We start from the raw sequence: 71,243 nt of genomic DNA, 5'->3' as shown, positions 1-71,243 counted from the left end.
GGGTCTATATTCATTGAATTGCATTTACCAGAGAAATGTAAACAACTGCCAAATGGCCCTGAGATAGAGCACCATTGCACAATATGGCAGAACTTTTATGTGAACAAAATGATTGTGTGATGGCATGATCATAGTGAAGTGCATTTTGCATGTTGTGCCACAAAAGTATGAATGTTGGCTTAGAATATCTATTACGTGGACAGAATGACTTTTGTCTCTAGAGGTAATTATCTATTTTGTCCACAAAGGGACAAGTGCATTTGGCCTTTTGTCCACAAAATGAAAAGCAGTCATGTACAACATGAATAAACTGTACACAAAAGAAGGCCCTCTCTTCAGTATTTTGTGGACTCAATGCTAACACGTTTGTGTTTTTTGTGAACAAAAGGCATTACGGTGTTACATGGTTTCGTAATAAATTCATGCGCTCGTATCACAGAATGCATTCTGTCTACGAAAAAAAGGTCTGTTACACTTGGCGCCCCATAAAATACAACATAGCCTTTTCGTTATCTTTTTTATAAAAATGACTTTAATTGTACTACTGTACACCATCATACATTGGTGTCCAACCATTCAATTACATTTGTATGCTTCACAGGATCACAAAGGTTTTGTAAAACATAAGGCATTTACACCATAGTTATCAACAATATTCAAGGCTTTAAGGAGAGCCTCAAAGACCTTGACAAAAAGTCTTCTTATCCCCTCCTTCCCCTTTCTTAACTAATTGGATTAGTCAGGTACTATAGTGTTAAAGGGTAGAGAGTTACAAGCATTCGCTAATCCAAACATTTGCTCCTGGAAGATGATCAGGATTTACAAGATCTTTCCCTCATTTCTCTCTAAGTGGTTTATAGTCCTATATAAAGAGTATTCCCCCGCTGCCCTGGTGCATTTCTCATGGTTGCAGTTGACACGTGCAGGCAGCCGTAAAGATGTCTAAGGACTTCTACCTATACGAGAACATCTCAAAAATCAGTCCTTTTGAGGGCCCACAGTATCACTTGGCTCCAAAATGGGTGTTTTATCTCCAGGCCGCGTTCATGGGCTTTGTGTTCTTCTGCGGAACACCACTCAATGCCACCGTGCTGCTCGTCACGGCTAAATACAAGAAACTGCGGCAGCCTCTCAACTACATCTTGGTAAACATCTCTGTTGCAGGTTTGATCTTCGATGTGTTCTCCGTCAGCCAAGTGTTTTTGTCCAGCCTAAGAGGATATTTCTTTCTGGGTCACACGATGTGTGCTCTGGAATCTTCAATGGGAACAATAGCAGGTATATTAGAAGAGCTTCATTCGTATGTTTGTAATGTTGTAATATACTTGCATTGTACTAGCTAAGATATGATTTAGCTATTTATCATCAACATCTCCTTATAGAGCTTTTGGGTAGAAAACTAAAACTTGGAATATAGAATCTAAAAAAAACAATGTGTTACCTTCCAGCCTTGGTAACAGCATGGTCGCTTGCTGTCCTGGCATTTGAGAGGTATTTGGTAATCTGCAAACCACTTGGGAATTTTAAATTTGGGACGAGCCATGCCCTTGCTGGAGTGAGCTTCACCTGGGTGATGGGTGTCGGGTGTGCTGTGCCACCATTCTTCGGCTGGAGCAGGTGGAGTAGACAACATACATGAGATACATTTGTGGTGAAGGATACCAATCTCCAACATCTGACATGCAAATCCTTCTTAGGCCTCTTTGCAGCCAAATGTTATCTGTTATTTACATACATACAAATCTGGCTATACAACTTTTTTCACCTCCCCATTGTTTTCTGCAGGTATATCCCCGAAGGCTTGGGCTGCTCTTGTGGACCGGACTGGTACATGACTGGCACAGAATACAACTCGGAGAGCTACACGTATTTCCTGATGGTTACGTGTTTCTTTGCCCCCCTCCTCTGCATCGTCTTCTCCTACTCACAGCTTCTGGGTGCCTTAAGAGCTGTACGTTCTTCTCCTGATCAGATTCTAAGAAGAGAAACATTCCCGTGGATGAATGAATGGACAGTTTTACAATCTTCCAGGCATAAAATGGGTATCGCTGGGTACACTTCAAATGATGTCTGTGGTTATCCGTTTGTGTTATTTTAGGTGGCAGCTCAGCAGGCTGAATCAGCATCGACCCAGAAGGCAGAGAAAGAGGTGTCCAGGATGATCATTATGATGGTGATGTCTTATCTGATATGTTACACGCCCTATGCAATAGCTGCAATGTACTACACCCTTGATCATGAGTCAGAGAAGGATTACCGTCTGGTTTCCATTCCCGCTCTTTTCTCCAAGAGCTCCTCTGTTTACAACCCCTTTATCTACTGCTTCATGAACAAACAGGTAAGGCTCTGTCCCATCACAAATTCATAGACACAACAGCAGTTAATCCCTCGCCCAGACAACAAACATTTGTCATAATCTCTCATCATTTCTGGCCAGCAGTCGATCATGTCAGTTTCTTTAATCCATCATTGTATTCATCTTTCTTCAGTTCAATGCATGCATTATGGAGACCGTGTTTGGAAAGAAGATTGAGGACGGTTCAGAGGTGTCCAAAACGGAGGTTTCTTCTGTGGCTTAGGATACAATTCAGAACTCCCTTGATACACTCACTTGGAGAAACCAAATTATTCAATTTCGTTCCTTTAATCCGACTTTTAGCACAACACAGAAACCGATGAAGTTAAATTACAAAGTTCAAAAATGTGATTTCTTTGTTGTACATTGAATTTGTATCGAATTGGTCATTCTATGACAGATTTTTAGATTTGGAAGATGTCACATTATTCAAAGACCCAAACTCAGCAAGCCCCAGGCAAGACACTGTGGTGTCCTGATCATGTTGGATATACATGTACATACAATGCTTTGATGACTTAAGAGGTTGAGTGATGGTTTCTCTCGTGAACACTTCAACACAACGTCATTTTTCTATAGGCCTATTTCGTTACAGATATTAGTAAACTGCAATAAGAAAATTTAAAAAAAGAAAAAATAATTTGTTTTCGTGGAACATTTTTCTTTAAAATGTTCAACTTCACAGATGTTTTTGTTGAATGCTGAGCATGTGTCTTTCAAATAAACAGTCAATGTTGACCATTAGTGTTTTATCTAACTGCTGTACAGCAGTATCAGTGATCAACAGCACAGGCACAGAGATACGCTTGCAATAATGAATCCTCAATACAAAGGAGAAACATGACTTAAATGTGATGGTGATGGGAAAAGCTGAATCCAACCCAAATTGAAGACATAAATCAAATGGATTAGCCATTTGTTTCAGCAGTTGTTTTATTGAAAACAGTGTTCTCAGTACCAAAATGCCATGATTGTTTAACTCTCCACTGATGGGTCAATTCACACAGACATTAAACAAAAAGATGAACTTTAAATCAGAATGTGACAGTTCTGGCAAGAAGTTCTTGTAAAGAATTCAATTGAATCCTTTCTGTTTTCAGATTATTTCATGTTTCATACAATCTTGTAACTATTGCGAGTCTTGTGCATCTGGGTAAATTCAAGTGTCGTGTTTCCATTGAGTAAGTGTTCTGACTACATCGTAGTGGTCACTTCAACTGAGAACTGTTCCGATCAAATTGAGTTGTTGTTGTTGTTTACAAAGGTGTCAACAGTAGTAAAAGATAACAAAGAGGTGCCACAAGAACGTACAGGAGGTGGGGGGATCCATACAGAGTCCAACAAAATAAACAGGGTTTCTGAGTTTCAGCATATGACAAACTGTCTTTAGAGTCTACATAAAAACTGAAAACTGAACATTTCAAATGAACACTGAGTTTAAAGTTGTGTAACACTGCCTGTAATAGTAAGCTAAACCAATGTCCACTTGGTTACAGGTTACAAAATACACAAAATAATGTATGTTCATACATAAATCCAACAAAAACATCAGAATCAATCTAAATCAAATTGTTTAGTGTTGTAACAGGACCTCATATAAAATAAATTATGTTCAGTAACAAAACAACTTTAAAAACGCTTGTAATTCACAAAACAGAAACCAAAAAACAAAAAATTAAAACTCATCATGCCTTACTAATGCTTCTCCAAAATCTGTAGCTTGACTTCCAACAAACAAGTCATATTTGTTAAGGATCTCTTCTTTGGCGAGTTTTCCATCCTAAAAACAGAAAGAAAGAAAGCGATGAGGATCACACAGGAATGCAACTTGGATCTCCACACTGGCTAACTATAGAATTGTTTCATGTCAGCAAAACACATTTATTAAGGATACATGTTCCATCCCTTGCAAGACCAAATGAAACCCCACCTTGTTGGAGTCCGATTCATATACAAGGTGTTTAGCTTCGGCCTCAGCATGGTCGTAGTCAGCTGGAAGGATCCAGTCCATAGTCTCCTCCCTATCCATCTTCCCATCCTTGTTTTTGTCCCTGAATTCGGAAAACTGCTCCCGCTCCGTGGCCACCCAGTCTGGCTCATCCATCTCATCCTCATGATTGTACATGTCACCTAGGAGACAAAGATGTCAGGAAATGTCAGCACAGATTACTAGGAAGTACAAGTGCTGCTGAAAGAGCTCCTCTGTTGGTAGAAGCTTTCAACCAACCTCCAATAATCACACAGTAAGGAACAATGAACTGATACTGGTGTGTCTGCAATTTTCTGATCACAATTAGTATGCTCGAATAAGACCAAATCAAAATGGCCATTTTTAACCAGTTGACAAGCATCACGCCCACCCTTCTATTTAATAGGACAACCACTTTTTGGACAAAGATCAAGTATGAGAAATCTAATAAACAACATCATACCAGCAGTCTCATCATGGGGTGTTCTTAAATTAACCAAGCAGTACCAGAATTTATAGGAGTTCACATTTCAGCTAAAGTAAGCCAGTTTGATGTAAGATGCACCATCCTCATAAACAACAGATGTATAATAGAATTATTTATAAATGTATAATACATACATAGATCTATACATAGTTGAAAGATATAAGCCTGTAGTCTACAATAGGTTGTTATTAATGTACAGTCAGTATTTCACCACACCACAAATAAATCTTATGACTGGCTTTTCAACCAAACAGTTCTGAAGAGAAAGTGCAACAAGTTTCAAAGGCATTTAAACACCAACATAGGTTAATTCGGAACACTGAACAATGACATGCCATACTTAATGTAGCATCATTGCAGTATTACTCTGATGAATTCATGAGACTGATGACCTGACTCATTCATTGGTTGCCCCATCGGAGGCCTCACTTCCTGGTTTCAGTGAACACTACCAGGCAAAGACAGGAAATGCTGTTGCTGACTCAACAGCTCCAGTTATTACTGCTGACAAGCCTACACTAGCCAAATATGTGGATATAGTAACTATTTGGCACTCTTTTGAAGAAGAGCCCCATTTCAACTGACAACTGCACTAATTGGCCACTAGGAAATAATGTTTTGTCCCATCAGATTAGTACAGACTTGTGCATTGACAAAAGTAGTGTCTGAGATATCCATGTTCACATGTCTTCCTCCCATGGCCTCTCATAACTAATGAAACCTACCCTGACTGTTAACATTATGTAGGTTTGTACCATTTTTAAAGTAGGTATGGAGCTAGTTGTTTTGTATTCATTCATTGATTATTGATCTTGTATGGCCATGTGAGAAATAAACACACCTGTGAATCCCACTAGCCATCCAGGCTATTCACTTCTCCGTTTTAAGCTCCATGTCAGAACCCCACAAAAATGGAGGAACAGCTCTGACAGCACAACGTCACCATACATATCAAGCAAGCTGGTTTCTATCAGTGCCAACTGTACTGGTCTTTGCAAAGCAAATCTATAGACTGATAGCTTTCCAGTTTTAGCTACTTTTAGGCCGTGGGCTCTGTGGGACGCCTTGAGACAATGTCAATAGTTGATGGCGCTAAATAAATGAATAAAATTGAACTGCATAGTTTGGGGGTGGGGGGGGGGGCTCCACAATGCCTCTATAATACTACAGACTACACAAATCAACACAAACAAATGACCCTGATTTAGTTTGACTTTCATTAGGATTATGAGTTGATGGGGTACTACATGGCTGAGGTGTCGCTTGCTGATGGCCAGAATGTAGCACACCCAAGCATGCACATCACAATGACACATGACACTGGTGCATATTCAATACTGTAAAGGAACAGCAGCACTGTCAAATGTCTCTGTTGCATCTCTTTCTACCACCAGCATTTCATCAGCAATACAACTATAGTCCAATGAATCTTACAAGCATAGAGTAAGATGAATGTACTGTTTCACATACACATACTGTACATGTATGAGTAAACAGATAATGCTTTAGCAAACAGAAGGAACTCCATACTGCAGCATTCTAAAATACTGCATCTTATCCATTGGCCCCATTACTTACCAATATACTCGTCCAAATCAATGAATCCATCGCCATTTTTGTCAATGTCTTCCATTGTTTCCTAGGGTTAAGAAAACAGAGACTGCATTTAGTTGTTCAGACTAAGTCATTCTGCAATATGCCATAACAATTTGTACAGACTAAACATTGTCACTTACCATCACCACGATCTCCTTCATATGATCATACTCCTCAGGGTGAAGGAAGGCGGTGAACTCCTCCTTATCAGCGATGTGGTCTCCGTTCTTATCAGCCATTTGGAAACGCCTCTCGTCCCTGGCCATCATCTGCTTGTAGTTGTAGCCATCATCAGGCTCTGGGTCCTCTGTGGGATCATAATGCATTTAAACCAACCAACTAAACACCAGGAAACAGACTCACATTCTTGGGATTAGTAAAATGTGAGGACTAGAAAGACTGGAACAACTGTAGCCAAGTGCGTGACATGATGATTAGATGAACGCTTCAGCACAATATTCTCACAACCTTCCCTCTCACCTAGGTAGGTGCCATAAGTGACATTCTTGTACTCATCCCAGGAGATCATGCCATCATTGTTGAGATCAAAGTCGTTCCACTGCCTGTCCACATTTTCATAAATGTACTTTTTCTGAGCTTTCTTGATCCAGGCTTTGAGCTCTGCTTCTGTCACGAAGCCATCCTGATCAGCATCAATTTTGTCCACAATTTTGCTGTGAGTAAGAGATCAGAACAAAGATGATTAACGAGAAAAGAAAACTCTTAAAAACACAACACTACATTAACAGATTACCTTCATCCAAAGCTTTCAACAGTTTCAAAAAGACCTCAAGCCCTAGAGTTTATATGCTCACTATGCCTCACAAAGGCGTTACACGAATGACAGTGGTAACACATGCAGAATGCACATTCAAATGCAGTGGATTAGCATATTAATCATTTATGGCTATGTTTGTGTCCACACAATGCAATACTATTCTGGGCTAACACTTAGGTCATTCTATCATCCCTGTGAAACGATGACTTATTTCTATTTCCAAATTCTATTTCATACTAATACAAAGCTGAACAGGAAGTGTAGAAATGCAGGTCTGCTAATCCCAAATCTTTCTGTATACATCAGTAATATTGTGATCTTTTGATGTTTGACATAATTTGTGCATGTACATCCATTTTGCTCAAATAATAAACTTCCCACAGCTGTGTTTCTTACCCTAGCCTGTCTTTGCTCTCCTCAGGAGTGAGATCATCAAAGGTCTTAGCCTCAGCTTCTCCCAGGAAGGCGTCATGATCATACTCAAAATTATCTGCGTCATCATGCTCCTTACTGCTCAGCATGGGATCATGATGGGTGCGATCCTTCTTCTCGGTTGGTTTGCTGGTGGCGTAGACCACACAAAGGGCAAAACACATCAATAATGGCCTTATCTCCATCCTCAGGACCTGGACATGGTACACACAGAGAAACATCAACATCAAAACAGGCACATTGGTTGAAAAAGTTCGAAAATTATAATAAAACAGCTCACCACTATCCAATTTCCAAGGCCTAAGAATGCCAAACAGTTACTCTTGACTGAACTTTCATTTACAACTCTCACCCACAGCAGCTCAATTTCTCAACTGAGACATGAAAACAACAATGTGACAAAAGGACATGGGAAGGAAAACGTTATTTTCAGTAGTGCAACAGGAAACCATAAAATCTTCAGTGCTGGTACAGGAAATAAGGGTGACAGTGCAGCAGTGGACGAGCCAAGTTTGGATCTTATCTTGGTTAAGTAGGGGGTCATGTACTGTATGCACCCCGACGCACAGCGGAGTACTTTTGCTGTTCCAGTTGTTCCAGTCTTACTAGTCCTCACAGTTTACTAATCCCAAAAATGTGAGTCCGTTTCCTGGTGTTTAGTTTGTTGGCTTAAATGTCTTCTGATCTCACAGAGGATCCAGAGGAACTTTTTGGAACATTCTGAAGAGCCGTATAATAACTAAGGTTGACAACTTTCAAGTGTACAACTGCAACAGTGAGTTTGGTTTGTATTGTAGGCTTCAATTATTAAATACACCACTGGTTGCTCACATTAAATACTACCCTAGACTACGTTTACAATGTTGATAACCTACAACTAATAATGCGTCTTTTCACAGTCTGCACTCTAGAGCCCCCCTAGGTGGTGGTGGTGTTTTTTTAGTTTTTTTTTTGTCTTTAAGCTTTACACAGACTATTTTTGTAGCCTGTGCCCTTTAGTTACCATAGGTGTTAAAGCTGGCTGACCGTTTGCTACTGCAGACAACGGACCATCTTTATTTGGGGTTTCAATATTCCAATATCGCAGAAAATAATCTAGATGGTACCCAGTCACATACGATGGACAAACCTTTCGCATTGTAAACGGTCATGTAGATTGAGGTACCTTGAAATTAGTCTTGTAAGTGACCCCACGGTTTCCCCAAGAGTTTTTTTTCGACCAACGTCAGGTTTGCTACATGAGCTGAATGGCGATTTTTTTAAACAGAATGGTTGCTCTAACAAGGAGAGGCAGACAAATCAACAAGGAATGAAACAGTCAACCGATCCAAAGCAAGAGGCCGGAAAGTCCTGCGATAGTAATACAACAAAGTACACAGTAAAACTGTCGGCGTCGCGGCCAGCAGTCAATGGACCAGGGTCACTTTTAGCAACTCAAACAGCTGTGAATGAAAGGGTGACGTTAGGCCTATTGCACATCATACAATGTTCCCTACTTGAATGTGGCAGAATATTAGGGCATTGTGCCGGACCTGTAAATGGCCCAGTCATCGACAACCAATCGGGACAAGAGACCAGACACGCAAAAATGCCACGCAATATCAAGCGTTTCTCGTAGGAAATATGATCATTTTACTTACCGGGGTGATTGTTTTCTGTTCAAAGAACGATGCTTCGGTTAGATGAACACCCAATACATGCACACCCCTGAATCGCTCTATTTCCTTGAGAGTGGAAACTAGTATCCAATGATATTGCAGACTGAACTGTATTGCTTTTTCATTGGTCCACTTCAGCAAGTCGGCGAGGGTATGCAATTGCAGCCTATGTTTTTATTAAGCGATGAACCAACGCAACTGTTTTCATTGGTTTGTCTTTCAAGTCGCTGTTTCCTTTAACCAATCGGAATGGGTTGATGCATGTAAACGATTTTGGAGTTGCGTACAATGTCTTAAATAAATGTTGTCTCATTCTGAGACGTCTGATTGGTCAGGAGTTGCCACGTATCCAAATTCAAGACATTTGTCAGGTCTAACCATGCTGCAATCTATGTGTAACTGTTAGGCGTGTTGACAGGTACAGTTTTCTAACCATATAAGCCTTTTTAGTTTAGCCTTGATAATGTTTTAAAGTTTAAAAGGCCCACAATAGTCTGCTTTGGCTGATAAAATATTAGCAGCTAAACAAAAGTTGTTCATGACATTAGAAAGCTCCCAAGGTCAAAAATGATTTGGTTAATTAAAGACTGATGTTACGCACTGGTAACATCTATACAAATGTTGGGGGTTGGTGAAGATTAGTGAAGATGTATAAATGAATCAAGAAAATGTAAAGCAAAAGGCAAATCGATGGGCCATTTGTCTGTAACTCCAGTTGACCACCTGAAAACCAACGAGCTAAAGGCCAGTTGACCACCTGAAAACCAACGAGCTAAAGGCCAGTTGACCACCTGAAAACCAACGAGCTAAAGGCCAGTTGACCACCTGAAAACCAACGAGCTAAAGGCCAGTGGACCACCTGAAAACCAACGAGCTAAAGGCCAGTGGAGCGACTGAAAACCAACGAGCTAAAGGCTAGTGGACCACCTGAAAACCAACGAGCTAAAGGCCAGTGAACCACCTGAAAACCAACGAGCTAAAGGCCGGTGGAGCGCCAGCTCAGTCCCCTGTGGTCCACTGGCCTTTTGCTATCTGGGAACATGCGCATGCCATCTGATGGAGATCATTTCCAAACACTGTTAATGACTTGAGAATATAATAATCAATTGCCTTGTAATATTAATTACCTTATGTGAATCATGTACTTTTCTGTGTTTCTGCGTGTGTGTAACTTAGAATATTAGGTGCCACTTAGTCTGCATATCTACAAGAGCATGTTTAGACCAGAGGTGATAAGCTTCTTCCGACCTTGCAAAACTTCCATCCTTGCCTCAGATGTCAGAGATCCACCACGTAGTTATCCCTGCTGAAAACTAAACTTCTGTCTATATAAACCTTGTGCGATGTGTTTAGCCTTGCTTCACTTTCAGCCTTGTGCTGGGAGTGAGCCCGATTGCAATCGTTCTTGTTGTTTGTCTAATAAATATACTTACAGTATATGCAGCTCCGGAGTCCTGAGGTAACTAGGGTGAATTTTCACCTAACACCATCCACTATGGTTAAATGGAACAGGACAATCTCTGTGGTTGGTTTAGGGAAAATCAGCCCTGGACTTTTTGTCCCAAATAGGCCCATAACAACCACCGCACAGACCTATAGCATGGCTGTATTAATACTTTCTCACAATACTATTACTTCCCAGATAGCATAAGACCAGTGGACCTAAAGTTGCTAAGGTATAACATTCACTATGGTTCAACAGTTACTTCAATATTGTACCATCAGTGTGTTCTTCAAAGAGATTTGTGTTGTTTGGCTGCAAGCCTTTTATTTTGATAATCACACAGGCCAGAAACACTGATTGAGAGAAACGGGAGACAGGTCTAGCTTTGACAAAACAAAGATTCTTACGGTGCACACATAACGCTAACTAACACAGGCGCTAATACACAGGCATTACAGCATAACACACGGACTAAATGATTAACAGTCATACACGCTTACATTGGTCACAAAAAGGAGACATGGGCAACATTCTAAATTGGAACATTTACACATAAACAGAACACTGGCTCTCTCTTAAACGTACGGCATGCTTGGAGTCATTTACAGTCTCTTACTTTGGGCGTGTGGAAGCTTCACTAACCCCCCGCACATTACACAGCCCCCACCTAGCGGGTTAGTTGTACCCACCAACCCAGGCGTTCAACACAAAGTGTCTGAGGTGCTGGGGATGCTGACGCTGTCGTTGAGAGCGCCCTGTTGGGTCCATCAGTGGCTTGTGGAGAAGGAGTAGGGGTAGGAGACAAAGCCTCAGTCTCTGAGTCTCTGTCTGGAGGAGCCGAGGGCCAGTAAGGGTCTCAATGGAGTACCACTGTCCCGTTCCATCTGACCAGCTGCATACATTTACATTTAGTCATTTAGCAGACGCTTTTATCCAAAGCGACTTACATATGTGCGACTTACAATGTATACACATTTTACATTTTAACTGATGGCACACTGCACATCAGGAGCAATTAGGGGTTCAGTGTCTTGCTCAAGGACACTTCGACAGGGAATCGAACTAGCAACCTTCTGATTACTAAACGACTTCTCTACCACTGTACCACTGTCGCTCCCTACACACAGTCCTCACTCCACTTGAATGCTTGGCCCTTCCACTTCAGTCGATAAAGGGGGCTAGCCATGGTGGCCAAGTGATGGAGATCAGTTCCAAACACTGTAAATGTGCCTTGTATTATTCATTAGTATGTGTCTGTGTGTGAATACACTGTTTAGTTTAAATGCAAGGCTCTGTGAGAGTAAGTGGGTGTGTTCAAGTGTTTAGGGACAGTGCATGTGTGTGTGTGTGTGTGTGTGTGTGTGTGTGTGTGTGTGTGTGTGTGTGTGTGTGTGTGTGTGTGTGTGTGTGTGTGTGTGTCGGTAGCACTAGTAGCACTAACATTACACAAACCATACAAATCTGGAGTTTGTTGGGCTATAAAGGCATAATAAAGGCACAATTTTAATTACAATAGCTCGATTACTGATGTCACAAAGCACTTCTTCCTCCTCAATAACAAGGCAGATATTCTCTGGAGGTTCGTCCTCTGGGACACTTTCTTTGTGCATCACAAACATGTTCATGACACTCTTGGAGGGGCCAAACCCACATCAACATCCTGGTAAAAGTAATAGTAATGACTACATTAAACCATCTTTCCGTTTCAGTCAGTACGTAACAAAGTGGATAACTAGGATTGTCCTCTGTGAAAAGGCACATCCACTTAGGTAATTTCAAGAGCCTATATATTACTACCTTATTTGTGTGCAACACAAACAATGCTCACATCAGAAAAGTATTGATTGGACATTTCTATGGAATCTATCCATTAAATACAGGGTCAAGGAAGAGTTTCTCAATGACATCTGACATGAGAATATGCTGTTTCCCCTATTATTGTACTGGCAGGGCAGCCAAGTCGACTAGGGTCACATCCCAACCTCCCACAATGACATGGACATTTGTTTGACATAAGCATATTTAAAATACCCTTAAATGAACTCACCTGGCCACGACAGTGGATCAGAAGAAACACTGATACTTATGGAGGACACACAAAACAAATGGAGCTTACCAGGTAGTCACTAATAAAGTCACATTCCCCAAAGTACTCAGTCAAACATCGCAAGGCAACCTCTAGTTTTTTCTCAACGGATGCATGACCTGCCTGTAAAGATGTAGGTATGGTTTGTTCAAATGATTTAAAAGTGATAGTTTAATTGCAGTGTTCTGATTCCTCCCTGACGTACTTGTCCAAAATGGTTCGAAGCCTTCTTCCTGTGGCACCTGTTATTTTGGGAGATATTCTCGGCTGTATCCAGTGGTGGCACAAATGCTGGCGGTGCAATGTGAATGACTTTGAGTGTGGACTTATCTTCAATTAGATGAGCGAAGCCATTGTGTCTGGTGGTGAGCAAGGCAAGAGTAAAAAAAGAAGACGGGTCATCTTAAGTTCATATACAGTGAAAGATTCTTTAAATAAAACAGTGACTATGACTATGAATGAAATATACTAATACTAATCATTGCATACATTCTTAACTAGTCCCTGAAGTACTTGAAGAACAAGCTATGTGAATAATGCTCCTTACCCTAACCCTAACCACAATAACAAGCAAATGTGTCTCCTTAGAGCAACCATACACTTTCCTCTTATTTTTTATGTTGCCAAGGGATAGGTATCACCAAGTTGTTGTTGCTGAAGATAATGTCCATTTCTGGTATACTCTAACTGAAATGACCTAAAGTGTTCATCGTACCCTGCACTAAGAGGCAACACAATACAACTGACATTGTTCTTAATGACTACAATTTGAAGAATTTCAACCAAATCAGGCAATCCTCTTGTGCACCTTAACAAATACCATGTTCAACAACTGCACATATTTTAGGATTTGATGCCTCCTTCATATTGTTCCCTGTATGTTTCCATGCAACCCATCTAGGGGGACTGATGCCACCTTTGAGACACTCACGGCTGGTTTCTGTAAAGGAGCACTGTGTATGCGGTATGACAGCATCATCTGGTGTTTCACAGAAAGGGATAATAGCACATCCTTGAAATTGTGTGTATGCCTAATAACTTTTACAAAAGCTATGCTTGGCCTCAAATCGCATAGTCCATAATAACACAAGTGTTCCCTAAGGCCTGGATCATCTGAGGGTGTGTGTCATCCTGGTTCATCAACAGGTATCTTTGACCCAATTACAAATGGCAACAACCTTAAAAGGGCCCAGCTTTCGTGTGCATTTCCACCAATGCTTCAAGATTGTGTGGAACCAAATATGGGATATTACGCAGATCCGTCCATTTGTAAGGAAATCTCCTAAGGGCATAATTCAGTTCAGTCAGTGTAATGTACTTGTTCGTAATGAAAGGATCAATGCACAGAGCCAGCTCATAAGTAACAATGCCTTCAAAAAGATTCTGAATTAGATCAGGAGGGTAGCCAGAAACAAAATGAAAAGGTTCCATTTGATCAGTCAATGGACACTGCCTCTTGACACCATGTGTGTGTTTCAATGTAGGGTTCTCAAGTCGTGCTAGGATGTCTTGCTCATGGGCCTCATTTGGTCGAGGAGAAAAGGCCCCAGACCGCACTCCTTCTGACAGTGTTGTCCAAAACCAAATCTACAAATAAATTAGCCTGAAAAACCTTCAAGAAGGCCACAAAGAAGACCAACGGAATGAGGACCTAGATTATCAGCGGCTACACAGTGAACATTCCCTTTAATATTTTTGCCCAGACTAAAAACTCCCTCCTGTTCTAAAGTTACAAGATCTTTCAAAAGAGGCTCAAAGCACCTTTCCATAACCACATGTTTGCACATCATTGGCATTACTGAGAATGGCAAGGTGAATGGATGTCAGTGAAGACTGTAGCTCTGGTGGCACCTTGGCCAACTCAACGTAAACAGCTGTTATTTTATGCTTTTTCCGTGAAGTCCCCAGCGGATACCACACCATTGTTCTACATACATAATAAGTGAGATGCTGGGACTATTCTCAGGATAAAAGTTGTTGTCTATGTAGTATCTACCATCATAAAAGGACTGGAAGACATTAACACTGCTTCTACCATCAGTATTCTTTACATTTGTGAAGACAACCTGTTGACAACACGTACTGCACTGACATAAGACGCATACTGCACTGACGTAAGACGCGTACTGCACTGACGTAAGACGCGTACTGCACTGACGTAAGACGCGTACTGCACTGATGTAAGACGCGTACTGCACTGACGTACTGCACTGACATAAGACACGTACTGCACTGACATAAGACACGTACTGCACTGACATAAGACACGTACTGCACTGACGTAAGACGCGTACTGCACTGACGTAAGACACGTACTGTAAACTTTGTTTTTCTTTGGTATCAAGAATATATTCTACTGGTTCTTTTATGGCAAAGTTCTCTTTGAAATATGTGAAAATACTTGATATCTTGAGATATTGCCTAGCCTGGTTCCACACGCCTATTTCTGCTTTTTTTGCTGAGAATATAATCAGTGAATGTCTACCTGGCTAGCATTTAGCAAGAAAACCCACCGGGGTTAAGTTAGTTTTACGTTCAATATTTGATATTCTACATATTGAAAAAAAGGTATTTCACACTTGCATTGACGTATTTATGCCAAACCAACTGTGATGTATTCATACAAGCACTGGTCATATGTGAAGAATATTGGTGTTTTTCATATTCTTTCTAAATACTTTCAACTCATGTGAATTCCTCCTCCTCGAGAATGTATCACATTCACACCACGCTCATTAACATTCAAATGGTCAGCCAGACCCTCCCTGTCTACTGACCTCCACACCTTTCATATCTATGTAGACCCCATACTGTTCCCCTTCCTAACACACCCCACTTTACACCTTGAACCAGATGCCCAGACACCCTCATTATGTGAAGTTGTGTATTCTACCTTCCTATAACTGAAATGTAACTTGTATGCTATACTTAGATGAAGAGAAGAACATGATACAAATCATGATGTAGAAGACTGGTCTAGCTGTGGGTTTGCCGCGTGGAGACACCGACCGCTACGTGTGGTGAGAGAATGGAGTAAGGAGTGATGCTAGGACATTGAGGAAACATCGCCGCCTTTGAAGACAAGGCCAACACAGAAGAGACACCACACTATGGACCACATCTCTTTATCATCTCTTCTCTTTCTCTCCATCATAGCGTGTTGTGTGTGCTCCAGGTCTGTTGCATAGAATATGCAGAATAAACCGACACCCTACCCATCAGACCGGCATTCCATCAAGTCCTTTGCTAAATCATGCAACCGCAACTAACTTCAGAGCTAAAATGGTGTTCTGTTATATTATAGTATAAGAGTGGTGTTTTCACATGAAATCCGTTGGAACACGCCGATCTTTAAGTTGCCGTTTCCACCCAGCTCCCCAATCAAAATGTGTCACAAGGCCTTTTAATCATTTTTAAAATCTGTTATTACTTTTTGGATAATTTAAACAATACAAATCCATTTGGCTTCCTCACCTTTTGAGCATTTGATGTCAGACTGTGATACATACAGACTTATATTCCTCTATGTCACAAGACTTCTTTTTGCAAAACACCTTCAACATAAATTTATAGAGTTTTTTAAACAAATAATCAAATTAATTATTTTGCCTCCTGACCTTTGCAGGTCAAAACACCTGTGATGCACACAGACTAACATCCTTCATATGTCACAAGGCTTCTTTTCCAAAAACACCATCACCATGATTTTATGCAGATTTTTTTAACTTTACATTTTTAAACAAATAATAAAATAAATCTATTTGGACCGCCTCACCTTTTGACCTTTTGAGGTCAAAACACCTGTGATGTACACAGACTGATGTCACATGTGTCACAAGGCCCAGCTGTAAGGTCTTAGACTTTTGGACCTCACCCAAATTCTATACTTCATTTAATCCGTTGTATGCATATGTCGATTATAGTGTAGTAGTCCACATAACTGGACACTGCACAGTAATGCAGCGTGGTCATATCCAATCATACCCTTGAATTTAAGCTCATGTGATTGGCTGAAAGAGACATCTGATATGCTGCAGAGAATGTCCTTTTGAAGAAAATGCATTTGTAAATCAAGCCGCGTCAGAAAAGTGTAGAAAATCCACAAATAATGGGATGGATGTCCACAATTGGTGAGCGGTTTGTGAACACAAGTCGTTAGTCTGTAAATAAATGTAACAAATGTAACAGTGCATAGATATCACTAACACACAGGCATTACAACATAACACATGGACAAAATGATAGCAGTCATGCTTACACTGGACACAAAAGGGATACAAGCTTTCCCTAGAGTATCCGGAAGCTTCACTAGCCCCCTGTACAGTACACCATTATTGCTAGGACTGTCAGTTTATGGAATGAAATTGACATGGGAAAATACGGAAATAAATAATATATCTTCAAATACAATGTTCCTGTTCAATACTTTACTCTCCTGCCACAATAACTGAATAGAAATGTCTGCTTCTGGGACTTTTCTCAGCAAATACTTATAGCCTGTAACTCATTAGATTCCATTTCATTGTAAGCAGCCTAACAGGCGACTATGCATGTCAAGCCAGCCTTTTACGCCAGCCTTTTAAAGTACATCATCTACACAGAGGAGTTTAGAGGGGTTGATGGAGATAATATCGAAACACTGTTAATGACTTAAGAATATATTAATCAAGTGCTTTGTATTAATAATTACCTTGTATGAATCATGTGCTTCTGTAAGCAAGAACCTGGCTTTTCTGTGTTTGTGTGTGTGTGTAACTTTGATTATTAGGTGCTGACACCATGTAGTCTGCATATGAGTGAGAGTTATATGCGTAAGGAAAGGGACCTTCTGGATATGTTTGGGTGAGCTCAGAGGTCTTGTTTTACCCTACGTAAAACTGGCACCCTTGCATTTCAGTAGGCGCAGTTGGGATGACACAAAAGGATTTTTAGTCGAGTGTGGCTATTCTTACTGACGTTAGAATCATTTATGGTGTCAGAGTTAGATAAATCTTAAGTATATAAACCCTGTGCGATGTTTGTGAAATTGCTTGACTTTCATTGTTGTGCTGTGAGTGAGCCCGATTGCAATTGTTACTGAATAAATATACTGATCTAGACCTCTATAACTGGAGTCCTGATCACCTAACAGGAGGCATTCTAACACATAACAGATCACTGTAAGTCAAGTCATTAAGCCAGTAAAACATTTCACAGATTTGTTTATGCCTCTAAATTAGAGGTATTAGAATCATCATCAGTATTACAGAACAAACAAATATTTCAGGGATAACTTTTACAAGTCTAAAATTGTAATCCATGCTGATGATGTAGAGAACATATAATAATTAAGACCTTGGTCAGGTTTTTAATGGCACACACCACACACTAGAACACACACGTGCATATATGGAGGCGACACAGGACACACACACACACACACACACGCAGGTAAGCCTGAGGTCGCGGTGAATTTATTTTCTGCTTTTTCCCTATCCTGGACTGTCCTTCCTCAAGGACCCCCCAGGAGCAGTGGGCAGCTTGTAGCGCCCGGGGACCAAGTGAAGTGAACTGTCCATCTTTGGTCAGGGATGGACATGTGTTCTGTTGTTAATATTAACATTAACAAGCACATTCGCAAATTGACAACCTTGACCTGTGCAATATGCATCCGTCAGTTTGCATCACATTATTTCATTCTGTTCTAAGACAAGTCTTACTTATAGGGCACCAGTGTCAAATAAGTGAATTTAAATCGATACCTGAGACGATGGTAGTGTGTAGGCAAGCATTACCCTTCAAAGGGTAGCCTAAGTAAAGTAAGGAGGTTTAGTTTAAAAGAGCCGGGTCTACCTAAAAGACATGTAACAACTTTGCAAACACCGCCAACAGCCCAGTTGGCGCTGATAAAGGTTTGCTAACATGCTAAATTGTTTCTTTTCACGATACAGTTGGCAATGTCATACAGAGAAAGCTTTTCTTACATTTTCGCTGGGTGTTCCGTCCAGGCAGAACTATAGTGCGCATATCCGACAGTTTATCTGTCCTTCACGTGATCATGGGCTATAGTAGCCTACCGTCAAAATACAATTGGAAATGATTTCAAAAGTAGTTTATGAAAAAAAATCACATCTTAAAAGTGCCATTTTACAGCCTGGTAACATCAACTATTTGAGTGGTTTATTGATGGCCAGCGGCCACAGTCCTGTTTTGTCTGCATTGATTGTTCCCGGTGATCGAGTCCTGTCCTTTAGGCTGGACGTGAAGTAAATCCGTCACACTCCAATAGTTGTACGATGAACTGTTGGATCCTTGAACATGCATCCGACCTCCAACGCAGTCTACCATCCCAATTAGAGCGGCTAAAGCCGTCAAGAGTGCCCCGAAGGACAACTTCAGAACATCTGTTATCATGGTCAGTGTTGTCTTCAATCCACTGAAACAAACAATGAACCACATTATCTCAGCACATGGAGGCCCATTTTCAACAACAACATTTCCTTTACCAACCCTTTTTTTTTTTTTTTTTTAAATAAAGACCTTACCGCGTGTTGCTTTCAATCTTGTGTTAATTCCGGAAACAGGTTTATGTTGGTCAACTATCTCTTAGAAGTGTAGAAATGTAGACAACAGCAGTTAGCCTGAATTCATCACAATAGGCTACAATATCGTAGGGTTCTTTATCTAGATACGTCTCCCAACAGACTACGAGGCTAGAACTGTCTCTGCTTCCTATTAAGTCTCCCCCGCCCCCTTTCATCTTACAGAAGTCTTTCGATTCAGTAATGCGTCATATCTTGAGTCGGTCACCTCCTTCAGGGGAATTCCACATCCGGACTGATTCCCTTTCGAGGGGTCTCAACTTAAACCTGTTGTTGTCAAAATAACGCGTTCATTTCGACTAATTAATTTTAGAAAATAACGTGTAAAAACAAATGAACGCAGATTAATCACGCTCTATGATGCCCCTAAGTGGCAGACTCAGGCTGTTTGAAGGGTCGATCAAATAAAAGGGCACCTGCTGCATGATGTGGGGCCCCACCAGTACTCAAAAAGCTATGATGAAAAAGTCTTAGATTAGGCGATTTGGATTAAAAGCCACATTCACAATCACACCTATATGATAAACATACAAGGAACTATAAACTTTCACAAACAAATACCGTTAACCTAACATAATCTAACCTAACCGAAAGCCTGGTGCATTGTTAGGATCGAAAAGATTCGGGGCTTAGCCCAGAGCTGTAAGTGGGTCACGGGGCATCCTCCCCCCATTCAATTGCAGCCATTTTCATGCAGTTTGAGACAGAAACAGGAAGCCTGGAGACAGCCCATGGCATGCAGGGGCACGTCGGCTGTCTGGCTCACATGAAGGTCACCCTATTTACATTTACATTTACATTTAGTCATTTAGCAGACGCTTTTATCCAAAGCGACTTACAAGGATGTATACACATTTTTACATTTACACTGATGGCACACTGCACATCAGGAGCAATTAGGGGTTCAGTGTCTTGCTCAAGGACGCTTCGACAGGGAATCGAACTAGCAACCTTCTGATTACTAGACGACTTCTTTACCTCCTGTACCACTGTCGCCCATATGGCGACCACACTGCTTGTTGTCTACATGAAAACACTTCTAGGCCAGGTCACACAGGATAGGGATATGGATATGGATACCCTTCAACTTGTTAATAACAGAGAGAACATCTACAAGGTTTTTATAGGCAGAAACGACATTTCATGTGAGCATTATACTGTTTGACTATCAGAAAAAAAACAATGTAAGCCTTTGTTTGGTAAACTGAAGTTTCGATGGGCCTAAACAGTGCTGGATGGAGATTGACTTTAAAGTGGGAGGTATTCAAATGAGTTTAAACCGTTCTCATCATTTCATTCCCTTTTAATTTGCTTCCCTTAATACATGATCGGAATCCATCGCCTATTGAAATCCACAAAGGTTGGCCTAGTTTGTAAAATAACTGTAAGAACAAAAGTTGTTCAACAATATACTGTATCAAGAAATCATTGCATTTGACCGTGCAAAGTTATAAGGTGCAGGATTTTTGGTGACATGAGTTTGCAAGCCAGCATGATTTGATCAGTGCGTTAGTTGTGGCTGTAGGTCAAGTCAGGCGTAACTTAGCTCACTAGACATAGACTAACTATGAGGTCGGTTAATCAGGAATACCAAAAAAAAATGTGTTCTTCATTAAATAAAGTTAATTGAAGTAGGCTATCTGTGCTGAACATCACACTGCCCAGGCTTGTTTACTATCTCACTTCACAGCAATGGAAAATCTGAAAGATTTTGAAATGCTTCTCACAGCAAATTGATATATGCGATCCATTTAGATGAATTAATGGCAAAGCATATATTTAAATGGATTTGGACTGGGTTCTTCAATGCATAACTTTTTTTAAAACACAGTGATACACATCCGTTAATTTAAACCATCTTTGAACAAATACAATAGATATAATAGCAGGTTACAAAACAAAACTAACCGCCATCTTCATGATAGTGTGCCATTTTCCATCCACTTGGTGGTATACATAACGTTTCTGTGTGTGAGGCATTCTTTAGCACATTAGGCCACATAAGGCTGGTTTGAGATTAGATAAAGGATTACATTTTTCAGGAAGTCCCTACTTTTAGCACTCCGCTGCTGTAGTCTCTTAATGCCAATACACACAGACAACATCTTGTAAGTAAGTTGCAACATCATGGTCTGACCTTTTAACTTCCCTTTTACATGTTTTGTTTTAAAGAAAAAAAATGAGTAAGTTGTTCTTTGGAAGTCTTAACAACTTAATTGGCACATAAGTACATGCTTAGGCTATTTTAACCATTGGGAAAAACCTTGGAAATCTTTTGGCAGGTTAACCAGGATGTGTGAATATTTCCCAAGTACCCACTCCCTGTGACAATCCTTGTCTGTGCATGACTCATCTGAATTAAACTCGGCTACAGACAGCGTGTGTTGTATCGTGAAGGAGTGCCTTTATGGATCCCGGGTACAGCATACCGCGTGTTGTGGCTGCCACCAGAACTGTTGTGTATCCTGCCATCCTAACTCAAATCCGCATGCACCATGTCAGCCAACCATAACTAAACATAACAAAACTAAATGCTAATAATATTCACATACACCTACCCAGACAGCCTCTCTCTCTCCCTCTGCTTTTATATCACATTGCTAATGCCTATATTGATACAATGGCCATACTACCTACTGTTAATTAACTACCTAAAAGTATCTCCTTATCTGTTTATCAAATTGATGTCTACTTACAAAATATTGGTCCAAATGCTGATCGATGTGGAAACATTTCTTTATTGTTAATCCTCTTGATCTTTCATCCAAAATATTCACAAAGATCGAACCTTTATTAGAACTAACATCATTGAAAGAAACATTCAATTCTTATCATGAAACAAAGATTTTTCTCAAAAATATGTGTGCCACAATTATTGGCACCCCTTCATTTAATAGTTTGTGCAGCCTCCCTTTGCCAAGATAACAGCTCTGAGTCTTCTCCTATAATGCGTGATGAGGTTGGTGAACACATGGCACGGGATCTGAGACCATTCCTCCATACAGTATCTCTCTCAGATACTTTAGATTCCGAGGTCAACGCTTGTGGACTCTCCTCTTCAGCTCATCCCACAGATTTTCTGTGGGGTTTAGGTCGGGGGATTGTGATGGCCATGGCAAAACCTTTATTCTGTGGTCGGTGAACCATTTTTGTGTAGATTTTGAGGTGTGCTTCGGATCATTGTCCTGCTGGAAGGTCCAACCATGGCCCATTTTAAGCTTCCTGTTAGAGGCTGTTACGTTTTCATTTAATATCTGCTGGTATTTGATGGAGTCCATGATATCATGTATCCTAACAAGATATCCAGGGCCTTTGGAACAAAAACAGCCCCACAACATCAAAGATCTGCCACCATACTTCACAGCGGGTATGACGTGCTTTTCTGTATGGCTATCCTTCTGGCTAGCCCAAACACACCTTTGATGTTTGTTGCCAAAAAGCTCTATTTTGATCTAATCTGACCATATAACCCAGTCCCATTGAATGTCCCAGTAACATTTGGCAATATGTAGGCGCTTTAGTTTGTTGTTGATTGACATCAGAGGCTTTTTCTGGCAACCCTCCAAAACAACTTGTATTGATGTAGGTGGGGTCTGATGGTAGTTTTGGAGATATTCTGACCCCATGACTCAACTAACTTCTGCAATTCTCCAGCTGTGATCCCTGGAAATTCTTTGGCCAGTTGAACCATCCTCCTCACGGTGTGTGGGGTCAATGAACACACACGTCCTCTTCCAGGCTGATTTTTAACATCTCCTGTCGCTTTAAACTTCTTAATTATTGCCATGATAGTGGAAATGGGTATTTTCAACTGTTTAGAGATTTCTTATATTTTCTAACCCTTATTTCCTGATTCGTGCAGCTCAACAACTTTTCGACGCACATCGTCACTGTGTTCTTGGGTTTTTCCCCTAGTGATGAATGATTAAGGGAATTTGGACTGTGTCACCTCATATTTATACCCCAGTGAAACAGGAAGTCATGGTTGACCACTTAAGAGTTCCTAATCAAACAGGTGAACTTAAACATTTTAAAACATGACTGGAAATATACTTCTGTTAGATTTTAATTATAGGATTGTCTAGGGGTGCTAATAATTGTGAAACACATGTGTTGGAGAATTTTTTCTAAATTTAATGTCAACATTTCTTTTTTCTTTTAATAATTTTACTTCAATGAAAAGGTAACATTTTTGTGAATATTTTGAGTGAAAGACCAAGAGGGTAAACAGCAAAGACATTTTTTCATAGCCTGTTTTGCCCATATTCACCAAGGGTGCCAAAAATTCAGGAGGGCACTGTACATATATTGACAGCCAAACTCTACCCACTCACTGTCTCTTTCTTCCTCCCCTAGTCTAGACTGTCCTCGCTACGGGACGCTGCTGTAGTCTCTCCACTCGATCTACACACACACACACACACACACACACACACCACACACACACACACACACACACACACCCTCCTAGTCTAGACTGTCTTCGCTACGGGACGCTGCTCTAGTCTCTCCACTCGATCTACCTGCAGAAACCCTTGGCCCATATGCACCTATCACCATCGTACTGCCATACACTTACTCTACCCCATACCCTATACTAGCATTTATATGCAATATATATTATTATTATATGGCAACGACAGTACGAGCGTTCTGATTGGCTAATGTGTAGTCATGCCAGCCGCGTATTGCCCTCCTCACCGGTCAATACGGATCCGTATTGCCCTCTGACGACATTTTCAAAATGAGCGAAAGCGATCAGTCTGAGTTTTACTATCCAGACAAAAATGAAAACATCAACAGCCATGAGGAAATTCAGAAGAAGCGAAGATTTGTTATTGAAAGTGATGATGAAGACGAGAAACTATAGTTTGAATCACTTGTGTTGTTACTCTACTGTAAATTAAAGCCATTTTAGCTGAACCATGTTGTCCGTTTTTTATTAATCATTGTAACTTGAAGTTACAATGAAGACTTCAGAGCTGAACAAAACGACATTAAATTTACATTATATTTACAATTACCATTTATTTTCATTTACAAAATGAAAGGAGCGAAAAATGCCATATAATAAACAACTTACTATCCTCGACCGTTCGGTCATGCCGGGTAATATCAAACTTGCTTAAGGTTCCTTCCTGATTAACTAAGGGGGTTCAGGCACTGGGCTCTGGAAAGCACCTTGAGACAATTTCATTGTTTTGGCGCTATATAAATAAAATTGAATTGTATTGAATCTCTTCATTGTATGAAATACTTCCGCCACTAATACAGGAGATGAATGTGGAACAAGGTATTCTCTATTGAAAACCAAGATATATGACTGATTTTAAAATGGATTCATCTTGAAATGTTTTTATTCACACATTAACAGCATCTGAATGTTACCATTCTATTGCATCACAAAGCAGGATTAGTGTGATGCCTGTAAAATACATTGGTTCCTTAAAGCTATTTTTGTTATGTATGTTTTGGCATGATTATTTCTGTCAAAATATTGTTAAAGCGTGTGGTCTTTGTGGATACTAATATAATTATGGTCTGTGTAGGCCTAATATGAGTATGATTTGATCTGCTCCTCTGCAAGGATATTAACTGTTAATGCGGATTCACAGTATAAATACATGCAATTTAATTTAATTTAAGACTGAAGACTGAAGGATGAAAATGTGAGACTGCAGTTTAAATGAATGGCCAAATGGGACAGAAAAATACCTACTTGTTTGTTGTTGTTGCATACTAATCTGAAAAACAGGAAAATGCATTATATGTTTTTATTATAATGACATTAAAGTAATATTAAATATGAATAATGAATGAATGAAGAACAACGATGAATTAAACAGGAATTTGCAAAGAAACTGCAGTACACAGACCACAAGGTGGCAGCAGAAGATCATCAGGAAGAGTGTTTGTTTAATGACGTCGGGATGAACCCAAAGAAAGGTCTTAAATAAATGTAATTATGTGTGATGTAAGAACAGTGATGAAGGTGACGCTTCTACAGATTAACCTCAATCCCCTCTGAGGGAGACTAAAACATACAGTCAAGACGGAAAGTCTGCACACCCCTTTCACCTTCTCCACGTTTTATTGCGTTACAGACTTATACTACAATAGATGGAGTTTTTTTGCCTCAAACATCTACACACAATAGCCAATAATGACGAAGTGAAAACAGGTTTTTAGAAAATCTGCAATAGGTTATTTAGGGGTTACTGTATATATCTGTACACACCCTTAGCCTAATACTTGGTTGCTGCATCTTTGGCAGCGATTACAGCTTCAATGCGTCTTGGGAAAGAAGCTATGAGCTTGGCAGACTTGTTTCTGGACATTTTTGCCCATTCCTCTTGGCATATCCTTGCAAGTTCCATCAGGTTGGATGGGGAGTGTCGGTACACAGCCATTTTCAGCTCTTTCCACAGCTGTTCAATTGGATTCAGGTCTGGGCTCTGGCTGGGCCACTCATGTGTGCGCTTCGTGTCGTTGTCCTGTTGAAAGGTAAACCTTCGCCCCAGTCTGAGGTCAAGAGCGCTCTGGAGCAGGTTTTCTTCAAGGATCTCGGTGTACATAGCTACATTCATCTTTCCCCTCTATCAGGACTAGTCGCCCGTTCCCGCTGCTGAAAAACAGCCCCACATCATGATGCTGCCACCGCCATGCTTCACTGTAGGGATGGCATTAGCCAGGTGAGGAGTGGTGCCTGGTTTTCTCCAGACGTGACGCTTGGTATTCAGGCCAAAACATTTTGGTTTCATCAGACAAGAGAATTTTGATTCTCATGGTTTGAGTCCTCTAGGTGCCTTTTGGCAAACTCCAAACGGGCTGTGATGTGCCTTTTACTCAGGAGGGGCTTCCGTCTAACCACTCTACCATAAAGGCCTGATTGCTGGAGTGCTGCCTGGATGGTTGATTTTCTGAAAGGTTCTCCCATCTCCACAAGGATACGCTACAGCTCTGTTAGAGTGACCCTCTGGTTCCTGCTCACCTCCCTGGCCAAGGCCCGTCTTCCCCGATTGCTCAGTTTGGCCTGGCGGCCAGGTCTAGAAAGATTGTTGGTGGTTCCAAACTTCTTCCATTTATGGTGGCCACTGTGCTCTTTGGGACCTGTAAATATCTGCCTTGACACAATCCTGTTTCTGAGGACTGCAGATTTTTTCCTTTGACCCCATGGCTTGGAGTTTGCTCTGACATGCACTGTCAACTGTGGGACCTTATAAAGGCAGGTGTTGGAAACCCCTAATCATGTCCAATCAATTGAATTGATCACAGGTGGACTCAACTCAGCTCACTTTTGGGTGTCATATTAAAGGGTGTGCACACTTGTGTATATAAGATATTTTACATTTAGATTTTTAATAAATTAGCACAAATGTCTTTTGTCATGTCATTTGTCATTATGAGCTATTTTGTGTAGAGTTTTGAGAAAAAAAATGTACTCAATCTATTGTAGAATATGTCTGTAACGTAATAAAATGTGGAGAAGGTGAAAGGGGCGTGTGCAGACTTTCTGGCTTGACTGTAGGCAATCAATGTCTGAAAATATCTTCTGGGAAAACTGCATTTCAAGGACCTTTCATCTGACATTTCACAAAGGTTACCACATTTGTTGTCTAAGTCATTTGTGCAATACATTTGTGGGATGAAATTGCAACAAACAGAACAGAAACACAAGGACACCAATTCAAGTGTCACTTGTAATTCATGTGTTGGTGAAGTGATGTTGTGGCACACCTTCTTGTACTGGCTTATATTTGCATGGTTTACAGGGACTTTGAATATACCACCACTGAGTGTGATGCCTTTAGTCTGAAGAGCAGATGCTAATACATGGTTTACAGGGACTTTGAATATACCACCACTGAGTGTGATGCCTTTAGTCTGAAGAGCAGATGCTAATACATGGTTTACAGGGACTTTGAATACACCACCACTGAGTGTGATGCCTTTAGTCTGAAGAACAGATGCTAATACATGACTAGCCTGTGGAAACACACGAGAGTCTTTTTCAGACCCCCCAAAGCTGAAATTGAGTGGCCGATGTCATACAGAACTGGAGTGCATCGACATTTCCTCAATAAGAATGAAAGTGGGAGGTTTGTTTCTCATCCACACATCCAAACACTGATAGATAATACACATGCACTCCCACTTATTCTCATGGCACAGCAGAGGGCTACTTTACTTTAATACTAAAATCCTCTTTGTGAAAGTGGCAGGCGTCCTCTCTCTAACCCAACACTAAGGATAATCAGAGAGAGAGAGGGAGGGAGAGAGAGAGAGAGAGGGAGGGAGGGGGAGAGAGATATATGTCTGGCCCTGCAGGCTTGTCTTTATCTTTCTCTACTGGCTTGCTTACTTTCTTTCGTGCCCTGGCTTTTCTATTCCCTGTTTCCTTTCTCATAACAGCACAGCAGCTAAGTGCAACTGGGGCATTCACACACACACACACACAGGGCCAGAGGGACACTGGGGGCTGGGAAGATTACCACAGCGACACTCACAGAATATTCTTCTCATGGTGAGCAGGTGCATATTCCACAGACACAGCACGTTCTTGTTTTTGTCTGTCTCTCGTGTCCTCTGTATCGCTCTCTTTCATTGGAAAAGATTTCATGCCTTTTTGATTGGAGATGGCACTGTGAAGTAACGATAAAAACCTTTACAGATGAAGACTGCTCTCTAATTGGATCCTATCTTTGTTTTGTCAGCAACACATGGTGCAAAGACTTACCGTGTGAAACCTGAGAGCTCCTTTGAATAAACTCACACGAGTGAAGCCGACTAGACTGGACCAGGTGGACCATCCGTCTGCACAGGGCTATCAGGGGAAGCAAGAGTGAAAGCAGGAGCAACTCTGGAATCTGTTACGTCCCACTATTTCAGAAATGGAGGCTTATGCTCATGAGCCTCTTCAGCTGGATGCAGAACAAAGTGGTCAACTGATGGGCTACAGTAAGACTGTTGGTAACCTACTGCCAGCTCCTCGTCTGCTGTCACAGGATAGAGGGCTTCACTTCACAGACCCCCCAATGGATTTGGGCACGGGCACGAAACAGCAGCGCAACGCTACAACGCCACCCGCGTCCAAGCTGGATTTGAACCAGAAAGGTCAGAGACAGGAACCAAAGTGGGGGCAGGGGGCTTATGGTCTTTGAGGACTGGGAATTTAGGCTATGCTGTTAATTAGTCATATCTAAATACAAGTTGTTAGTTCCTTTGCATTTGGTAAAGCCAATGCTGGTAGTTAATGTGATAGAGATACATCTAAGATGACAAAGTATGCAAAAAAAATGTTCTATGTGATAGCCAGTCACTTTTAAACCTAGAAAATCTTGATGTATATCACAATTAAATGAGTCATATGTAGTCATGTTGCTGGAATAGAGGCCCTTAAGGGACCCATATAGTATTTCTGGATTGGTAGAATAGAGGCCCTTTAAGGGACCCATATAGTATTTCTGGATTGGTAGACTGGATATCCTTGAGCTGTGCGCCAGACAGTGAGAGTGCTAAGCCCAAGTTCAAATGGGCCTAAACTGGTGCCTCAAATAGACCCTCATACACGAGGAATCTCTGACCCATATATCTAGTGACCCACATATTGAGGAACTCACAGAACTGCTTGAGGTCTCTCCCAGGTTTATTACAGACTTCAATGTCAACATTTAAAGCAGGCCATATAGGTATATATCTTTGCATATCTTTAGTATTATACAACGTTAAGATTACAAAAAGATTTAAGGCACTTTCTTTCTTTCCTTCAATTGCCCGGTGGAAATACACTGATCAGAGGCCTGAAAAAAGACAAACCTGTGAGTTTATCATGGAGACCTCCGAGTACACTAGCATAATGTCTAATTGTGTCTCTGTGTGTGATAGTGAGGTATGGTGAACATGAATGCAAGGCAATATGGATACTATTATCAAGCTGACAATCTTTGTTCTGCTGGCACTCACATGGGCTGTGTGAGGCAGGCATGTGATCTGCTGTTCGTAGGAAAGCAAGTGTAACTGAACCGTTTTCCTTTCTGTGTATTGCATTGAAGACACAGCTCTATCATGGGTTTCATTCACAGCTGCCCGAAAATGGGATTTGCAGGTCATGAAATTAGCTTTATGTTGTAGAACAACTGTTAAAATACTATTGTCCAGATCAGGGTTAGTTTTACATAGTTTTACAATATCACTGTTAAAAATCCTCATATTATTTCCCTAGTCTTTCACAATCTAAAGAGTAAACCAATCAATGACAATAGTAACTGATTGAGATATAAACAAATGCATAGATTTTGTCAAAGCCCCAATAAATCACATTACACCAATATTTACATATAACATACGCTGAACAGAAATGTACTGATACATTTGTGCTTTGAGTTTACAACGCAAACGTACTCTTTTGATCTCATTTCATGAATAGACCGCTAGTAAAGCTGCTGGTGCATTCTTGTCATTCTTCCACTGGTTGTGTGAAGACTTGCTTTATCTCATGGAAATCCAGGTGTACTGTATCTTCACTCGTACGCAGCAGCTGCCTGTTTTGAAACGTGATGTGGGCACTGTGGAGCTTGGGTTCAACCCATCAGTGACCTTCACCATGCAAACTCTACCAAAATAGATTCGGGAGTGAAAAGAAATATACAATTTCATATACAATATATTTGATATAGAAATGGACAAATACAAACCAAAACTTCTAGAATGACTTTCTTTGAACAAAACTCAGTCGTAGTTCCTACAGTAGGAAGTGCAAAATAGGATGTCAGTTGCTGTTGCTAAATCTGCTTTAGTGTCTGACCCTGCACGGACTCAACATATGCCGCAATCAATGACCAGTACTGCTGTGTTCAAGGGGAGAAGAATCTGAGTGTGTTTGTGTGTGTGTGTGTGTGTGTATGGGAGAGCTATTCTGCTTGCATTTGTATTGGGGAGTGCTTGCATGGTACTATTATTAGACAATGGCCATGGAGCACATACTCCAGCTCATGCATGCACTCTTCACTTGTCTAACTGAATGCTGTAGATTTCTAATAGGTTTCTCCTTTTAAAAAAATGCCCTTGAGCAAGAATGTATGCGTGTGTGTGTGTGTGTGTGTGTGTGTTTGATCAAATATGTAGTCAAGACACCGTCAATGTTGTAGCTGGAAGTGCTTCTTTTCAGTGAAATAACTACAGAGGTGTGCAAAATGCTACGCTCGTTCATTGCAAGCACCACTCCTGTTAGAGTGGCACATTGTGTTGATGGTCATGATCATGATGATAATCATAGTAGTTGTGCAAAATCATCAGCATTTGTGGGTTTGATTATGGTCACAAGGTGGATAGAAAGATATCATCAGAAACTCGTCAGTTGGGGGAAACACTAGCGCAGCATTGGTGCCTTATGGGTCCAGTGCCTATGAGGACGCAGGTTCGAGTCCAGCCTGAGGCCATTTCTCGAGCCCATTCCCCATCTCTCTCTCTCTCCCACTTGTTTCTTGTCTGATCTTCCCTGTCCTATCAGCTAAAGGCTAGAAAAGACCTAATGAAATAAAAAAAGAAACTAGGCAGTCTGTTGTAGTTTGAGAAGTAAGAAAAAGACTGGCCAAAAGAAAAAGCACAGATTAAAATAGGAAAAAGAACAGACTGAGGATGGAATAAATTGCCCATACCCAGCCCAGTCTCAGAATCTCAATCCTGTTGAGCTGTTATGGGATCAGCTTGACCATATGGTTTGTGAAGTTGGATTGGCCCATCAAGCCAATCCAATTTGTGGGAGATGCTCCAGCAGCATTAGGTGACATTTATGCTGCTTACCTCAAGAAATTGACAACGAATTCCAAAGTGTGCAAGGCTCTCATCACTGTTGTCAAACCATGTTAACGTCTTTTTTATAGTTGCTATTCACTCAATGTCACATTTTCTGAGTCATTCTATTTAAGCAGGAGTAGGTTTATGCGTGTCAGAGACCATACATGGAGACCGGAGAATGTTCTATCTGCTTCACAAGTCCGTTTAGATCAATCTTGAGATGCTGAACTACTTTTGTGATTTGCAAATTGGTTAGTTGTAATTGGTGCCACCTGACTTCTAAATTCAACAGTGGTGCTCTCAGTTAGCCAGCACAAATCCAAAACTTACATTTTGGATGCTGATTTGACAGCGATTACAAAAATGACACAGGTAGCCTAACTTTCACTTGCAAGCTACGTAGGATTTTGCATAATATAGGCCTACCTTTGTTTTCATTAAAAAGTCCCACCAAGGCCAACTAGCCCAGGCCTTTCTGATAATGTAATCACAAGCCTACGGGTAGTCGTTGTTGGCTGAAGTTAGTTTTTTAATAGTTTTAGGATAGGAGATCCAGTGACCATTTTTTGTGCACTTTTAAACCGAAAGTCTGCAAACAGTTGGTAGACCAACGAATAGCCTGATTAGGTTGTACAGCATACTTGTACAGATCATTCTTGATTTTTTTTTGTATATATATACCTGATATGTAGTAACTGGCTATACCAAGCCCATTATACACAAGTACCTACTGATCAAAAATCTACTGCTTACACTCCTGGCGCCAGCTAGAGTAAAGCATGAAAGGGTTAATCCAGCCGTCACCACGTGGATGATGCTATACGCTTAATGGGGAGGATATGACGCGGCGTCACAAACTGTCCTTTTAAACGCTGAAACACTGTAGCTAGAGGGAAAGAACCGAACTTCTCTGGGACCATCAAACTTAGTAAACTGTTGAAAGGAGGAAAAGGGTAATTATTGATCCTTTTTTATAAAAACATTAGTATACAGTGCAGAGATGAAGTGAACCAACTATAGCAAACGTTGGCGGAAAGCTAACTGCCTAGACTTGTCACACTCTCTTTCATCCTGCAAGGAAGCCTCGTTTGAAACATGTGCTCAGTTGAGAGAGATGGAGTGTGAAATTTGACGGGTTTTAGAGCTAGGGCTTTGAATATTTCGCATATTCCACATCACTGTGGCTAGATGATGGTAGGAAATATGTGAAGGTTAGCAATAGTTGTTAGCAGCTACCGTACTTCAGGCAGGACCACATTGTCTATTAATGTCTAGGTTGGGTGTGGGGTTGGATGGTGACCTACAGACAGTTTCGCGCTATAAATTGAATTGAACCGAATTTAAATTAATGGCGTCTTACGATTCTGCTATATTGACTCAATACGCATGTTATGCGTTGTTATCCTCATCTCTATCCGCAAACGAGTTATTGCCAGTCACTGCAATATGTTAGACATTGAATAGAAAATGCCTAACATATGTGATTACAGTAGGCTAGTGTTAACATCTTTATGAAAATGGGACAGTGCACCCCATAGCTTATTTCAGAGACGTGCATTGTGAAGTGAGCAGTCTGCGCAGATAAAAATGTGCCATCATGCCGCTAAATATAGCATCTTGGAAATGCTATGACGACGCAGTTTTGTGTGTGTGTGCGAAGAGGTTTATCCTCGTAGTTGTAACACACCACCCTAATGGGAGTGTGTTGCCGATGGATATTTGCGAGATGTAGGTCAGCAGGCCAGTCGGATAGGATTGCAGATATGAATGAATGGCGTCAAAACAGAATAGCCTGAAGTGTAGACGTCAAAACAGAATAGCCTGAAGTGTAGACTTTACCCTGTTTGACACTGACAACGGTGCTATTCCTAAAATTAAAGAGAAAGCTAGGCGACAAGAAGCCACCCTATTGACTGGGAAGGAATATTGTAGATTATCAGTCTGGTTGGCAGGAATAATTGTCATGTTGTAGGCTAGGGCATCGCTATTTTGAGCGTTGAGCTATGAAGTGCTGTCTCTTGCAAAGTAGCCTAATGTATTCGTTTATTGTAATATAGGCTACATCATCTTCACATAGGCGACATCAGGTAGCCTTCTTTTAGTCATGTGACCATAGATGTGTGCCTACAATTTATCGCATCTGTTTGTAGTTACGCAGCCCTGACTGGACAGACACTTAATCAGAGTTTTCCTAAAAATGTAACCTTCCATTTGAGTACAGTCACAGCCTCTCTCTCTCTCTCTCTCTCCCTCTCCCTTACCTCAACAGTATGGCAGATTACTTGATCAGTGGAGGCACAGGTTATGTTCCGGAGGACGGACTATCAGCCCAACAGCTCTTTTCTGTTGGTGACGGGCTCACCTACAAGTAAGTGGTACCGACGTCATTGTGACCTTTCTGAAGACACCTTTACTATGAACCGCTAACACTGGGTGAGGGTCAGAGCGCAATGTAATGGGCAACGCGTTACGTTTTAAATTGGCAGATCAGATCAGCAGTCTGTTGCAGACGGACTCAAGGCGGAAGAGCTATGCTCTAGTGGGGACGGTATTACTTACAAGTGAGTAGCCTAAACGGTCGACTTTACTTCCATCTGTTTACGACACTACACTGTAACTTGCAGCTTGAATGTTCATAGGGGAAGCAAATATTTTCTCCATTCAAATCTGTCCAGCCCCCTCCCCCCCATATACAAAAAATCCTTTCTTGGTAGATAATACATAATCAGAGAAGGTAAAGACCCTGGGTGCCCTATCAGAACATTCAGCAATAAATGAGTTGCAATCAAAATGGCCAGAGGCGAAGACACCTAGGTCAAAGTTGTTGTGATCACCGCTTGCAATCACACATCTCTGTGAATGACTTTTGCTTCCGTGAGTGATATGATTACATTCTGGCTGCCCTGAAGAATCATAATGCATGTCTTTACTATCTGATTCTGATTCATTTTGATAGAAAAGCGAATCACACATTATATTACATTAACACCCAGAGATTCATCATATCATTTAATCATCTCTATTCTTTAATCTCTGGTTTCTATTCATTCATTCATTCATTCATTCATTCATTCATTCACTCATTGTAATGACCTCAGAGTAGTCACATTGTAAACATGAGAGTTCAGTGAGCATCACTTGGTCAGTTGGTTCTTAATACCCGAGTTTTAAATTGATGTGACACCCTTCAGAATGGTGCCCAGGGCCGGTGGACGGCCTTTCTCATCATCAGAACTAATTCCTGTGTTTGTGAGTGTTTGGGATGCAAGTCAAATGTTTTGCACATTGAACTGTACAAAAATTCTCTAACTCTACTAATACTCTACTAAAATGTTGTTGGTTCTTGGGTCCCGGACAGTTTGTGTCCGACTCCTGTTCCAATTAAGCCATTTACATTTAGTAATTTAGCAGACGCTTTTATCCAAAGCGACTTACAATGTATACACATTTTACATTTACACTGCACATCAGGAGCAATTTGGGGTTCAGTGCCTTGCTCAAGGACACTTCGACAGGGAATCGAACGAGCAACCTTCTGATTACTAAACGACTTCACATATAGTTTTACTGACTAACCCTTTATACATGGTTGTCCCTTGTTGAGTAACATAACTGCACAGTGTTGTAGCTGCAACAGCATGGTGGTCAGCGTTCATATAACGGACTTTTAGGGTTTCTGTCAGACTTTAGAATCTAATATGATCATGGCATGGCATGGTATGTGGGGTGGAGGGGCACCCGAAGATGGATCTCCTCAGATTGAACCGTAGGACGATTATTGACAGAGGGTAGGATGTCATTTGTGGTGCACAGGGTTAATTGGGCACATGCCACTGTGTGTGATGTGGGATATCAGGCCGGGCCGTAATGAATTCCACACTGGGAAACAGAACGCTTGGCGCATGACTGTCCTTAGGCCCTGTCATGTGAGCTCATTTAGCTGTGGATGGGGGTGGGAGGTAAGTTCCCTGTGGATGGGTGTATGTCATTGGGATCCACATCATCTTGACACAAGTGCATGATTTTACCCCTGCACACATACATAGTGCACAAGCTTTCTTGCATAACCATATATTTGCACACATATTCACACTAACATGTAGAGAGGGAGGATTCACAACCGTGGCTCGCGTTACTGTGTTATTGTAGAGGGAACACAGCAGATCAGCTGCACTGATCATTTCACATGAACCTGAAAGTAATGCATGCCCAAGGAGAATTGGAAGTCTATCAGAAGATCAGACTGTCCGGTATAAGCACCGGTATAATCGGCTCTTAGTTGTTCTCAGATGCCACTGAACCTCTTTTATTACCTGTTGGAAATGCAGTAACAATAACCCAGGAGTGAATATAGTTGTCTGTTACTGGTGTTGGCAGAATAGCAGTCAAATGTAGTTTTGGGGTTGATCTATAAAGCTTCTAAAGTAATAAGTAGTGTTCAGTCGAGGTAAGGTCACCTCAAACATGGACGAAAAGGTGAGCGTGATTGCACCCACAGCAGCAGTCTGCCGTTGTATACCGTAACCAATGCAATCACTTGGATATTCACACTTCGCCCTACAAAAGAAAGGCTTAACTCTCCTACCACCTGTTTGATGGGCAATACATGTCATCTAACAAGGTCCGCAGTTCTGTAGCGCCCAAGACCCACTCACACTCTGAATACTGTTGAAATATGAATCAGTCAATGTTCAAAACGAGGTGATTGTCCAATGCACCTGGTCCAGATCTAGAAACGACTCGACTACTTTGTTCTTCTAAAGAAGAGATGGCAATCGAGACTCTTTTCATTGGTGGTTCCTCGTGGTGGAATGACCCACCTAGTGTTATCCAATCAAGTGACCACCATGGTACCTTCAAAGAGTGTCACAAAGGGTTTTAAAGACTTACTTCTTCAGAACTCCTCGGCCATTTTATATAATCATTAATTATAACGATCATTAATTATAATGATTATTAATGATGATAAATGATTATTGTTGTAAGTAGTAGTAATTTTACTTTGATCTGCATTTAGCTTCATTGGGCATAATGCTTTGGTTGTTCATATTGTTTTTTTGTTTTTTTTTGTAGGTCACTTTGGACAAAAGCGTCTGCTAAATACCATAACCGTTTTCGTCCGTTGTATCTCGAGACCAGCTGATTGTAGTTAAATAATACATACATTTTATGAAGGCTTGAGGCCTATATGTTGGTGTATTGTTGGACATTTTGTTTGTGTATATTCTGTAGATAAAAGAAAATGATGATTATAAGGGAAACTGTTTAACTTGAGCAGTTTTGAGCAGAGTTGGTAGTGACTCATAACAAAGCCATCTGCCTTTGCTTTCCTAGTGTTTCTGTGTTTTGCAATAGAATGATTCATATACCCTAACCATATTATATTCTAAGATCAGCCACTGCATGTTTTTATGTTTATAGGAGTCACAGCTTTTTCCACATCTGTCATCTGTAACAAATAACGTAGCTCTACAGTGCATATTCATGCATTTGAAAGAGGGTGGTTGAACGTTTCTGTTGTTGGCTGTTATGAATTTCATATACATGACAGAAATCTGTGGATTTATTGATGTATTGGTTCATGAGAGCAAGCGTAAAACAAATCACGTAGCCTTACAAAACATCAAATGTTGTTGGTTGAATGTTTCCAATGACAGAAACTCGCATTCTTTCAGAAACGTATCAAACTACACATCAGAAATGTAAATCAGTTCATTGGCTTGCTGGCATGCGTTTTGTGAAGGAGTCATATCGTTAGCCACCTCAGGTGTACTGGTGAATTAATTAAAGTCTCTGTCCACTAAAAAAAGTTTCAACTAACCTAACTTATTAAAGAGTATACACTTATACCTGATACATGAGTATCACATCTTAAAATTCACATCAAAAACAAAATTGTGGCGTTATCTGTGGATATTCAATGGGTCAAGATATCAGCTAACGTAAGCTAAATTAGCTAAATGTTATCACTCAAATGAATCCTGCTTTGCGGTAATGTTTGATTGAACATGAAAGGTTAATACGCCTCTTTCAAAACACCACATAAGCAAATCCTCAGCATTCCACAAGCGGTTGAGTATTTAGCAGAAGCTTTTGTCCAAAGAATGCAACAATACTAACCACTACATCACCAACACATATATACCCCCCCCCCCCCCCCCAATGGGATAATAAGCAATTCAAACAAAACTAGCAGACCTGTCAATCAGCTGAGTACAAGCACACTACAAAGTATTTGGTTGGACCTGTGATTGCTGTAATGAAATTGATATTGTGAAAACTGTGGGAGTTGACAAGCTGCCAAAAATGTCCAGTAAAAATAACAATTAATTGCACAATAGATTGCACAAGCAATGGCATGCTTTATGGGTTTCCATTCTTTATTCACACCTTCTATTCAGTACCATCTGCCTCCCACAAGAACTTGATGTCCTAGGTTCTGTATGAGTTGTGCTGCACAATTGATCTGATTCTTAATCTGATGATAATCAATCACAATGTCAGCCTGCGCAATTACATAACCACAAAGCTCTGTGATTTTATTAAGTATAAAATGTGCGTGTGTGAATGTGATGACTTATTCTCTGCCTGTGTGGAGTATGTTCATTATCTACGCCCATAACCAATCAGTCTCTGTTTAAGCAGTGAAGCATGTGCAGTGGACGCTCACATGACAGGTGTGCAGGCCAGAGGGCTGTACTTTGAAGGGACGTTAACCGACGCCAATTTAAGGGATCCTTTCCAGTTTGTTCCATGACTCCTATAATAACATTTGAGCCCATCAGTGGTGAAAATTAGCGGTTTACTTTGACACAGATGCTTGACTCAGGATTACAGTGTAGAACCGTTTTGTGGTTGCTGCTTTTAGCGTTCTAATTCAATACTGGTTAGAACCAGATTCAGGTTAAAAAAATCACAGTTTTTCTTTAACTCAGGGTTATCAAGAAAAGTCGAGGAAAGTCAAGGTTGACCGAATTGGATTGCCTAAATTGTACTACGACTGTGATTTTAAGGTGTTCGCTGACTCCATGTTGCTTAATCGGAGATTGGACGTTTGCATGAAAAGCACACTTTGGCCAATGCAGGCCAAGTTTACGACCACTGGCTCGTGGAACACCACGGCAGCCAAAAAGGCCAGACAGGCTTGTTATTGCCGTCAGAGTACATTTGTAATTTGATACCGTGTTTGTCGTAGGCTAGGCTATGTTGTCTATTTTGGCGGTTTTTGTCCATATTTAATATGATTTGAGATGTAAGGACACGTACAATAGTCTAGCTGAAGATGTTAACACAAGTAGAAACATTTAATTTAACCTACAAATGGGCTACAGTTCTGAAATTGACCCGTTACTCACCGATGAAGTAAAATCTACCGCTTAGGATAAATGTCTGAATATAATTATAATAGAACATAATAACCTCTTCCTCTATTCTCCTGAATTTCTCTAACGGGATTAATAAAAGTTTAGCTTATCTTATCTTAATGCTATTGGGTGAAGGATCACTACATTCTATCAATCATTTCAGCTGCAACCCTAGTTGAAAGCGCACCAGCAACAAGACCGGATTCAATTGAATATTTTTTATATCAAGTGGTAGGCTATGCATTACTGTTTTAGTATAGATGAGGTGTGTTGCCTACACTTACAATAGCCTATGCATGTGTCCACAGCAAACAGAAAAAGGCTGAGCTTGTGAACTGGAGGAGGTCCACCTCCTGCGACTTATTCACTCTTACAGGAGTTAACCACCATACACAGGAAGGACTTATTCACTCACAGGAGTTAACCACTGTACACAGGAAGGACTTTTTCACACTCACAGGAGTTAACCACTGTACACAGGAAGGACTTATTCACACTCACAGGAGTTAACCACTGTACACAGGAAGGACTTATTCACTCACAGGAGTTAACCACTGGGCCCTGGTGGAAGGACTTATTCACACTCACAGGAGTTAACCACTGTACACAGGAAGGACTTATTCACATTCACAGGAGTTAACCACTGTACACAGGAAGGACGTATTCACTCTCACAGGACTTATTCACACTCACAGGAGTTAACCACTGGGCCCTGGTGGAAGGACACCAGGGGTCAGGCAGTTCTGACTCAATGCCGCCCCTTTATGTACAGGGTCATATTATACCAGCTTGTTTGATTGCCAAGTTAAAGAGTTCACATGCTTGTCTTATGTACAGTTGAAGAGATGCTTTTGGGCTGCTCAAGCAAGTAGGCTCATGATGCCATTGGTTTATTATATCCTTAATGTAATATGACTGTCTCACACAACTGTGGTGGCTGGCTGCTGGTTAGATAGACTGTACAGCAAACAATGTTCGAGTCATACCAGTTGGATTTTCATGTAGATTCTGCACATACAATATACGTTTTATTTTTGCATGTTAGGAAAATTCTTAACCTATACCATTTGGTCTGATTTTTCCTCACACTCACAAAGGGGAAAAAAAAAAAAAAAACATTTCCTGATTTTTGTTTACAAAGAAAGTGGCTGGTCCGTGTGAGTAGACACACCCTGTGTGTTCAGCTTGCAGAGCACGGTCTTATTTTAGGCCCTGCTGTCTGACCACTTTCTGTGGAGGAGGCAAGCATTCTGTGGTCTCAATATGTAGTCATGGAGCACCCCACCCCCCCGTTTCCTCTCTGTCTGATGGCCCCCTGAAGCACTCCTTTCTTTTCTTTTTTTTTTGCATGAGCCATCATTCTTCCTTTGTCGCACTCTATCTGTTTTCTTCCCCTTGTAGGTTCCCTATACAGGTTCCTTTCCATACTTTCTCCCTCTGCTCTCCCGTATTTCCCTACTCCACCCTTCTGCCTTTCTCTCGGCTCACTGTTAAACAAAGTAGCGCCTGTTCCTCCTGTCCAGTGTGTGTGTGTGTGTGTTCACACCCGTCTGCCAAACCACACAGAGAGCCTCCCGTCTGAGGGAGGAGCAGGCTGGCCGCTGTGGTCACAACTACCGTCTGCACTGTATTGTGTTTATATATATCCAGTCTGACTGCGCAACTAAACTCGCCCACTACTCAGGATCTGTTTCAGACACAGCAGTTTGAACATGCATGCTCAAATGTGTTTAATTTCCCCCCTGTGTCAATTTTAGAAAAGGAGGCTTGGTTGGCCATTATTCAATTACAGAAGTGTTGCCCTGTAAGCTATAGTAACTATTTTCAATTATAGTAGTAGTTGTTTGAAATGAACTGTTGACTTAAGTATGAGTTATATTTGAGTTTCATGCATACTTCTGATTGAGTATGGATGGGGCGATCTCATTCTGGGTTACTGTAGTCCACTTCTGTGTCTAGATGTTCTCTTATGTCTGTTCTCTCCCTTTATTCCAGTGACTTTCTGATTCTACCAGGATTTATTGACTTCAGTGCTGATGATGTGGTAAGAATCCCATTGTGCTTTTTAAGATTCAAATAATCATTTAATAATGCTGGAAAAGCTCATCCACACCATATATGTATTGGATGCCCTCTAAACTTGTCGTGTTAAGAGGTTTGGGAGCCTGGTATGCTTAAAATCAATGGAATTGTATTGGCCTCCTTTTCTCAAGCAACTAGCTGCCAGTCTCCATAAGATGCCATCTGGGCTTCCTTAGCAGTACCACATTCAAAACAAAATGGCTGCATGTAATCTAGCTTCCCAAAAATCTCTCTCCATCTCTTTCTCTGTGACACTTTATTTTTTCTTTGCTCGCATATTCTATCACTCCTTCCTTCACAAATATTGTTTTTGTCGTCTCCTGACATTGATGTCTCTTTATAACGTGTGTCCTTTTTCTCCTCCGTTCACCTTTGTGCTCAGTGTTGTCATGTGGACAGGTACTGGGTGGGCTCAGGGTAGTTCTATGAATGAATAGGGTAACATAGTCCAAATGTAGTGTATGTGGTTCGTGTTTGTTTTACAGAATTGAAGATGACCTTGTTTACAACCACTGGTTCTCAACTGGTCTGGCCTTGGCACCCACAATTTCCCATGGTCATTAAGTTGTGACTCAAATTCTACAGCCTAGAATTCAAGCCATAAAATAAACAGACAAATATAAACATGGGGCCTACTTTTATCCCTGCATTCACATCATCTAAGTCGAAGACATCAGATAGAATAGACATCGAAGTCTAAGACTTCACGTTATATATTCATCAAATTAGGGGGTGACAGTGGTACAGGAGGTAGAGAAGTCGTTTAGTAATCAGAAGGTTGCTAGTTCGATTCCCTGTCGAAGCGTCCTTGAGCAAGGCCCTGAACCCCTAATTGCTCCTGATGTGCAGTGTGCCATCAGTGTAAATGTAAAATGTGTATACATACATTGTAAGTCGCTTTGGATAAAAGCGTCTGCTAAATGACTAAATGTAAATGTAAATGTAAAATTAGCTTGTTGCACAAACATAGGCAACATGTTGATTTCTTTCCCACACACAAAACTGCATATAACACACCTGCAACTGCAAATTACAAAAAAATACATTACCAGCAATATCACTACAGGAATTGGCTAATACATTCCCCAACAATATAACTACAGTAATTAGCTAAAATGTGTAACAATTGTGAGTTCTAACACACAAATTCTCGCCCATCCGTTCCATCCATGTGAACAGCAATTGAGTTGAAGCTCTCCTCGCTCACAGTACAGCAGTGCTCCAGCCAACACTTCAGACTCTCACACAGAAGGCAGTGCATCTGTCACTCACGCAGAACTTTCTCTGAGACCTCCCTTTTCCCTTTTGATAAAAAGATAACATTAATGTTCATATATTTCCTACCACAGTCATTCAAGTTACACACACGAACTCTTCGACCCGTTCAGAATGATTCCACTACCCACCAGTTGAGAAACACTGGTTTCAACCATTCTGAACGACTCACAAGCCTGGTTTATCCATGCAGTGTTAGTCTGCCCCCTTGTGGAGAAATCAACACAAATCCAAATATAAGAAATTATTGGGCTTAACTCCCATGGTGGAGTAGCTGCTGAAAGTGAAACTGAACGTATCTTCCTCTGTAGGACCTCACATCTGCTGAAAGTGAAACTGAATGTATCTTCCTCTGTAGGACCTCACATCTGCTGAAAGTGAAACTGAATGTATCTTCCTCTGTAGGACCTCACATCTGCTGAAAGTGAAACTGAATGTATCTTCCTCTGTAGGACCTCACATCTGCTGAAAGTGAAACTGAATGTATCTTCCTCTGTAGGACCTCACATCTGCTGAAAGTGAAACTGAATGTATCTTCCTCTGTAGGACCTCACATCTGCTTTAACCAAAAAAATCACGCTGAAGACGCCACTCATTTCATCACCGATGGATACAGTGACGGAGTCTTCAATGGCCATAGCCATGGCGGTAAGCCCCTCTTCTCTGGCTTCCTTGCTGCTACGTTTGCTGAGTAAGATATGAATGGTTTCCTCTAATGGATGACTTGTTTTCTAGCTTATGGGGGGCATTGGCATTATACATCACAACTGCACTCCAGAATTCCAGGCTAATGAAGTTCGCAAAGTGAAGGTAAGAAATGGCTATTTTAAGGACATTACAAGTTTTCTAATTCATGCGTTCCTGCTCTGCAGTTTTGTTCAAGGTTGAGGTTTTGCATATGCACTCACTGATCACTTTATCAGTGACGCCTCTATGCACTTATTTCTGCACTATATATTAATCAGCCACTTGTGTGGCAGCTGTGCAGTGCATGAGATCATGCCGATACGGGTCAGGAGCTTCAGTTCATCCACCATCAGAATGGGGGAAGAAATGTGATCGTTGCTGTCAGACAGGCTCTTTTGAGTAATTCTGTCAACCATCAGTTCAGTTCATGAGTGGCAGTTCTGCGGACAGAAACGCCTTGTTTATAAGGTTAACTCCGGTTGCGGTAACTCTATAACCACGAGAACCACTCGGTACAATTGTGGTGATCTGGAAAGCATCTCAGAATGCTCAACACATCATCAAACCTTGAGATGGAGGGGCCACAACAGCAGAAGACCTGGTCAAGTTCCACTTCTGTCAGCCAAGAACAGAACGCTGTGAGCCTCACCAGAACTGGGCACTTGTAGACCGGAAAAACATAGCATAGGTCTGGTGGTCTGGTTTCTGCTGAGACACAGTAGGCTAGGCTAGAGCTAGGCTCAGAATTTGGTGCCAATAGCATGAATCCATGGAGCCAACCTGCATTGGTTTAGTGGTGTGGGGAATGTTTTCTTGGCACACTTTGCCCTGTAAATGCCAACCAATCATCTCTTGATCTCCTGCTGACCCTGGGCAGCCCTTCGTGGCCACGATTGACCTATCCTCTAATGGCTGCTTCCAGCATGATAATGCACCATGTCACTAAGCTCAAGTCATCTCCAACTAGTGTCATGACTCACATAACAGTGAGTTCAGTGTTCTTCCGTGGCCTTCCCAGTCACCGGATCGAAATCTAATAGAACACGTTTGGGAGCTGACAAATCTGAAAGATTGTGTGATGCAGTCATGTCAGCACGTACCAGAATCTCAGGAATGTTCCAACATCTTGTGGAATCCATGACCTGAAGAATTGTGTGTGTGTGTGTTTTGGGAGCAGAGGGAGGCCCTACCCAGTGTTAGTATCGTGTTCCCAATACAGGGCTCAGGGAGGGCATGTTTAATTTGGGCTCTTTTTTTGTCAGACCAACTTATGCAGAACAAGAACAAGCTAGAATCTGTGAAAAAAAAAGAAATTCAACCATGCTAAAAGTTCCAATATATTTGTGTGTGTGTGTGTGTGTGTGTGTGTGTGTGTGTGTGTGTGTGTGTGTGTGTGTGTGTGTGTAGAGGTTTGAGCAAGGTTTCATCACAGACCCGGTCGTCATGAGCCCGCACCACACAGTGGGTGACGTGTCTGAGGCCAAGGTGCGCCACGGCTTCTCGGGCATCCCCGTCACAGAGACTGGCAAGATGGGCGGCAAACTGGTGGGCATCGTCACGTCACGAGACATCGACTTCCTGTTGGAGAAAGACCACGGCAAGCCTTTGTCTGAGGTATGTTTGTGTGCATGTCTGTTAGCTGTGGGGTTGGGATATGATGGTGTGTTTGTGAGTGAGTGTCTGTTAGCTGTGAGGTTGGGATATGATGGTGTGTTTGTGAGTGAGTGTCTGTTAGCTGTGGGGTCGGGATATGATGGTGTGTTTGTGAGTGAGTGTCTGTTAGCTGTGGGGTTGGGATATGATGGTGTGTTTGTGAGTGAGTGTCTGTTAGCTGTGGGGTTGGGATATGATGGTGTGTTTGTGAGTGAGTGAGTGAGTGTTAGCTTGGGGTTGGGATAGGATGGTGTGCTTGTGAGTGAGTGAGTGTCTGTTAGCTGTTGGGTTGGGATATGATGGTGTGTTTGTGAGTGAGTGAGTGAGTGTTAGCTTGGGGTTGGGATAGGATGGTGTGCTTGTGAGTGAGTGAGTGTCTGTTAGCTTGGGGTTGGGATATGATGGTGTGCTTGTGAGTGAGTGTCTGTTAGCTGTGGGGTTGGGATAGGATGGTGTGTTTGTGAGTGAGTGTCTGTTAGCTGTGGGGTCGGGATATGATGGTGTGTGTGTGAGTGAGTGTCTGTTAGCTGTGGGGTCGGGATAGGATGGTGTGTTTGTGAGTGAGTGAGTGTCTGTTAGCTTGGGGTTGGGATATGATGATGGTGTGTTTGTGAGTGAGTGTCTGTTAGCTGTGGGGTTGGGATATGATGGTGTGTTTGTGAGTGAGTGTCTGTTAGCTGTGGGGTCGGGATATGATGGTGTGTTTGTGAGTGAGTGAGTGTCTGTTAGCTTGGGGTTGGGATATGATGATGGTGTGTTTGTGAGTGAGTGTCTGTTAGCTGTGGGGTTGGGATATGATGGTGTGTTTGTGAGTGAGTGTCTGTTAGCTGTGGGGTCGGGATATGATGGTGTGTTTGTGAGTGAGTGTCTGTTAGCTGTGGGGTCGGGATATGATGGTGTGTTTGTGAGTGAGTGTCTGTTAGCTGTGGGGTTGGGATATGATGGTGTGTTTGTGAGTGAGTGTCTGTTAGCTGTGGGGTTGGGATATGATGGTGTGTTTGTGAGTGAGTGTCTGTTAGCTTGGGGTCGGGATATGATGGTGTGTTTGTGTGCATGTCTGTTAGTTTGGGGTTGGGATATGATGATGGTGTGTTTGTGAGTGAGTGAGTGTTAGCTGTGGGGTTGGGATATGATGATGGTGTGTTTGTGAGTGAGTGTCTGTTAGCTGTGGGGTTGGGATATGATGATGTGTTTGTGAGTGAGTGTCTGTTAGCTGTGGGGTTGTTATATGATGGTGTGTTTGTGAGTGAGTGTCTGTTAGCTGTGGGGTCGGGATATGATGATGATGTGCTTGTGAGTGAGTGTCTGTTAGCTGTTGGCTTGGGATATGATGGTGTGTTTGTGAGTGAGTGAGTGTCTGTTAGCTGTGGGGTCGGGATATGATGGTGTGTTTGTGAGTGAGTGTCTGTTAGCTGTGGGGTTGGGATATGATGATGATGTGCTTGTGAGTGAGTGTCTGTTAGCTGTTGGCTTGGGATATGATGGTGTGTTTGTGAGTGAGTGAGTGTCTGTTAGCTGTGGGGTCGGGATATGATGGTGTGTTTGTGAGTGAGTGTCTGTTAGCTGTGGGGTTGGGATATGATGGTGTGTTTGTGAGTGAGTGAGTGTCTGTTAGCTGTGGGGTCGGGATATGATGGTGTGTTTGTGAGTGAGTATCTGTTAGCTTGGGGTTGGGATATGATGATGGTGTGTTTGTGAGTGAGTGTCTGTTAGCTGTGGGGTCGGGATATGATGGTGTGCTTGTGAGTGAGTGTCTGTTAGCTGTTGGGTTGGGATATGATGGTGTGTTTGTGAGTGAGTGAGTGTCTGTTAGCTGTGGGGTTGGGATATGATGATGGTGTGTTTGTGAGTGAGTGTCTGTTAGCTGTGGGGTTGGGATATGATGGTGTGTTTGTGTTTGAGTGTCTTGATGGATGTTTTGTTTTTCAGGTAATGACTAAAAGAGAAGAACTTGTTGTTGCTCCAGCTGGTGTCACTTTGAAGGAGGCTAACGACATACTCCAGCGCAGTAAGAAAGGTAACTGGAGAACAGACCAGATTGATGAGCAACCGGAATCCAAAACATTATTCATAGTGCAACACATCCACTTCTCTGCAAATAATGTGTTAAATATCCATGTTTTGATTTATGAATTGTTTTCTGTATGCATTTGTTTGACAATAACTATGAAATGATCCAAACGGTAATGGGATTGAGAGCTTGACCGCTAACAGGCGTCTGCGTTTCCATTTAGGCAAACTTCCCATTGTGAATGACAAGGATGAGTTGGTGGCCATCATCGCACGCACAGACCTGAAGAAGAACAGGGATCACCCCCTGGCCTCCAAAGACTCGCGCAAACAGCTGCTGTGTGGCGCTGCCATCGGCACCCGCGAGGACGACAAGTACCGCCTGGACCTCCTCACGCAGGCGGGCGTGGACATGGTGGTGCTGGTGAGGACTTATCTGTGGACATGATTCTTGGGCCGAGACAGTCAAGATACAAATTATAGGCCTCTACTCCTATTACCAGACTTGGACTTAAGTGACTCTATAAGGGATTCATGAATTTTGAGTTTGCATGAATACAAATAACCACTGGTATTGGCTAGTTTCACCCAGAATTCTGTGCAGAAGTCATCATTGCTACCTTCAAATAGTTTTCTGACTCTTGTCCAGTAATGCAATATATCAATAACATCTCAAACTACCAGTTAACATGCTTGATACTTACTTGATGCTTGATACATATATCGGTTATATTTGCAACTGACCGAGAGAACAGCCCTGGTAATGTGTAATTTTTGTCATTAACAGGTCAATTAATTTACACTGTTGATGCTGCTTAAAAAAATGTCATAATCATAGGATGGACTCAGCCTTCAAACTTTTTGGGGGAATTATTCTTAAGAGCAAATGAAAAATGTTTGATACTTCATTGTTTTTTTTATATATATATACATATACATATATTGGTTATATTTGCAAGTGACCGAGAGAACAGCCCTGGTAATGTGTCATTTTTGGCATTAACAGGTCAATTCATTTACACTGGTGATGCTGTTTTTGATAATCATAGGATGGACTCGTGGAAATGTTCCCACATGTTCTCTATTCAGCTGCTGACTACCCTTTCTCTATTAGGATTCTTCCCAAGGCAACTCGGTCTATCAGATCAGTATGATCCACTACATCAAGCAGAAGTATCCGGAGCTGCAGGTGGCCGGGGGAAATGGTGAGTGATTGGCCTGTTAGAGATGGTTCTGATCTGTTCATGATGATGGTGAGTGATTGGCCTGTTAGAGATGGTTCTGATCTGTTCCAGATGGCTGTGTGTCTGTTAGAGATAGTTCTGATCTGTTCATGATGATGATGGTGAGTGACTGGCCTGTTAGAGATGGTTCTGATCTGTTCCAAATGGTGAGTGACTGGCCTGTTAGATGGTTCTGATCTGTTCCAAATGGTGTGTGTCTGTTAGAGATGGTTCTGATCTGTTCCAAATGGCTGTGTGTGTCTGTTAGAGATAGTTCTGATCTGTTCCTAATGGTGAGTGATTGGTCTGTTAGAGATAGTTCTGATCTGTTCCAAATGGCTGTGTGTGTCTGTTAGAGATGGTTCTGATCTGTTCCAAATAGCTGTGTGTGTCTGTTAGAGATGGTTCTGATCTGGTCATGATGGTGAGTGATTGGTCTGTTGGGGCGACAGTGGTACAGTGGTAGAGAAGTCGTTTAGTAATCAGAAGGTTGCTAGTTCGATTCCCTGTCGAAGCGTCCTTGAGCAAGACACTGAACCCCTAATTGCTCCTGATGTGCAGTGTGCCATCAGTGTAAATGTAAAAATGTAAAATGTGTATACATTGTAAGTCGCTTTGGATAAAAGCGTCTGCTAAATGACTAAATGTAAATGTCTGTTAGAGATGGTTCTGATCTGTTCCAAATGGCTGTGTGTGTCTGTTAGATATGGTTCTGATCTGTTCCAAATGTCTGTGTGTGTCTGTTAGAGATGGTTCTGATCTGTTCATGATGATGGTGAGTGATTGGCCTGTTAGAGATAGTTCTGATCTGTTCCAAATGGCTGTGTGTGTCATGCTGCTGTTTCTTCTTCTGTGTTTTGTGCAGTGGTGACCGCTGCCCAGGCGAAGAACCTGATCGATGCTGGAGCGGACGCCCTGCGAGTGGGCATGGGCTGCGGGTCCATCTGCATCACACAGGAAGGTATGGAGGGGGGGCCTTGGGACTCAACATGTTAATGATTCACTTAGGTTCACCAGTCGACTGTGCTGGCAGGAGTCGAGCAGGATCTGTGCATGTCCCCCCCCCTGTTCTATACCAAAGGTAGATGGGCGGTGGAGGGGAGGGGTGAGATTGAGAGCGAGCACCAAAGCAAGTGCTGCGGCTGATGAGGCATATTGAGTTGAAATGAAGGGTGTTTGATATGATATGAGAGGGCTGCGGCTGATGAGGCATATTGAGTTGAAATGAAGGGTGTTTGATATGATATGAGAGGGCTGCAGCTGATGAGGCATATTGAGTTGAAATGAAGGGTGTTTGATGATATGAGAGTGCTGTGGCTGATGAGGCATATTGAGTTGAAATGAAGGGTGTTTGATATGATATGAGAGGGCTGTGGCAAGTGTGTTCATTGTTATGAACTTGTGTTTAGAATGCCATTGACTGACTGGTTGTATTTAGAATGCCATTGACTGACTGGTTGTATTTAGAATGCCATTGACTGACTGGTTGTATTTAGAATGCCATTGACTGACTGGTTGTGTTTAGAATGCCATTGACTGACTGATTGTGTTTAGAATGCCATTGACTGACTGACTGTGTTTAGAATGCCATTGACTGACTGGTTGTGTTTAGAATGCCATTGACTGACTGGTTGTATTTAGAATGCCATTGACTGACTGGTTGTGTTTAGAATGCCATTGACTGACTGGTTGTGTTTAGAATGCCATTGACTGACTGGTTGTGTTTAGAATGCCATTGACTGACTGGTTGTATTTAGAATGCCATTGACTGACTGGTTGTATTTAGAATGCCATTGACTGACTGGTTGTGTTTAGAATGCCATTGACTGACTGGTTGTGTTTAGAATGCCATTGACTGACTGGTTGTATTTAGAATGCCATTGACTGACTGGTTGTGTTTAGAATGCCATTGACTGACTGGTTGTGTTTAGAATGCCATTGACTGACTGGTTGTATTTAGAATGCCATTGACTGACTGGTTGTGTTTAGAATGCCATTGACTGACTGGTTGTGTTTAGAATGCCATTGACTGACTGGTTGTGTTTAGAATGCCATTGACTGACTGATTGTGTTCCTCCTCCAGTCATGGCGTGTGGCCGGCCGCAGGGCACCTCGGTGTACAAGGTGGCGGAGTACGCCAGGCGCTTTGGTGTGCCCATCATTGCCGACGGCGGCATCCAGACGGTGGGCCACATAGTGAAGGCCCTGTCTCTCGGCGCCTCCACAGGTCTGTGCTCTTTGAATGATGATCCACCTTTGGGACCCATTATGCTTGTCCTAATACCATTCATTTGCCAATGCATACTGAAGTGTAACCTCAATATTACATTGACAGCAATGCATTTACTCATTTCTCATACTCATCAGTTGACCTCTTGACCTCTCTTCCCAATAGTGATGATGGGCTCTCTGCTGGCGGCCACGACTGAAGCCCCAGGGGAGTACTTCTTCTCCGACGGCGTGAGGCTCAAGAAGTACAGAGGAATGGGCTCTTTGGACGCCATGGAGAAGAACATCAGCAGTCAGAAACGCTACTTCAGGTCTGAAGACCACCTGCCATTGCATTCATGCATGTAGCAGAAACCATGTCATCTCTGATCCCGTGTATATAGTCTTAAATACCTGGGATTTAAAGATCATTTGACTTGGGTTTTGGGTTTCACCAACAAGAATCTTTTGCCTCCAAATGGATGTTTTTAAAAAAAATATTTTATGGTTGACTGATCTTTGCTGTTTTATTTTGGCAGTGAGGGAGACAACGTTAAAGTGGCTCAGGGGGTATCCGGCTGTGTTCAGGATAAAGGCTCCATCCACAAATTCATCCCTTATCTGATTGCTGGCATTCAGCACGGCTGCCAGGACATCGGAGCCAAAAGCCTGTCTGTACTACGGTGGGTGTCTCTTTGGGTTTCTCATTGTTTTTCTGGAGAGCGAGAGAATAAGAGTGGCCTTAAGTCTCACTTACTGAATGTCCCTCTGGCTCCACCATCTACATTTACATTACATTTACATTACATTTAGTCATTTAGCAGACGCTTTTATCCAAAGCGACTTACAAGGATGTATACACATTTTTCACTGATGGCACACTGCACATCAGGAGCAATTAGGGGTTCAGTGTCTTGCTCAAGGACGCTTCGACAGGGAATCGAACTAGCAACCTTCTGATTACTAACCGACTTCTCTACCCCCTGCACCACTGTCGCCCATCTAGCTCCATGATGTACTCCGGAGAGCTGAAGTTTGAGAAGAGGACCACGTCCGCCCAGGTGGAGGGAGGAGTGCACGGCCTCCACTCGTAAGTCAGCACAGAGGGGTTGGACCACAGAGGGGTTGGGGTTCTGGAGACTACTTGAGGCAGGAGGGAGTTAGCATTTGGTTTATCAGGACCAATCTATCCCTTCTCTGAAGGCAGTCACATCATTAGCCTTGACTTAGATGTGTTTTTCAGCTAATCAAAGAAAAATGAGCGAATAAAAGAATAAATGTGTACGTAGTCCTCATCCACAGTGAAATCTTTCCTCTGTTTGTCTCTCTGCCGGGCCTGTAGGTACTCTTTTGTACCATGTAAGTACATGCTAAGCTTGTAGTGAAGAGTCATCCAAATGGTTGCTGTAGTGATATGCCATAGAAAGCTGGGAGGAATTCAGTCGCCACATTAATATGCCATGACGTGAATAGACAACGGGCCAACTGTTTCAATCTTTGTGTACAACTTGCCATAGAACCATTTTTGTACGCACAATCCTACGCCATAGAACCATGTGTACATAGAACCATGTGTACGCACAATCCTACGATGTGTGTACAAAGGTTTTCAAACCCGTTCCCGTCATAATCTGAAAGTGATGGAACAGCCTTAAAGTCATGTACTTGTGAATGCGCTTAATATCCACCCCCATAATGATCCTTATATAAAAGACGCACCAGATTGCTCAGATTAGCATGAACATCTTATGGGTACACCTCCTCATAGAAGAAGGTGTGCCTATGGATGCACTTGAAATATATCTCCTGCTGTAAATTCAGCCGCCATTTTGAGTCGCGTCAAGATGTGGCCTTCAGGACTGAACTGATCGGCTGTATGCTAATATGGTGACCAATTGCTGTAGACTGAGCGAGTAGCATATTGATTTGTATTGATCTGTACCCAGCATTGTGGGGATCTGAAATGGATTTGCGTTCGCAGTTACGAGAAACGGCTGTACTGAGACGGAACTGAGGGAGGAGCCTGATGTCCCCACTGCAGCTGCGACCAAACGCAAACGATGTATCTGACAACACCTCACCCAGTCCCTTGGACCCCACCACAGAACTCCCTGTCCCTCCCAAGGCCCCCCTCAGACAGACACAGGATGCTAGGACCGAGGGACCCCTCAGGACCCCTCAGGACCCATGGGATTCACACTACAGATGGAACATCAGGGTTTACAGGAACAATCCCAGTGAACAAATTGACTAGTGATCTCTCGATTTTGATTTGTGTGCGCGTGTGTACATGTGTTATGGTGGTGATAATCACAGCGGAGATGGCCTCTCTGGTACTGGTCAAGCTGTTTATAGTCTCTGAAGTAACATGAGACGCTGCACCCTTACCAGCAGTTCCATGTTTTTGAAGTTTCCATTGCCAACACACTTCCAGAAGTCCACTCCATGCCAACCGAGTGTGTCAGTACTCTTAGTGTGGAGTAGTTTTGTAACTATTGAAGTTCTAAAAAAATGTGTAGTTTTGTAACCATCAAAGTTGGTTTTCTTTTTGAAAATTTGAAATGTTTCTGTTCCACCATCTGAATGTGTCTTCCTTCCTTACGGGGTCTCCCACCATGTTTCTCAATCACCAGTTATATGAAGGTTGTCCTCCATGTTTCTCAATCACCAGTTATATGAAGGTTGTCCTCCATGTTTCTCAATCACCAGTTATATGAAGGTTGTCCTCCATGTTTCTCATCACCAGTTATATGAAGGTTGTCCTCCATGGAGAAGTTTACTTCTTGTGTTGGTCGGTCATACCCCATCAAAGAACCTTAAACCAAATGAATATTCCGCCTCTCCTAGAGTATAATGAAGTTTTGTTCAGTGTGCCGTTTCCACTCATGTCAAGGTTTGGGACCAGAAGCTAGCTCTAGCTTTTATTTTTCTGGGATGGTTTTCATCCTAATATATGTCGGATGACAATCGAGAATCTCCTGACTGGAATTTTAAAAAAAATATGTAAATTGTTCCAGACTGATGCAGAAGAGACTGGCCTGTATGAGGGCTTTTGATATGCATGTTCTGTTAATTGATGATTCTTTTTTTTTTATAGCCATATCATGGCTGTATTTGTACTAGACTTTTTCCTATTAACCTTCTGCTGATTGGTCTGTATTTCTCATGCGCTAACACGACTTCCACGTCAGTCAGGAAGCGCCGTGCCGCCGGTCACATACAGTATTTTGCTAATTTGCTAACTATTAACTTCTGTTATGTGTGTCTTGCGTTGTTACTCTGGCTTATGTGTTTTGTTTGGGATGCCAATAATATGCCTTTTAAATAGAGGACCACGTGCAAAATGCTGAGGTCAGAAGTCTTCTATCTAAATAAGCTTAGATCCATCCAGTGTATGCGCTGTGCTTTTTGTCACAGGTCTTTTGAAGTGGGCTTAATCGCCTTTACCTTCTGTACATCATCTTACATCTTGGATGTAGTTCCGTTCCCCCCCCCCTCCCCCGCATTGCAAAAACTGTTTTGCTGCGAACATTACCTCATCGTCTGACACGCAGTGGTGGAGCCTTGTTGTACTGTATGTTAATGTACATGATGTGTGAAGTTGATGCAGTTAACCCCTGGGAATGTTTGTTGCTAGTTGGAGGTTACATAAATCATGGTCAATAATCTCTTGGCTTGCCTTGTAGATATAACAATATTTACAACCCACTATTTAGCTGACATTAAAGTTGCTTATGCTGTCCAATATTGTTGTAAAATAAATGCAAAATAAAAAAATTGTGTTTCATTCAGCATTTCTTACAAAGAACCGATTGGAAGATTTAGCATTTTATTATATTTGCAATGAATCCATTAGTTGGCATCACTGATATCCTTTCAATATGGCCTTTCACCAGCAGGTCTAGAAAATAACATGCACACTAAAAATGTAGAAATTCACATCTTTGTTACTTTTGGCTAAGAATATTAAGAGGACATTATAAATTTTGGCAGACAATTAGCACATCATTCATATTCAAAGGTATGACCCATCTGAGAGTACAGTCAATGCAAATCTAGCTGCCTGTTTTTGGCAGCATGTTCCCAATGCCACCAGAAGGGGGCGATATAATGCGACAAAATATTGTACATGTCTTCTCTATGAAGCAAAGCAACACTATTGTCAAGCAGTATGAAAGCATACAAAGCTAAAATGAAGTAATTTTACCTGTAGTGCATTAAATATGTATATTTATATAAAGTGTGATGATGCCTTTCAATTCTATTACAATTTAAATGTATATAATATTTCAGTAGTTATTCAGTCACAGTATTCTTTATGTAGAATATAAAAATGTTTTGTACAAACAGGTTTACAATTCTCAACAATCACACTTATCTGAAACTTTCAAAAAAGTTTACAAATGTTGGCATCCTACAGTTTTACATTTTACAAACTTTTTACAAAATTATTCTTGGCTTTCAGAACTTTGTGGCACTCTATGCACGTACAATTCACCTGCATCAGTCTTCCTATCTGAGCAATCTAGAGATGTATTAACCTGTAAAATGTTTTTGTAAAAAATTGTTTGTGTCTGAAAATTTTAGGTGTGGGTTCATGGACTGAGGAACATCTTAAGAGCTCCTTAAGCTCGAAAGTATCTCCCCGATAAGAAAGAAAGGACAAGACACACGCTTTGTACCCAACATATGACAACTGCAAAGACACCCTAAGTTTAAAATCCTTGTCCAAACCAAATTTTAACATTTTTAACAGATCTTTAGTCTACATTAATGTTAATTAGACAAGCTAGACTGCACTATGAACTGTAGGCATACAATCCACCTTTACATTTGGTAAGAGCCTTCATTCAACACTCAAACGATCCTTGCTTTAGCACTTTTGACCGTCTATTGATTCATTCACTTCTACATTACCGTATTTATACATAGTTTTCTTCTTAATTCTGTGCTTATTTGTGTCAGTGTACATGTAGAAACTAAATGCACCCTTTACAAGTCAATGGTTTCGCTACAGATGCTCAGTGCGTCTATCTGTCTGCACACACTTTTAAACTCTTCCTGGACAGATTGATCCAGCTCTGAAGGCATGTCTAGGCTATCCTGTGAAGCCAAGTCCAGATTGCGGTACTGTCTCTGGTGGTCCGAGGGCAGTGCACGCCCCGAGCTGCTGCTGAGAGACGAAGGCCGGGGGTTCAACTCAGGACTGGAGCAGAGGACTAAGGATGAGCCAGCCAGAGACGGCCTGTACAGAGAAGAGGTGCTGGACCCTCCGCGCCAGCCTTCAGGGGAGGAACAGCAGGAGGACGACGCAGGGGAGGGGGAACGGGAAGGTGCTAAGCCCATCTGGGAGGCTTCCTTTTGGGCATGGTTGGGGTGAGAGGCTTGGGGGAGGATCTCCATACAGGAGGAGGTCCGGAAGAGACCTGGGTCTGAGGGGAGGTTCTCCCGGAGTGGCAGGGTGCAGCTGGACTGAGCCATCAGGGTGTCACGCGTGGACACGGAGTAATCAGGGCCGAAGCTGAAGCTGAAGGGCCTGAGAGGACTGAAGAGGCTCATGGGAAAGAGGTCCTCGCTGAAGAGAGCCTCGTCGATGCTGCGCCGCAGGTTGATGGGTGACGGGGGTCGGAGGTCAGTGGTGGAGTCACTGCCACAGGATGACTCCCTCGTGTCTGGAACCGCACCAGGTGGGTCAAGGTCAAAATCTCGATAGGCCAGGGCACGGTTGCTATGATATAAAAGGTCTAGCCCATTTAGACTGCTACCCATTCGCTCATCAACCAGTGAATACAGAGGAAGGCACTCTGTCTCCCCGTGTCCAATAGTGTCACAGATGGCCAGCTTCTCTTGGTGGTTCAAGTTCCAGTGGTAGCTCCCTGGAAGGATGGGAGATTTGGCAGCCAGTAGTTCTGTCCAGCAGTTCCCCGGCTGTGGCAGGTGGTCGGAGCAGTAAACAGGCTGTGCCACCACCAGGGCCAGGGTGAGGCACACTCCAGCCTCACAGATCCGACAGCTGAGCTGAAACGACCACCAGGGCCAGGGCGTAAAGACCTCCGGACCACCAGCAAACCCCATGGCATGAAGCATGGCGTAGAGCTGCAGGCCAGCACAGGCTAGGGAGAGGACCGCCGAGAGGAAGACTGCAGCCGCTGCTCGCTCCCAGTCACGGCTCTCTGCAAAGGGACAGCGGTTGTAGCGCTCGGCTGGAGTGGGGGAGGTGTTGTTGAGGTGGTATATGTGCTTGGAGTCGGCGCGTACGTAACAGTAGAACACAAAGTAAGCAGCAGACAGAAATGAAGCCAGGGCAACGAAAGCCCCTCTGGAGACCAGGGAGAGGAAGAGGCACAGGGACGCCCCCTGCTGGTCGTCTGTGCTGAGGAGGGTCATGGGGCCGAATGCAGCCGTGAAGTGGAGCAGCACCAGGCAGGCCAGACAGCAGGGCCTTTGGAAGGCTGAGTAGGAGAGCTGCATCCTGGAGCGCATGGAGAGCAGGAGAAAGACCAGGCCGAACGCTGCAGTCAGGCAGGGGAAGGGAGCTTCGTACAGCACCAGGGAGGCCTCGGCGGAGGCCAGTCGGTCCTGGTGCCCATAGGCGTCGTACAGCAGGGCAAAGGCTCTGCTGCCGCCAGCCGCCAGCAGGAAGATGCTGACCAGAGCAAAGTAGCCACATCCTGAGGGGCAGCGCAGAGGCAGACAGAGCAGGTTCAGTGCAGAAGCGAGGGCGACCAGAGAGAACAGCACGCCCAGGCCGTAAACATGCGCCTCCCAAGCCAGGCCCCAAGTTGCCATGGCACTGTTCCAGTCAGAGTGGAGAGCTACAAGCATGGGCGAGGCTGGCACCAGGAGGGCATTACTGGACTGGTTGTAGACCAATGTGGTGGTGTTCGCAGTGTCCTTGTGAGTAGGGAATATGGGGGCCCAGTTATCGGTGGTATTGCAGATTCCAGAACGCTCCGTGTTGCAGTCTGGTAGCAGAGAAATTTCACTGCCTGTTGGACCAGTCCTCCAGTCCTCCGTTGATGAGGGTGTGACTTCTGAAAAACAAGAGATGTCTGGCTTTAGTCATTGCACAACCGAAGGGGCTTGTCTTTTTATTCTCCAAAGCTGGCTGGTTCTATTTTGAAAGCGTGTGAAACAATAACACGTCTGCTACAGGGTGCTTCCGAAGCCATATCACACATACAACCACCACATGAGAGAACATGATAATGTTTGCATGGGGGGAAAAAAAACTGGTACCATGCCAGGTCTCTGAAAGTATGTTTATTAATGTGCTAATCCGCTATCAAAGTGAGGCACTGCAAGCAGCAGCTTCACGCTGGGCAGAGGACAGAAGCACAGAGAGCAGAGTGCTTGTGGATCACACTGCAGTTACATTTGCCAACATCTGCTGTTTCCATACAAACAGAATTACGGTCGTATCTCGCATGTCACAGAATAGCGTGGGAGGAAGTTGCCATTTTTACTCCCTGTGGCTTGGCTCTGACACTTGAGCATGTTACATCAGTCTTTTGAGAGAGGGTTTTTTAGAAAGAATTACAAAATGGCCTGAGCTGTATTTATTTAAGGGTGCTCTGTGAATGGGTGCATGCATGCCAGTCCACAAGTATTCCACAACCACATACACATGCTCCTGTATCATACAGAGTTATGTGCATATAGATCCAGTGTCGCCGCTCCCATAACGCGCACTACGCGCTGTGCGTAGGGCACCAACTCCTGTGGGGGCACCAAAAAATAGGCAACTGAAAAATCATCATAGTTATAATAATTATAATGCCGATATTATTTCAGTATAGAAATATTAGGCACCGTTTAGGCATGTATATCACAAAACAGGCAGAACAAGAGATATATTTAATTGCTCAAAAAAAGTTACGCAGCCTTGGTCTAATGCTATTTCAAGAAAACAACATGAAATTTGAGAGAAACTTCATCATAAAGGAGTTATGCTTAGGGCACCAAAATGGCTAGCAGCGGCACTGTATAGATCTGTAGGTTGTGAGTATTATGGAAACACACACACATATGAAGTGTATCAGTGCAAGGGGCATACAGGTCCTCAGCTGTCCTCACATGCCATGGGCTCCAACTCCAACCAGGAGAGAGGCAGGACGGAGGAGATGCACCATGGCAGAGAGACGACTCATTACAACTCTTATAAAGCACATCATGCTTACACCTCTCTCTCTCATTTCATCTTATCTTAACCCATCAAATATCCCCAAAGAGAGATGACTCATTACAACTCTTATAAAGCACATCATGCTTATACCTCTCTCTCTCATTCCATCTTATATTAAGCCATCAAATATCCCCAAAGGCATTATCTTCCTGTACTGTAGACAGCGACTCATGATGTGCTGAGTCCACTATCTCTGGGCTTGGACCTCTGTGTTGAAGGTTCAGTATGTAGGATTTAATGGCCTCTGCAGTGAGGCTGCACATTGCAGCCAACTGAATACTTCGCCCTTTCCAAGACTATACGAGAAGCTACGGTGGCCGTCAGGTGCCACAAAGCATTAAAGGCCCTCTCTAGTGCCAGTGTTTTGGTGTTGTCTGTTCTGGGCAACTGTAAAAACATGGCGCCGCGTGACCTTGTGACCTTGTGGCAGTGGACCTGCTCCCTATGTAGATAATGGGCTCATTCTAAGCCAACGAAAACACAATGATTTGTAGTTACAGGTGATTCACATTTACATTTACATTTAGTCATTTAGCAGATGCTTTTGTCCAAAGCGACGTACAAGATTAAACACTAATGAAAACATAATTATGAATACTATAGTCCATTTCTGCTGATAGATCGCCCTAAATCCTACATACTGTCCCATTAACATACCGCATACAATGGGGCTGTATTTCCACTGTCATGGTAAATCTTACAGTCTTCTCTTCCAACCTCCGAACCACAGCCCACATTATTTAACAAATGGTGAATTCATTATGCTTGCTGCTTTCTTGTGCCACAGCGACTAACTTGTTTGGGAGAGAGGCTTGTGCTCTTTGAGTCTTTGATGTTACTGCGTTAGCAGACAACTTCCTTCCCCACTCCATTCTCTGTTGAACAGTAGCTGACTCCTATAGGCGCCTTTGTTATGTTTCTTCCCTCCAGAGACCAGTCTGGCCCAAAATAACTCTCCAGGGCGGTGGTCAGCCATAGCCTCCATTAGATTGTCCAATGTCACTCTAGGGGCGACCACAGTGTACGCACACCCTTAGGAAAATAAATGGAGGTCTCTGTCTGTGATTGTTGTTCTTCCCCCGCACGTGAGGAGGTTTCCTGAAGAGGGTGTGTGTTACTGTTCATTAGCCAACCAAAGGAACGTCCCTCTCTCTAATCAGGAAACCACAACACCCAACTGCACCCTGACGAGCACTCTTCAGATGTCTGGTTGAGCTGGGCTGGGCTGGCTTGTGCCCCTTCAACAGGCTGTTCAACACAGATCTAATCCCCATCCTGCCGAGAGATGATTGACAGCAGTAGTCCGCTCTCAACTGGAACTCAAAGCCACCGCTCACGTCAAACTGTGAGTCTTGACATCGACTTCAAAACATCAAACACAGGAATATTAGTCAGCTACTGCAGGATTTATCACGAGGAAAATGTCTCCCTGCCTTGACTTGATTAGATCCATTTACTAGCACGTGCATGGGAACAAGCTTATAGCTCCCCAGTGTAGCTGGAACTAATGGCAGCAGGGTGGCTTTGTTTTTACCAATGCAGTGTTTTTTAATTAGTGCTGCTGAATTCTTAATGATCACAAATGAGATGTGGTTAAGGCTGACTCCCTCGTGCGTCATTAGTTTTTATTTGGCTCAGATGAGGACAAATGAGAAACAGTTTCTACTGAGGACACACACATCTGACCTATCAGAATGCTTGTAAAGCTGCAAAGGATTTTCTAATCAGGTGTTATACTATAATACACAAAGAACAGAGCTTTGAATAGACTTCAAATGTTTGCCTAGCAACAGGACCTAACTGACACTTGCCCAATACTGGCTGATCCACTCACTGGATCAGAGAGAATCGCTTGCGCACTTTAATGGGACGATGCCATTCTTCCTGAGGCATAAAAATATGACCAATCTCTGGACTCTTGCCCGACTGTCCGTCTGCCTCCTCCTGCCTGTCAGTCAGTGATTAGTATGGCCTGGATTCTGTCAGGGAGGTCAGAGTGATGCCCAATTTAGACCACTCACCATGTACAACAGCATATGTGTGACTGTCATCTGCAGTGGCTGTTGGGTGATGTTCTGCCAGGCATTCATTGATAGTGGGATGCTTGTATCAGTAGTAGAGCTCATTTGAAAAAACAGTAATACGTTTATAACTATTGGGCAAAAACCTGGACAACTTAAACCTGATGCTATAACCTGATGCTAGTGAATAGGGTCCAGTCCATTTGTAATCACATCCTGATTGTTGCAGAGCAGTGGTGGACTGGTTTGATGTGAGACATCTGATAATGACACAACTGTCTGTCTCATTAGGATTGGGGTGTTCTGGCATCATTAAATCCAAGAGCTTATTTTGTTCTCATCTGTTTGACTCCACTTTCAATTTTAGCTGGCTGAAAAGGCAATTTACTCAGACTTTGCTGTGAGGTGATCTCATCCATACTGAGGAAGCCTAGACTACATTAACCAGGGTGGGGGAGGAGTGGGGGGTTCTGGGATCCAGTACTGCCCTCAAAATAAATGTTGTCTTGTTCAACTCAGCCGGTCTGAAACAAAGATTGACATCCTTACCATGGTGCGTTTCTTCCATGATCACTAAAAATGAAATTGATACTCTTGATACTCAACACTTTTTGTTGAATTAAGTTGATTTCAACAATTTTCTTAGCAGAGAGATATAGACATATGAAGATACATCTGTTGCTTGCAAAATGCAGCCTTCTAGGCTACATTCAGAAACGATCTTGTTCTGTGACATTTCCGTGGTCTATTAATGGAATTTGGGTTACTGGATGTGCTGCACAGATATAGGTTATGGGTGAGTCCACAAACTACTTCTACATTTTCATCATCTTCATCATCCTCTCATCTATCAGATGCAGTCAATTAATATGTCGGCACAAAAACCTCAGTGGCAGTATGCTGATTGCCTTTTGTATGCTTACCGATGTGAAGACCAATGTTGTGGTCAAATACTGCACTGAAAAGAGGCCTTTGCATCTGTTCCATATGGAAGCAATTCCAGGGCACAGTAGATCCTTTGGTTGGACTCAGTTACCCATACTGCATCAGTCCCTCTGAGTGCAGACTTTGGATGAGTCTGACAACATCTCCTGGCTGCACTTGACTGACAGGCTCATGCTCATTCACCGTTCTCTTTTCATTCCAAAACGTCAGGATGATTTGGACACACAGGCGTCTGTTAAGAGGAAACCCCTTGACAGGAGGTGGCTGGGCATGAGTCATGCTACTGGGCCCGCCCTGTGTAGACATGCTAGTGGCTTTGAACACAGCATCGGTTCTGAGACCTGCAGTTAAGTCTACTATGGAGTTTAAATGTCCAAATCTCTTTCTCATACATTTATTAGAAAGAATTGCCTCTCCACACACACACCACCACTATACTTGTTACTTCATTTGGATTAGTCATAAATGACTTGAAATGTCAGTACTGTACAGTACAGTACAGTACAGTAGAGTGTGAGATGTGTCAGGTTATGTGAATTACCAGCATTCGGTTGCCATGGTATGATGCCAGGTGACCACAACACTTTTCCAGGTCCATCCGTCTGAGTGGGATCCATGGTAACAGTGATGTCATTAGACATGTCTGGGAGGATGCAAAGGACACGGACGTATAACAAGTTAATTTTAAAATGTCTGAAGGAAAGGTTATCATAAACATTGCTCTCTCTGTCACACACACACACACACACACACACACACACACACACACAAACACACACACACACACACACACACACACACACACACACACACACACACACACACACACACACACACACACAAACAAACACACACACACCACACACACACACACACACCACACACACTCACACACACACACACACACACACACACACACACACACACACACACACACACACACACACACACAACACACACACACACACACACACACACACACACACACACACACACAACCAAACACACACACACACACACACACACACACACACACACACACACACACACACACACACACACACACACACACACACACACACACACACACACGTATGCTACACCTAGTAGAGTGTAGCAGTGGTCTGTCTACTTAGCCCAGTTATGTCAAGAGAATCTCCTACATGCCCTTAACCATCTCCAACCATCCGTAACCTCAGAATCAGCCTTGCATTGACGTTTCTTCTCAGTGTGTGTGTTGTGTGTGTGTGTGTGTGTGTGTGTGTGTGTGTGTGTGTGTGTGTGTGTGTGTGTGTGTGTGTGTGTGTGTGTGTGTGTGTGTGTGTGTGTGTGAGTGTGTGTGAGTGTGTGTGTGTGTGTGTGTGTGTATGTGTGTGTGTAGATACATAACTCAGAGACCCATTATGCCACTGCAGCACCAAGGATAATACACAATAACAAAGGATAATACACAAAGATAATGCACAATAACAAAGGATAATACACAAGGATAATACACAATAACAAAGGATAATACACAAGTATAATACACAAGTATAATACACAATAACAAAGGATAATGCACAAGTATAATACAAAGGAGAAACCAAACTTAACATATGCTTTGATTGCTTGTGTCCTCAGTTGAAAATACCCACTAAAACAGCCATCTTTAACCCAGCTAAACACGTGCTGTCAATAATCCATACAATTAACGTGGATGCACATTTATTCATATTTCATTTGATATTGCTTGTCAGATGCTCAACAGACAGGCTACCTCTCAACTGCTCTGTCTGATCAGAGGGTTGACTGTGGTATTTCCAGTGCTACCAGTAGACCTGTAGGGAGATGAGTGCACTTCTTCTCTGTGCTCTACCAGTAGACCTGTAGGGAGATGAGTGCACTTCCTCTCTGTGCTACCTGTGTGTGTGTGTGTGTGTGTGTGTGTGTGTGTGTGTGTGTGTGTGTGTGTGTGTGTGTGTGTGTGTGTGTGTGTGTGTGTGTGTGTGTGTGTGTAGGGAGAGTAGTGCACTTCCTCTCTGTGTGAGCTCTAATTAGAATGAGTAATGAGTTCTGCACCAAAGATGGGTGATGGTGGTGCCCCTCCCTCTCTCTGCAGCTCTTGACACTCTTACACTCTCCTCCAACTTCACCCTAAAGTTGGCTCCATAATACAGCCACAACACACACACACGCACGCACGCACGCACGCACGCACGCACGCACGCACGCACGCACGCACGCACGCACACACACACACACACACACACTGTCTTTTTTTTTGTTAGAGCTTCATTCTCACAACTTTATTCATTTTTGTTGTATTGTAGTGCCTGTTTTTATTTGGAAGTCTGAGAGATTACCTGTATGTTCTGATGATAAAAGGTCACATACAATAATCAACCAACCTAATATACCCAACCTATATCTCTCTATATATATATCTTTGAATCACAAGTCAGTGCTAAATGGCTATGTTTTCACAGCAACTGACACTGCAACATTTGTAAACATTTTATTCAGAGTTTGTGCTAGTGCCATTCCATGCTGGATTCCTGACATGATACTCAACATAAAGAAGTAGGTTCCACGCTCTGACATGATACTCAACATAAAGAAGTAGGTTCCACGCTCTGACATGATACTCAACACTAAGAAGTAGGTTCCACGCTCTGACATGATACTCAACACTAAGAAGTAGGTTCCACGCTCTGACATGATACTCAACACTAAGAAGTAGGTTCCACGCTCTGATGTCCCTGATGCCAGAGGCCATGACTCAGCCTTGCGTCATGAGGGAAGGGCCTTACACATTTAGTATATAAACCTGGTTTGCCATCACTCCCCCTCCCTCCTATTCTTTTCTCTCCACTTGTCATTAATAAAGTAGAGATTAGATCGGAATGTATAATTCTGTCTCTTGTACAGAGCGTATCAGTTAATCTGACTGTCCTGACTCTCACGGCTCTCAGGTGCAGGGGGGTGGGGCAGTGGGATGGGCGTAATGCTCACATTTATTAAAACAGGATATTTCTCCTCCTGTCATTTCCTTCTCATCTGAGTAAAAATGCAATTTTGAAGTCTCCATAAAAGCTTAGATTTCCCTAAAGAAACTCAGCTGTCTAGACACATTTAAGACCAATTTATGGAATAATCTTTTCATTGTGAGTGTGTGTGTGTGTGTGAGAGAGAGAGAGAGTGTGTGTGTGTGTGTGTGTGTGTGTGAGAGTGTGTGTGTGTGTGTGTATGTGTGTGTGTGTGTGTGTGTGTGTGTGTGAGAGTCTTCATAAGACATTCTATTTCCCTGGGTGGTCAAAGTGACACAGAGCTAGCACAGAGCTAGCTCACCAGCTAATAACACCCCTAATGGTTACTGTGACTACGGTATGTTAGCAGAAGATATTAGCAGGATTTTCTTCATCAGCTCATTGTTTTCAGTCTCATGAAAGTAATATTCAAAATAAGAATGATGCACAGACACAAACTCTCCAGTAGCGAAGTACTGAAGTACTGAACTTACGAGTTCCTAAACAGTTTACAGAGGAACACATACTGTATCTCACGCTATCACATGTTTGGATATAAATAGGAGCGTTTTGAGTGTGGAATGTGAGGAGAATGGATTGTCTAATGTGTTTCCCAAGTGCATGTCTAATGCGTTGACTGCAGTGTGTTTTCTGTTTTGTACACAACACTGTCTTTTACAAGAGCTGTGATCCCCCTCTCTCACTCTATCATATATTTGTGCAATTTTCAAAATGAGCTCCATTTTAATTTCCCCCAACCCCCACAGACAACCCTCCCTCTTCCCCCCTCTCCCCTCCCCATGCCTCCCCTCTCCTGCTGTTCTCCATCCCCCTCTCCTCACATCATTGACCTTGGTCTATGCTCCAGCCTGCCGTTGACGGTGGGGAATATGCATTTTGCTGCTGCTTGCACCACAGAAGGACAAGGTGACACATCAAGCGATCGATAATGTGCTCCTCTCAGAACGGCGCTGATTTTGCTCTCACATTTAGCCATTAGCCAAGCAAGGTAGATTGCTATGACAACGTGTTCTTAATCGTATCACTGTTTCTTTTATGAATGCTCATTCAGAGTGTTATCCAGGTGCTCTGTAATGAAAGCATAGGCAATATGAAAGAGAGACGAGGTACAGAGGAAGTAATGAGGGAAACTATATGTGTGCATGTAGGGGGGCCTTCACAGGACTTCATGTTAATCCCTCACACTGGCATACGGGTAATCTCCACACTGCATTCCAAAAATACATTTCTAGAGTCCTGGCATAGATTCCCTCTCCTCGTCTGATTCAAATGATGGAGTAAAGAAGAGGATGCGATGAAAGGAAGATTAATGTCTGGAAGAGAAAGGACACAGACAGAGGGGGAGGCTCAAAAGGAATGACTGGGAGAGAAAAAAGACAGAGGCAGAGGCAGAGGCAGAGGCAGAGGCAGAGGCAGAGACAGAGGCAGAGGCAGAGGCAGAGGCAGAGGCAGAGACAGAGACAGAGACAGAGGCAGAGACAGAGGCAGAGGCAGAGGCAGAGGCAGAGGCAGAGGCAGAGGCAGACTCAAAGCAAAACAGAGGGGGAGAGACTGAAGCATATAAAGTGTGCATGAACAGAGATGGGGAGAGGAGGAAGAGTCCCCGAGGAATGCTGATAGCCGTGGAATACTGATAGCTGACCACCGTGAAGCCACCAACCAGCTGATGTTTCTGCACTCTGTCTGGTGGTGCTGGACACACACACACATACTCACACACACGTGTGTATATATATATATATATATATATATATATAAAGATCCATATATAGTTATTGCGATACTGTTTTAAAATGGGCTAAACGTTAGCTGCCAAGCTAACGCCCGTCAGGGGATTTTGACCTCCTGAGGTTAAACATCTGTTGACCTTTGTCACGTCAGCGATCTATATCCTTCCTCTTGGGAATGGCTCTTTCAGACACATGCTCATTATATAAGCAGCCTTCAGACAGAGAGGGAGTGGGCTGCTTCCCTAGATATATCACATGAGAGTAGCATACAGGATCATCATATCAACATGTTGCTTCACATTTTCAAAACATCCTGACATCATATGTCATCTACAACCCCACATTCCATAACATACAGCTGCAGGGGTTCTGAATGGCTGAATTGGGGTCTTACCTCCTGGCCAAGGTGTCGGGGTAAACTCTGGCACCGCTCCCATCCCCTCTCCTTTGGGTGGTCTAACTCCCTCCTGAGGTTGGTGCTCATCCTCTTTAGATCCAGTATCCTCAAACTGTTGAGTAATAGTGACCGCTGGTTGTGATACTAGTGTAATATAACCCTTCGCATGGGTTGTAGGAGAGCTTGTACTGACAGGTGCTGTCTTTGGAATAGTTTGTGCAGCGGGAGTTGGCCCATCTGTTTGTAATGGACTCCATGATGATGAAGAAGAAGGTGAAAATCCAAATGGGGAGTTTGGCGTTGGATCGCTCTGAAGACCGTGTGTCATGCTTGTGGCCGTACTTCCAGCTTTGGAAGTAATGTCAGTGGTTGTCCAGTCTTCTTGGTTGTTACTACTATGGATTTCAGATGTGCTTTGGAGGACTTCTTTCTGGCTTGTGTTATTCGGTGGCCATAAGTCCAAGTCAAGGTCAGAAACAGGTTTCTTTTTAACTGTTGGTGGTCTGGTCCTGAGCAAGGGCGAAAGAGATTTTGTTCCTGTGAGATAAGACTTTGTACCTTGTATGGGGAGGCTGTATGATGTTTCATGAAGTGATGTTGTCTGGGTCGGCTGAAATGAAGGAGTCGGGGCAGTGCTTGTCTGAATGGGTACATGACTGGATTGACTTGATGTGTTATCTGGAAGTTTGTATGTCCCATTGGAATTAGCTGGGAAATAGTTGGGCACTGTATTATGGGGTGTGGGGGTCACAGTCCCTGTCTTCCTGGGCAATGTGGTCCTCAATCTGGGAGTTGGTGAGGAGGGATAGTGTGTAGAGACCTCTGGGGTAGTTGCTATGGGTGTGTCCACAGCCTTACCCCATGGATTGAAGGGAAATAGTGATAATGGATTGGGCACTGCAATTCCATTGCTCACAGATGCCAAGGGGTTCCAAGAATTAGTCCCCCCCTTGTCAGAGTTGTTCTGCGGTGGTGCTGCAGTCTGAGGGTTAGAACCGAAGGGAAACCAACCATGCAGAGGGCCGGGCAGTGAGCAAGAAATGCAAAGCAGTAATGTCAGGTGAAAGTGAAGCATACTGCTCCTTTCTACTGGTGACATCTAGCAGTCACATATTGCCTTCCATTCTCCAGTAAGCCTGCCAGGCTCGCTGGGACTGTTCCTACAGGGTGACCTAAAAGAAAGAAGAGAGTCAAAATCTTAGGCAATCATGTGACATCCTGATACCATTTGAGGAAGGGTCTATCTATGCAACATTATGTCGAGAAGTAAGATAAAGAAAGAAGATAAATCCATCAGTGAAATCACTGACCAGCTGGTAAAGCTTTATGATGACATATTGTTTTCTCCTTAAATAAGTGGACAATAAATGGGTCCTACATTTCATGGCTGGGTGGAAAAAGGGGTGCCTTGGCTCCATGGGAACGGGGTTTGTCTTTGTTGGGGGAGGGGTTCGAGGGGTAATTTGGTAGTTCAAAGCCAATGCACCGTTGCCTCAGTGAGGAGATTGGAGCTGCAGTGGAATGTCCTTTAGAGAGGAACCTGTATTCTGAACAGAGCCTCTGACTCTGACACCATGCCCATCCCCCAGCTCTTTCATTCGCTTCACAATTTATTTGTTCTTTAAACAGGGATAAACTGTCTGTATTACCCCACTGTGGACCATTTGGTGCTATCTTTAAATAACCAGCTGAGTGCTCTAAATCCCTCGCTCACCCTATCAATTCTACCCTTTGTGTGCACTCTCTCTCTCTCTCTCTCTCTCTCTCTCTATCTCTCTCTCTCTATCTCTCTCTCTCTCTCTCTCTCTCTCCTTTCTCTCCCTCCCCCTCTCTCTCTCTCTCTCTCTCTCTCTCTCTCTCTCTCTCTCTCTCCCTCTCTCTCTCTATCTCTCCCTCCCCCTCTCTCTCAGTCCAACAGTGCCCAGCTAATGGCTTCCTGGGTGGGATTCAATCTATTGTCGATAATCAATAATTTGTGATTACTGCCACCTCAGGATTAACATGTCCCACGAGAGAATAAAGAGACTATAAATCCTCCTATCTTTGTGTGGAAGAGCCACTCATGATAAAGTTACATATCTGATCTGTTACATAACCCTTTCAGGTCACTATTACTGTAATGGATCCCAACACCAATACGACATGAGTGGATAGCATGTCATTTCATTATATTTTGTATACTGCTACTGACTTGACCCTTTATTTTTATAGTATTGTTAGTAGCTCAGTATTGTTAGTAGCTACTGTGTCAGAATCCATTGTATTCTCCTTGCTCCTTCCCATTTTGATATGTGATCTATCATCTATGATTAACAACCGAACAGAGAAATCCATGATAGATATGATGCAAATGCCATTTGCAATCCGTCTCTGTCATTGACATGCATTACACGTCCTACAAAGCTTCAGGTACTTCTTCAATTGCATTTACATTACTTCCTGTTATATTAGAATACTACAACTTCTGTAGTTGCAGTCATTCACTTGACCAGGGATCCATCTGTTGTTGACTAAAGACAAACATTTGAACATTTCGTGTTGAATTAAAATTGTTGATTAGAACTACTGTATAACTGACAAAGGTTAGTTCAAATTGACTTAAATACATTTCTTTCTCAAATACCCTCAGATAGGTATTTGTAAATGAAACTAGAGCCACTGCACACTGCTATTACACGTCAGATGTTGTTGACTTTGAACACCATCTCATTTTTCACATGACTGACCCACCCAAACTATTTATCCATGTGAGGATCTATGTTTGTTTGTGTTGTATAAGTGTTCCAATCAAATTACTTTTTACATTTGGAATTTGAATTGATTTCAATGGCTTCCACCTACAGAGGTTGTGTACTCTGTGTAGATCAGTTGATGGATTCAGGGCACAACGTGCCATAGTCGATTGTCCTTTGCAGCCATTGATTACTGTCATGTGTCCTGGTTTACCTTCTGTTCGTTTTCTCTACAGAACAAGAATAAATGAGGAGGGTTCAAACTGCTTGCAGCTCAGTTGCTGCCAGTCATTACTGTCAAAATCTCCCTACAACCAATCAATACTTTAGTGTTTAGACATACTGGGACAACCTGTTGTTAGCACACAACATAAAATAACCAGCCAACTTCATCCATGCTGACTAATAATGGTTCATTATATCCACTCCATTATGCGTACATCCACCTCGCAACCACTGCTGACACACATCATGCAGAGTCAATTATGTTTGGCTGTGAACATTCTATTAATTACGCACTATATCAATGTTTGAGGTAGACCTGCAGTGAGTGACTCCAGAGGACCAGCTTATTTGACACCATCGGGTCTCTAATGGTATACATGCGTCATATTATTTGAAGGGCAGAATATTGATTTTTTTTTAATTGTATTAATCTGCCATGCTTTCACAGTTGTGTCCACACATCCTCCGGAGACGTATCTACCACGCACCGCTCAACATACAACCTAATTCTTACACCAGCGACATGATTTCAAATGGCTTTCACCATGGAAACAGAACCTATTATAACCACTCACGTACATGTACAGCCGCTGATATTGGCACTGACTCTCCTTCACTGCACACATTCTCTCTCTCTCTTTCACATACACAGAGTGTACACAGAAAGAGACCCTATTTAACGCTGTTCAAAAATATTCTCTCTCCCAGATAAACAGTCCATCATCATCATCATCAGCTATTCCATACGTACCACAAGCTTGGGAAGATGGTGTAGCCAGGGCGACCAGCGGCACCAGCCCTACTCTGTCTCTGTCTCTGTCTCTGTATCTGTCTGTGGATGAGGATGAGGAGGATGAGGATGATGATGAGGGTGTGCAGAAGCGCTCCAGCCTCAGCGATGCACATGGTGTTTACACATATCTCTACCTGACGAGTATCTTCCCCCGCTCCCTCAGAGGTGTCAATGAATGTGATACACTCACCTGTCCTCAGCACTGTGCACTGCTGAATTTGTAATCCAGTAAAGCCTCGAGCTACGGCTAGAAAAGTCTCTCTCTCTCTCCCTCTGCCTCTCTATCGGTGTGCGGGAGAGTGATTCTGTGCAGTCGCTCCAAAAACAGCTCACTCCCTCCCTCGTCCTCTTTCTGCTGCCTCTGTCAGTCTGCCTCTGCTCGTTCTGTTAGTCCCCCTCACGTTTTTACTCCCTCTCTCTCTCTCTCTCTCCCTCTCTCTCTCCCATTACTACCCATTCTCACACTGGCTTCCGCAGCTCTGTCGCCAATTCAGCTTCCCCATCTCATTCTCTCTTTCCCCTCCCATCTCTCCCCTCCCTCCCTCCCTTTCTTAGCCACCCCTCACCCCCTGTACCAGTGCTTTAGTGTGAGACCCAGAGCCACAATGTCCACGGTCACACGTCAGTGAGCAGATTGTTCCTCTGAAGGACCTGTCTGCATTGTGAGTGCTGTATAAAAGAGTCACATTAGGAAGAATGGCTAGGACATTTATCTACTCTCAAACATGTCACCACATAACAACTTAGCAATGTGACAACTATCCACCTATATTCTGTATGTGAGCAACATCCTCTCATCACGTGGTTTGTCATGCTGAAACAAGACACAAACACATACAGAGAGAGAGAGAGGGAGAGAGAGAGAGAGAGAGAGAGAGGGAGAGAGAGAGAGATAGAGAGAGAGAGAGAGAGAGAACACTCTGTGCTTCACCCTTCACAGATTAACCTTCCCCCGCAGTAGCATGACATGACTTTTGCCATGCAAAGTTATTCTCGATTAGGCGCCAGCCTATGACCCAGTCTGCCACCAGAAATATGACATTGTGTGTGTGTAGCAAAAAGAACATTCCTGCCCTGATTACTCCTGTGATCCAGAGGCATTCTCCACATTTAGACACAATGACCGTGGGCCCTGCCCGAGGAAGCGTCATTTCCTGATCTCTGGTGATATGGATCCCCCTTAACCTTACCTCCACTGGATTGCAAGGAGACTGATTGCCACAGTATGAATAATCTGACCTTCACTCAGGTTCATATTTCACCTTATTTTCCCCAAACCAAAAGCAGAATGACAAACTAGATGAGCAGCAGCAGTGTGAGCTGTCTGAAGAAAGAGTGTGTTGAGCAGTGAAGACCAAGGTGTATGTGTACATACAGATTAGGGACAAACCAAGGTGAATGTGTCCATACAGATTAAGGACAAAAGGGACTTAATTCACTGCATATGATGGTGACATTAATATTAATGACATGTAAGCTATTTTATATTTGTTTTGATTTT

At 42.6% G+C, this 71,243-nt stretch overlaps 4 protein-coding genes and 1 long non-coding RNA gene across 13 annotated transcripts; 2 read left to right on the top strand and 3 right to left on the bottom strand.

Moving 5' to 3' along the window:
* Positions 1-461: 461 nt before the first annotated feature.
* On the top strand, positions 462-3,074 carry opn1sw1 (opsin 1 (cone pigments), short-wave-sensitive 1). The gene is made up of 5 exons (XM_012831932.3): positions 462-1,278; positions 1,449-1,617; positions 1,786-1,951; positions 2,099-2,338; positions 2,490-3,074. Exons 1-5 carry the CDS (start codon positions 939-941, stop codon positions 2,577-2,579), a joined length of 1,005 nt encoding a protein of 334 aa, XP_012687386.2. The 5' UTR covers positions 462-938; the 3' UTR covers positions 2,580-3,074.
* Positions 3,075-3,271: 197 nt separating this feature from the next.
* On the bottom strand, positions 3,272-9,383 carry calua (calumenin a). 2 transcript variants are annotated; one of them, XM_031583291.2, is made up of 7 exons: positions 9,259-9,383; positions 7,583-7,812; positions 6,889-7,082; positions 6,549-6,715; positions 6,391-6,451; positions 4,287-4,486; positions 3,272-4,136 (listed from the first exon to the last, which is right to left on the bottom strand). In XM_031583291.2, exons 2-7 carry the CDS (start codon positions 7,801-7,803, stop codon positions 4,032-4,034), a joined length of 948 nt encoding a protein of 315 aa, XP_031439151.1. In that variant the 5' UTR covers positions 7,804-7,812; positions 9,259-9,383; the 3' UTR covers positions 3,272-4,031. The 2 variants fall into 2 exon arrangements, with proteins under 2 accessions (XP_031439151.1, XP_031439150.1); XM_031583290.2 differs by lacking the exon at positions 9,259-9,383 and adding an exon at positions 7,899-8,037.
* A 9,497-nt stretch (positions 9,384-18,880) lies between these two features.
* LOC116224074 lies at positions 18,881-20,237 on the bottom strand. Its single transcript, XR_004165411.2, has 2 exons — positions 19,331-20,237; positions 18,881-19,221 (listed from the first exon to the last, which is right to left on the bottom strand). It is a non-coding gene; the product is annotated as an uncharacterized LOC116224074 (long non-coding RNA).
* A 7,900-nt stretch (positions 20,238-28,137) lies between these two features.
* impdh1b (IMP (inosine 5'-monophosphate) dehydrogenase 1b) lies at positions 28,138-53,404 on the top strand. Of its 6 annotated transcripts, none has more exons than XM_031583429.2 (17): positions 28,138-28,501; positions 33,453-33,551; positions 33,670-33,744; positions 40,543-40,591; positions 42,451-42,552; positions 42,640-42,714; positions 43,999-44,205; positions 46,174-46,261; positions 46,479-46,678; positions 47,369-47,459; positions 48,343-48,438; positions 49,561-49,704; positions 49,873-50,017; positions 50,225-50,368; positions 50,692-50,775; positions 51,028-51,044; positions 51,667-53,404. In XM_031583429.2, exons 2-17 carry the CDS (start codon positions 33,454-33,456, stop codon positions 51,753-51,755), a joined length of 1,704 nt encoding a protein of 567 aa, XP_031439289.1. In that variant the 5' UTR covers positions 28,138-28,501; position 33,453; the 3' UTR covers positions 51,756-53,404. The 6 variants fall into 6 exon arrangements, with proteins under 6 accessions (XP_031439289.1, XP_031439294.1, XP_031439287.1 ...); XM_031583427.2 differs by lacking the exon at positions 28,138-28,501 and adding an exon at positions 31,349-32,136; XM_031583430.2 differs by lacking the exons at positions 28,138-28,501; positions 33,670-33,744 and adding an exon at positions 31,349-32,136.
* A 93-nt stretch (positions 53,405-53,497) lies between these two features.
* prrt4b (proline rich transmembrane protein 4b) lies at positions 53,498-70,024 on the bottom strand. 3 transcript variants are annotated; one of them, XM_031583426.1, is made up of 5 exons: positions 69,933-70,017; positions 69,701-69,781; positions 65,990-67,164; positions 61,378-61,479; positions 53,498-56,719 (listed from the first exon to the last, which is right to left on the bottom strand). In XM_031583426.1, exons 3-5 carry the CDS (start codon positions 67,089-67,091, stop codon positions 54,678-54,680), a joined length of 3,246 nt encoding a protein of 1,081 aa, XP_031439286.1. In that variant the 5' UTR covers positions 67,092-67,164; positions 69,701-69,781; positions 69,933-70,017; the 3' UTR covers positions 53,498-54,677. The 3 variants fall into 3 exon arrangements, with proteins under 3 accessions (XP_031439286.1, XP_042566070.1, XP_031439284.1); XM_042710136.1 differs by having other exon boundaries at positions 69,701-69,763; positions 69,933-70,014; XM_031583424.2 differs by lacking the exon at positions 69,701-69,781 and having other exon boundaries at positions 69,933-70,024.
* Between the last annotated feature and the right edge of the window lie 1,219 nt (positions 70,025-71,243).

Source organism: Clupea harengus, chromosome 16 (assembly GCF_900700415.2).
Source record: "Clupea harengus chromosome 16, Ch_v2.0.2, whole genome shotgun sequence".
NCBI lineage: Eukaryota > Metazoa > Chordata > Actinopteri > Clupeiformes > Clupeidae > Clupea > Clupea harengus.
The sequence above is the reverse complement of the archived record's forward strand: the minus strand, read 5'-3'. Positions and strand labels throughout refer to the sequence as shown.

Bases quoted from the DNA above. Each gene is read 5' to 3' on its own strand.
- impdh1b (XM_031583429.2), top strand. From the start codon at position 33,454: ATGGCAGATTACTTGATCAGTGGAGGCACAGGTTATGTTCCGGAGGAC. The intron at 42,553-42,639 runs GTAAGCCCCTCT...CTTGTTTTCTAG, and splicing joins CAATGGCCATAGCCATGGCG to CTTATGGGGGGCATTGGCAT. The intron at 48,439-49,560 runs GTATGGAGGGGG...TTCCTCCTCCAG, and splicing joins CATCTGCATCACACAGGAAG to TCATGGCGTGTGGCCGGCCG.
- calua (XM_031583291.2), bottom strand. From the start codon at position 7,803: ATGGAGATAAGGCCATTATTGATGTGTTTTGCCCTTTGTGTGGTCTAC. The intron at 6,452-6,548 runs GTAAGTGACAAT...TCTTAACCCTAG, and splicing joins TGAAGGAGATCGTGGTGATG to GAAACAATGGAAGACATTGA. The intron at 4,487-6,390 runs GTAAGTAATGGG...TTTGTCTCCTAG, and splicing joins TGATTTGGACGAGTATATTG to GTGACATGTACAATCATGAG.
- opn1sw1 (XM_012831932.3), top strand. From the start codon at position 939: ATGTCTAAGGACTTCTACCTATACGAGAACATCTCAAAAATCAGTCCT. The intron at 1,618-1,785 runs GTGGAGTAGACA...TGTTTTCTGCAG, and splicing joins CCATTCTTCGGCTGGAGCAG to GTATATCCCCGAAGGCTTGG. The intron at 1,952-2,098 runs GTACGTTCTTCT...GTGTTATTTTAG, and splicing joins TTCTGGGTGCCTTAAGAGCT to GTGGCAGCTCAGCAGGCTGA.
- prrt4b (XM_031583424.2), bottom strand. From the start codon at position 67,091: ATGTCACCAGTAGAAAGGAGCAGTATGCTTCACTTTCACCTGACATTA. The intron at 61,480-65,989 runs GTAAGACCCCAA...GCATCCTCCCAG, and splicing joins CCCGACACCTTGGCCAGGAG to ACATGTCTAATGACATCACT. The intron at 56,720-61,377 runs GTAATTCACATA...CTTGTTTTTCAG, and splicing joins ACCATGGCAACCGAATGCTG to AAGTCACACCCTCATCAACG.